Source organism: Syzygium oleosum, unplaced genomic scaffold (assembly GCF_021117445.2).
Source record: "Syzygium oleosum isolate NSW1041296 unplaced genomic scaffold, Sole_v2.1 Sole_v2.10, whole genome shotgun sequence".
NCBI lineage: Eukaryota > Viridiplantae > Streptophyta > Magnoliopsida > Myrtales > Myrtaceae > Syzygium > Syzygium oleosum.
Genome location: NW_026607494.1, coordinates 2,968,571 through 3,038,492, shown reverse-complemented (window position 1 = coordinate 3,038,492; position 69,922 = coordinate 2,968,571). Strand labels below are relative to the sequence as shown.

At 39.9% G+C, this 69,922-nt stretch overlaps 5 protein-coding genes across 6 annotated transcripts; 4 read left to right on the top strand and 1 right to left on the bottom strand.

Moving 5' to 3' along the window:
- Window positions 1-16,267: 16,267 nt before the first annotated feature.
- Window positions 16,268-18,496, top strand: LOC115678648 (uncharacterized). Of its 2 annotated transcripts, none has more exons than XM_030602047.2 (2): window positions 16,268-16,486; window positions 16,897-18,496. In XM_030602047.2, the coding sequence occupies exon 2, from the start codon at window positions 17,020-17,022 to the stop codon at window positions 18,259-18,261; it is 1,242 nt and encodes a 413-aa protein (XP_030457907.1). In that variant the 5' UTR covers window positions 16,268-16,486; window positions 16,897-17,019; the 3' UTR covers window positions 18,262-18,496. The 2 variants fall into 2 exon arrangements, with proteins under 2 accessions (XP_030457907.1, XP_030457908.1); XM_030602048.2 differs by having other exon boundaries at window positions 16,269-16,486; window positions 16,966-18,496.
- Window positions 18,497-40,610: 22,114 nt separating this feature from the next.
- On the top strand, window positions 40,611-42,790 carry LOC115678705 (homeobox-leucine zipper protein HOX11-like). The gene is made up of 4 exons (XM_030602118.2): window positions 40,611-41,179; window positions 41,412-41,734; window positions 41,895-41,974; window positions 42,088-42,790. Exons 1-4 carry the CDS (start codon window positions 40,822-40,824, stop codon window positions 42,422-42,424), a joined length of 1,098 nt encoding a protein of 365 aa, XP_030457978.2. The 5' UTR covers window positions 40,611-40,821; the 3' UTR covers window positions 42,425-42,790.
- Window positions 42,791-51,495: 8,705 nt separating this feature from the next.
- On the top strand, window positions 51,496-55,708 carry LOC115678584 (DNA-3-methyladenine glycosylase). The gene is made up of 7 exons (XM_056315092.1): window positions 51,496-51,911; window positions 52,395-52,466; window positions 52,658-52,781; window positions 53,194-53,264; window positions 54,791-54,848; window positions 55,056-55,183; window positions 55,505-55,708. The coding sequence occupies exons 1-7, from the start codon at window positions 51,576-51,578 to the stop codon at window positions 55,565-55,567; spliced, it is 852 nt and encodes a 283-aa protein (XP_056171067.1). The 5' UTR covers window positions 51,496-51,575; the 3' UTR covers window positions 55,568-55,708.
- Window positions 55,709-56,462: 754 nt separating this feature from the next.
- On the bottom strand, window positions 56,463-59,809 carry LOC115678585 (gamma-tubulin complex component 3). The gene is given in 4 exon segments (XM_030601978.2): window positions 56,463-56,769; window positions 56,867-57,324; window positions 57,454-59,611; window positions 59,614-59,809. Coding segments are annotated over 3 exon segments (2,583 nt in total). The 5' UTR covers window positions 59,744-59,809; the 3' UTR covers window positions 56,463-56,769; window positions 56,867-57,029.
- A 3,014-nt stretch (window positions 59,810-62,823) lies between these two features.
- Window positions 62,824-67,047, top strand: LOC115665254 (probable protein kinase At2g41970). Its single transcript, XM_030587129.2, has 8 exons — window positions 62,824-62,881; window positions 63,990-64,165; window positions 64,624-64,880; window positions 64,967-65,093; window positions 65,178-65,451; window positions 66,134-66,266; window positions 66,361-66,447; window positions 66,814-67,047. The coding sequence occupies exons 2-8, from the start codon at window positions 64,078-64,080 to the stop codon at window positions 66,937-66,939; spliced, it is 1,092 nt and encodes a 363-aa protein (XP_030442989.2). The 5' UTR covers window positions 62,824-62,881; window positions 63,990-64,077; the 3' UTR covers window positions 66,940-67,047.
- Window positions 67,048-69,922: the final 2,875 nt, after the last annotated feature.

The following is a 69,922-nucleotide window of genomic DNA, read 5'->3' as shown; positions in this document are numbered from 1 at the left end:
ACGAAGATGGTAACTACTAGCAATAGCGACTTGACTGAAGGAGTAATATAAATTCTTCGATGAAAAGACGAAACAGAAGTCAAAAAAGGTTTAAGAGTTGCTGATTGAGGAAGCAATTTTGAAGAGTGGAGAGATTTTTACACGGCCGGTGAGATATCCAAGATATTTAAAGTCAAGAAAATTTTGGTGAGGGATGACCACTCATAAGAATGGAAGGAACTTTGCGGTTCCAAGTTCTGTTCAACTCGTCTGCATTTTTATCATATTTTCCACTCTGAACTATCTCTTGCACGGATCACACATTTGGGTTTTTCAAACCTGATTAGTTATTTGTATATTTTTGTATGTATGTCTGTTGAAAGACCATGTCGAGTTACTATTATTCTATAAACCCAAATTGTAATAGTGCCAAAGTGACTCTCTGCTAACTAGTTCCATAATCTAGCCTGCTCGGTCAATTTAAAACGGTCAGTTCAGCAAGTGCGTGGTATTTAAAGACTACTAAACCCTACTTCAAGCTGAATAGGAATCTCTTAAATTGTAAATTTGACATCCTAATATCCTAATTCAATAAAACTTCAAAAATGTAATATTCAATTCCAAATAGGAGAAGGGAACTTAATAATATCTTATTGCACTCCAAACTCTTAAAAAAGACTCCTAACTTAATAAGGGAAAAACCTCTAATCAAGGCATACAATTAGTTCTTGATCTGTCTCTCGTTTTCAAATATCGTTGCCACATATCACCATCAAGGCTGTGTATATTATTTCGAATGTATACGTGGGCAACTGTTACTACTTCGATATGTTCTTTTTTTTTTTGGTCCTACAGTGTTGGAGCTGAAATTAGCTTTCACTCTTGCTTTTCAAATGTCTCTGTGATAAAGTGTGTCCTCATCATACATTAACTTGGTTCTCTTGGTAGTTCTCACATGATATTCCCATATGGCTGTCTTTTATGATCAGTATCCTAAGAGAATAGCCTATGATGCTGGTCTATGCCTCCATGCCAAGGTTAGCAAGGATATCCGCGACTCTGACTGGGCATGGTCTCGTACCGGAAGAGACCATCTGATGGATATTTAAGCTCCTGACCACCTAGCTGCGTTCTATGTCACAACAAATGAATCTCGGAAATGGTTCGTTTTCTAATGTGACCATTCCAGGCAAATATGGCAGCAGATACTTGAATAGAAGGAGATAAATGCCCCATCACGTTCTTGATTTTGTTATTTCGACTCATGTGCTCCTATATTGATGACAACAATTTAAAGAAAATCTCCCATGCCAATATACATTCTCAACAGAGATTATAAGTCACCAAAAACAAATGGAAAGAAGATATAGGCTTTAGTCCCGTTCCACTTTCTCTATACCGGCTGACAAACAAGGCTTAGCAATTCATAGTTCATATAATAAAAGTTTCGAAAACAGGCATCATCCAACAAGTCTGATGAATTGACTGATTTCAAAGAACCAAATCAGATATTAAAGAAGAAATATTTGAACATAAAGGATGTCGTTTTAGACTCTACATTGGAATTATGGATGCTTGGGCTGGGGCAAAGTGATGGTTATCTTTCTCAACTCATAAAGCAATCCTCCCCTCAAGCAGATTTGCCTGTTGTACGAGTCTCTTCATCACTAAATGCATCATTTTTGTTCTCTCTGCTTGACTTCAAGGAATTCTCCCGTTCATGTTTGCTTTCTATAAAGAAAACAGTTAAATAATTAGCAGATATAAGGAGCTCATTTTTGTCTTAAGTTGTAAGATTTGCTTCAAAGGAATAACCTTGTACCCCGATCCGCTAGAGAAGAAGTCCATGAGGTTGTTGTATGATTCCTCCAAAAAACACTTAACCTTGGTTTCTAGATCTGCCTTTTCAACGCTAGTATTGTCAACACTTCTGCTAGTTTCAGATTGAACATTCGAAAACTTCTCTGTGCTAGAGATCTTAAATAACTTGGATGGAGGAATTTCTCCTTTCTCACTTGAAGATATATTTCTCTTCAATAAACCTTTTGCTGCAGTAGCAGGACCTTGCTCCTAAATTGGCACTCAAATGAAATCACATACTATGCATTAAGAAAAAAATATCCAATTCGTGTTTTACTTTTTAGGGTTTTGATAACTCACATGTACAGAATGATTCCCAGATGTCTCCTTAGCAATGAAAGCCTCCATTATAAACTCGACGACCTCGACCATTGAGCGAAACATCCTACTTGATTGTCCTTGACGATAGAACTGCAAAGATAATAGATTTCGTTAGCTTCATTAGTATCGGATAAATTCCTAAAAGTCATGTTTAAAGCTAGTACCCATCGATTAGTGTATAAAAAAGTTTGAGTACACTTAATGATAACATAAGCAATAAAGTAAAATTAAGATTTTTTCGATCCTTTCAGCTGACAAACATTACTGGATAATTCAATTCATCTCCCTACAATGTCTTAAAGAAACAAAATCACTCGAATTTACACTACTTTTGAAACTTTGCTATTATTAAGGAAAGCAGAAGCAATAAAAGTTTTGAATATACAATTACCAAATCTAATTTTCCATTTGCACGTCGTCTGCATTCAATGTGCCACCCACGAAGCCTTTCTTCAAACGAAGATTGATGTTGGATCTGCAACCAATAGTTAGCAGCGGCATCACAAAAATGAAGGAATTATAAAGATTTCTAGATATATAAATTGAGATACCAATATGAAATTCAACATAAAAACATAAAGAAGAAATTCTAGAAACCACCTTGTTCAAGTCTATGCCAATTTCACAATCTGGGGGTAGTACGAAAGATACAGTCTTTTCCCCAACTAGTGTGCTTTTACCCCAGGTTTTGGCTTTGGCCGAAGAAGATGGATTTGACTTTGCCTAGGATTTAATCATTTGTCATTTATCGATCAATATACCCTTCAACTCAAAAAATGTTGTTCAAATCTTCACAATGCATATGTGAACAATGTACAAAAAATCATCGAAACAACATTACCTCAAAGTTCGAGGCATTCATCCCAACATAATTTTTGGGCAAACAATAAGATATCGGATCCGGATCAAGCACCTCATCTGAATTTGTTCTCAATTCTGAAGCAACTTCCTACAATCACAAATCATCAACAGTATACCTTATAATTCTTCCTACGATCACAAATCATCAGTAGTATTCCTTCTTATAAGAGAATGGACTATTTACGACTTATAGTCAGAGTCAAAGAATTAGGAACAAATCTCTAGTTATAACTTTTTACAAATGAAATCTAGTTGCGCACTTCATAAATACATCTAAGTTTATCATATATGCTTCAGGAATCAAGAAGAAGGAGTCATGTTCCTCGCAATGTTATACTGTGTAAATCTTTTCGTGAAGACATCCGCATTCAAAAACTAAGTATCAAACCCCATAAAAGAAGTGATTTTGAAAAAGTCATACTCTATAATAGTAAAATTTCATCTATGTCATGGTTTATCTCACGAAGTATCATAGAACAAAATAAACCTTACACAATATTTGTATACAAAAAAAGTTTCATAGAAAGTTAACTTACATTGACTATTGCTCTAAGTGATGCATGCACTTTATCACGTTGTCCTCATTGACCAAGAACGTCTGGCTTCTTTGAACCACATGCTTCATTCGATCCGATTAAAACACGAGAGTTGTCTGTAGTAGAGAGTGCCCGATTGACCTACAACAATGAAAGAGATAGAAAAGTACAAGACATGAGCAAAGAAATTATCGAAGCATATACAATTATATTCATCATTAAACCCTGCCCAACAATTTGCAACGGGACCAGATATGTGCTGCAAAATAGGATCTTCAACTATATTCATTCTATTACCCTAATATAGCATTATCATGTAATTGCACTTACGCATTTAGATATTTTTCTATATAATGGACTAAATTTCTATACACCGGATGAATAGATATCAATGCTTGAGGGTTTTTGGCTTTTTTTTTTTATCATGTCTAGGGTTGATGGTTTGAATGTATACATTATTAATGTGTACGGAACTCATTTCCTCTAACTCATATTGTTCCTTATACTGAACATTACACTTAATAGAGAACAATGAACTCTAGTAACACAATTAAAGGAAATATGAATATTAATAATGTTAACCATAACAGAATTAACGGTCTAATTGATTACAAAAGATAATAAAGGTTTAGCATTTCAAACAACTGTCATTAGAATTATTGTGCAACGAATAACAAGACAGACATAACGACTCATACATCGAACTATGCAGAGGGTAATACATTCAAACCAGCAACCCTAGAACATTATTATCTATTCTTCCGATGTATATTAGCAAAAAGTACCTATTGGCAATTTCAATTCTGTCATCCGCAAAATCATATATTTTGGTATACATACATTTAATAATACTACATACTCATAAAACAAATTGGACGCAAATAAGACATATAAACATATAGATACATATAAATGAAATTTGTTCTTTGTCAATAAAAGATTTAAGCATATTTCAAATATTTCATACATAATACATGTTGTATGGCAGCCAATTCAATTATAGACCTTTCAATTTTGTTAATTTATTCCTAAACTTTTAGGTGATTTGCCAATATAATCATTTTGGCTAATTTTAGCCAGAAATTGCTAACGTAGACACTAGCCATTCTACATGGCACGGCTAACGACTGACCTTGACGTGGACGATTATTGTAATATCTTGTAATTGTAAATGATCCATCATCTAGATCTGTGAATTGATTCTACAAACCAAATGAGATAGCTATAAAAATCCATTTTGATTTTTAATAGAGACTATATAAAAATGAGATAGCTAGAGAGCATTGAAATATCTTGTTCTTATATATCATCAATCATAATTTTGATTTTTTTTTGTTATAAAGATCCATTTCTTTGTATTTGAAACACGAATACATGGCCAATAACCTAGTACAAAGTTCGATCGAGACATACCTCATTCATTTTGGATTGATCTACACCTGTCTTTGGAGATGATACGCCAGATAATCCATTTTGGAATTGTTCTTGGGGTGATGTAGGTGGGGTTGGCACCTTAGGGTTTGCCATTTGAAAGAGAGAAGATAGTAGAAGAGAAGAAAATGGTCAATATTTTAAAGAACGCAGTTAAATAGATATTGGCTAAAGAGCATTGAAATATCTTGTTCTTATACATCATCAATCATCAATTTGATTTTTTTTTTGTTTTAAAGATCCATTTCTTTGTATTTGAAACACGAATACATGGCCAATAATCTAGTACAAAGTTCGATCGAGTCATACCTCATTCATTTTGGATTGATCTGCACCAGTCTTTGGAGATGATACCCCAGATAATCCAACTTGGAATTGTTCTTGGGGTGATGTAGGTGGGGTTAGCATCTTTGGGTTTGCCATTTGAAAGAGAGAAGATGGTCGATAAAGAGAAGAAAATGGTCAATATTTTAAAGAACGCAGTTAAATAGATATTGGCTAGTGAGTACTAAAATATCTTGTTCTTATACATCATCAATCATCAATTTGATTTTTTTTGTTATAAAGATTCATTCTTTGTATTTGAAACACGAATACATGGCCAATAACCTAGTACAAAGTTCGATCGAGTCATACCTCGTTCATTTTGGATTGATCTGTACCGGTCTTTGGAGATGATACCCTAGGTAATCCATCTTGGAATTGTTCTTGGGGTGATGTAGGTGGGGCTGGCATCTTTGGGTTTGCCATTTGAAAGAGAGATGATAGTAGATGAAGAGAAGGAAATGGTCAATATTTTGAAGAACGCAGTTAAATAGAGCCAAACAATTTTGCCTATTTATTATGTTGCACCGTACATCATTGCAAGTCTAATGTGATTTAATTACCTAAGTTGGCAGTCAAAAAGAGCTAATTAGCCTTCCATATTCCGATAAAAACTAAATTGAATCTAACCCTACTAAAATATAGCTTTTTTCCATAAATGTAAAGCCATTTTTAATCATTAAGTACAGTAACCTACCAAATGAGTTGGGGCAAGTGAAACTTGGAAAAACATATCGACTTTCTTGACTTTTACTTGATTTACGCAATATACAATTATTTGGAATTATTTAGGCGCTTTTACAGGGGAGAGAAAGCGAGAGTTCTAATGGAATTTTAGGAATGTAAACATTTAACTTACTGTCAAATGGGTTGGTGTGTGATTATAAATACTATATGCAGAATAAAATTTAAGAAATTACCAAATTTGTTGGATGTATATGGTCAGATGTAAAGAGGTTTCAGGAGATGCATTGATCCTTATCTCTTATGCATATCCAATTCAAAGCTTAAATGCTCATTAGACTAAAGAATTAAATGCCAGATTTTGCATATTTGGCTTCCGTGAATGGTTTTTGCTATTTATTGGCATCATTAAAACCGTAATCTGATCACATTACCTACAATGAACTATGAATTTAGCATCATTTCATTCATGTAGCCAGAACATTTTATTAGCAAATGAACTACAATTTCAGTGCAAGGAAAGGAACGGGAAAGTTGTCAAAAAAGTCCTAAACATATTGCAATTTTTCCTATTCAATCATAAACCTTTTAATTGTACCAATTGAGTCATAAACATTTTCACATTTTTCCAATTGAGTCCATCCGACAATTTTGGCCAGAAATCGCTAACGTGGATGCCAGCTATCTTACGTGGTACGACTAGTATTGACATAGACAATTTTTAATAATATTTTAATATTTTTTATTATTTTATTTTTATTTTTCCTTTTCTCTTTTCTTCTATTTTCCTTCTTTACTTTTTTCCCTTTTTTTCTTTTTTTCCTTTTCTCTTTTTTTCTTTTTTCCTTTTTCCCTTCACCGGGGCCTCGTTGATAGCCTGCAACCTCCGCCGGCCATAGGCTAGGGCCGCCCTCGCCAACCTTGACCAAGGGACGCTTGGGCCTAGGCTGGCGACAGTTTCCCTTGCCAACTTAAGCAAGGGCGACCCTCGCCATGGTCCGGCGAGCGAGGGCGACCCACGCCCGCCCAAGCAAGGACGACCCTCGCCTAACGCTGACAACCTTTGCCGGCCATCGACGAGGCCCAGCGATGGTCGACGAAGGGTAAAAGCGAAAAAGAAAAAAGAAGAGAAGAGAAAAGGAAAAAAAAAAAAAAAGAAAGAAAGAAAGGAAAAAGTAAAGAAGGAAAAGAAAAGAAAAAAGAAAAAAATTAATAAAATATTCTAAAATTATTTAAATATTATTTAAAAATTTCCATGTCAATGCCGGTTGTGCCACATAGGACGGTCAACGTCCACGTCAACGATTTTCAACCGAAATCAGCCAGATGAATTCAATTGGTAAAATGTAAAAAAGTTTATGATTCAATTGGGCAAAAGTACACCACAAGTGTCATAACTTGTGTACGGCGATCACTTTGGTGCCATAACTTTTTTTCGGATCACTTTGGTGCCAAGTCGAAGAAAAAGAAATCACTTTAGTGTCAATTTAGTCGGAAATCCGACGTGGCATTTTTTATTAATTTTTGACGTCAATGTGGCTCGCCGGAGGCTGAGTCAGCGTGTACAGTCAGCATTTTTAATTTTAAATAATTTTTTTTAGCGTGTACAGTCAGCATTTTTAATTTTAAATATTTTTTTTCCTTTTTTTTTTCTTCTTTCCTTTTTCTTTTCTTTTCTTTTTTTTCTTTTCTCCCCTCGCCGGCCGGTTGCCGGTGGCCGGCCGGCCACCGGCGAAGCCCGGGAAGGGCTGGGCGAGGGCGGCCTTGCCCATGGCCGGCGAGGGGCGGCCGACCTCGCCGGCGTCGGGCGAGGGCGGCCTCGCACAGTAGCCGGCGAGGTCTGCCGCCCCTCGCCGGCCATGGGCAAGGCCGCCCTCGCCCAACCCTTCCCGGGCTTCGCCGGTGGCCGGCCGGCCACCGGCAACCGGCCGACGAGGGGAGAAAAGAAAAAAAAGTAAAGAAAAGAAAAGAAAAAGGAAGAAGAAAAAAAAAAGGAAAAAAAATATTTAAAATTAAAAATGCTGACTGTACACGCTGAAAAAAATTATTTAAAATAAAAAATGCTGACTGTACACGCTGACTCAGCCTCCGGCGAGCCACGTCGGCGTCAAAAATTAATAAAAAATGCCACGTCGGATTTCCGGCCAAATTGGAACTAAAGTGATCTCTTTTCCTCCGATTTGGCACCAAAGTGATCCGAAAAAAAGTTATGGCACCAAAGTGATCGTTGTACACAAGTTATGGCACTTGTGGTGTACTTTTGCCGATTCAATTGGCACAACTAAAAAATTTAGGACTGAATTGGTGAAAGTACAATAAGGTAATAGGGGTGAGCTGCTATAGATTCCTTACAAGTTCCACCTGTAACCTAGAACCTACCCTCGGGTACAAGTTCCTCATTTTTTGGAACCTAGAACCTACCCTGTCACCGGTTCTAAGGTAGGTTCTAGGGTCTAACATATTTTTTTTATATTTTATTTTTAGTTAAACAAAATGAAAATGAACGCTACAATATCGAACCAACTTGTCAATTACCAAAGAGAATATAAAAGATTAGTTTTCCTGGCATTACGATTCAAATAAATACAATTAAAATGTGAAGTCATTGCGTGAATCGATACTAGGGGTGAGTGGTTTCATGTTTCGTATGGAACCTACCCATGAGAATAGGCTCCTCATTTTTTGAAATTTGGAACCTACCCTATCACAAGTTCTAGGTTGGTTCTAGGGTCTACCCATGTTCCACCACTTACTGCTTTGATCTACTAACCACAACTTATATTTAGACACACGAAGAATATAAACATTAACAAGTCATAAAATGAAAGCTCGGACTAGTGGTTTCAAATTATACACTCATCATCTAACGCCACGAAACACCACAAGATCACGTGAAGACATAGACCAAGAAAAAATACAAAAAACTTGTTTCGATTTCAAGTTCCAGGTTCCAAGTTCTAGATTCCAGGTTCCACCTAGAACCTGGAATCTATCCGTCGAAACAGATTTTCCAATTTTTGAACTCAGAACATACCCTACATACCTTGGAACCTGGAACCTACAAGTTTTCACCGGTCAGGTTCTTAGATTTTAGGGTAGAACCTAGAACAATGCTCACCCTTATAAGGTAAGGAGTTTTTGGATAATTTTCTTAAAAAGGAACATACCCTTCCTTCCTCAAGTTATATGCTCACAAAGAGCGGAAGAGATCATACATTCTCTAGAAAAGCTAGTAAGTATGTGTGCTGTCAATAATCTACCTTGGAGGAACATATAACATGGGATATCTAAACCTTTTAGTCCTATTAATACGACAAATGCATGCCAATCGCTTTATCCATATGCATCGGGTAAGGCTCAATCAATTGGATGACATGTGTACATTATCAAGAACTCTTATAATACACATTTTTAAATGAGGATGAATGTTACCCTTAGTCTGAAGCATTTACCTCCACTAAGGTTTATACATCAGAACTAGGTCTAACAATCAACAACGAGAAAAAAGTCCAACAATAAAAAAAAACAAGAAAATAAGGTTCCACCTATGCGTACTAGGTCTAGCAACTCATATCGACAGCATTTTTATACATACGATTCGGACCGATGTCTACCAAAAATTAGCAAGATACGACATATATCTCAATCTTTTAAGGAGGATATTTTTTTATCTATGGACTCGTATATGGTGCACAAAGGAAAATTGGATAAAATAGTTGATAAAAGAAGTTCAGGCAACTTAACAAAGCTTTGATATTAGAATCTTTAAGCAAGAATTTATCTTCTATTTTTTCAATCTTGTTTTCTAAAATCTTGACCCATTTTATGTGGTCCGAGTTCTAAATGTATTTATGTAGTCATTATTTGGGTGGGTCTTTACTTATGAGTAGTATCGAAGCCATCTTTAATCAAATGTGACTAATGAATGACATTGGAGGACCTCGCCCGTCCAACATGAGACTTGTGGCGTACAAGCTCTCCCCACTTATAGCACATTCTCATTGGTATTGATCTCTATTCCCTAGCCACATTTCCCCCACTCATATGTGATTTTATTTATTGATCCAAGAAGAATGCTAGAAGTCGCACCTTATCTGACCTTTGTTGTCCCAACGATCACTTTTTGTTCTCGTCGAAGTGACTAAGCTCTTATTCATCTTGAACCACGCGTCCACTGGAGGAGGTGTTCATCTTATATCATCTATCATGATGCGATCCTTTTCACTTAAGGTAAGCCCTCAAAATAAGTACTAAAATCGTGACCATTCAATGGCGGTTGTTTACTTTTGAGTTTTGAATAACATCACAGTGGCTCCTTCATTAATTTAAAGGATCAAGATGTTATAAAAAATTTCTGCGATCTAACCCACTTCATGCGGACCAAGGCCCCAAAAGAAATGCTTCAGAGTGTATTCGTCAGACAGTAGGATTTATTCTACATGTACAATGTACATATAGGGTCATTTTGGGTTGTATAAGCTGGCACAAACAATGATGTCAATACTCTTAAGCAGGCGGATCTGTGACACCTCAAATTCGCACATGCAATGTGAGGGAGATGGTTGAACAAACATATTGGTAGCGTTCTTTTGTATTTGTTTCCTTCAAAGAGAAACTACAGAGAAGGTGTAAGGATATAACGATTTATGAATTATTTCACCTTGAAAGTAAGAAGCTTAATTATAAGGATAAATTCATCATAAATCTTAAAATTTGTGACAAATAACAATCAACCCTTAAACTTATAAATAGTTCGGTCAAGTTAAAAGCTTATCCAAATAGTACAATCGAGTCGCTCCAATAAGTACGTTAATTTTAACTATCAAAAAAAATTCCACGTCCATAAATTTCATTTATCTCTCTCTCCTAGTTGGCTTTAAGGCACTGAAGGTGGTTCCAAACACACTGAAATGACACTATTAGGTTGCGCATGGCAACTATTCTGTGCCCGGAAACAGATTCTGCTCAGAATTTATTTTTTTTGTTTCCGTTTCCGGGAATAATTTCTAAGCATTTGAAGGCGTTTGGTAACTGCCCAAAATTTATATTCTTAGAATAGAAAAAGAACAGAAATGCGTTTGGTAACTACACAAAATTTCTTTTTATTAATAATTTTTTAATATTTTCTTTCTCTCTTTTTTTCTTTTTTTTTTCTTTTTTTTCCTTGGCCACGGCCGGCGAGGGCATCGCGGCCCTCGCCGCCAGCCTCGCAGGTCGCGACAGCGAGGTCGGCCTCGCCATGGCCGGGCGAGGCTTGACCTCGCCCAGATCTGGCGAGGCCAACCTCGTTGTCGCCACCCCCCGCGACGGCGAGGTCGGCCTCGCCTTGGCAAGGCGAGGCTCGACCTCGCCCAGATCTGGCGAGGCCGACCTCGCCGTCGCCACCCCTGGTGACTGCGAGGTCGGCCTCGCCAGATCTGGGCAAGGCCGACCTCGCCGGCCCTGGCCAGTCGCTGGTGGCTGGTCACCGGGGGACGGTCATCAATGGCTGGTCACCGAGGGACGGTCACCGGTGGCTGGTCGCCGGCAGCGGGCCGGGAAGAAGATGAATAACAAATAAAAAAGAAATAAGAAAATCAAGAAGAATCAAAAATGGAAAAATTGTTCCAAAATCAAGAAGCTACTTTTTTTTACTTCTTGATTCTGTTTCAAAATTGATTCTGGGAACAATTTTTTTGCAAATTCGTGCCCGGGTACAAAATTTTTAACAAACGGATTTCTGTTCCCAAACTGATTCTGGAAACAAAAGAACAGAAATTTTTACTATTTGGCAAGTTGCCAAACGCCCCCTTAGATTCACCAACGAAACCCTCTCACACTGAAACGACATTATTGAATCTCATATTTAATGAGGTGTATGGGAAATTGGGTAAAATGGAGAAAAAGAAATTTTGGGTGGAAAATTTTTAACAATTAAAAAAATTTGTTTGTAAGGAAAGGATGCACGATGTAAAATAGTGGATATTTTCTTTGCATTTTCCTCCCCCACTTTGCTCCCAAATATAACAGGATTCTTTAAAACCTTTATTAAGCACTTAGAGATGGGGAAATAAAATAAAAAGTAAACGATAGCGCCGAAACATATTAAAAATTTAATTATTGTATTTTATTATTAGTTTGATAAGTTTTGTTTAATTAAATAGACCATATCATTTATATTTAGCAAGATAAAGTTGGTTGATCTAAGTAAACTATGTGGTTTGATTAGTATTATTCAAATAAAGAATTATATTGTTCGTGAATATAGTTGAGCAGTTATATTTAAATCAGACTATATCATTGGAATATATATTTTGAAGAGACTTTCTCTTTATTTATATTTAGATTCAGTCAAAACTAACATTTTGGGGCCAAAATCAATAAACTAATGCTTATTAATCTCAAGTGGGACACGTGGTAAATTTATGTCATGTGACTTACCGCGCGGCCTTCATGGAGGCAAACTAAAGTGCCACATGGTGACCACATAGAGTGAAAAATCTCTCAACTCTGATTTTGTATATATAATACATGGAGAAGATAATAGATTGGCGTCTTGGAAATTGAAGATAGAACTATATTTTCCTTAAGTCACTCTTCTGATTTGTGAGTTGTAAAATGGACATCATTCACATGCAAAATAACTTAATACAAAAAGTTATTTACGAAAATTGTCCAAAAAATCCTAAATATATTGTACGGCAGCCAATTCAGTTCTAAATCTTTTAATTATACCAATTTAGTTTTAAAAATTTTAATAATTTACCACTTTAGTTCTTCCGATACATTTTGACCTGAAAATCGTTGACGTGGTGGTCTAGTCATCACCGGCCATCCTACGTGGTACGCCCAAAGCTGAGGTGGACAATTTTTGCAAATTTTTTCTCTTTTTTTCTTTTCTTTCTTTTTTTGCCTTTTTCCCTCCATCGGCCATTACCAAGCCTCGTCGATGGTTGGCGGAGGTCACTAGCTTCAAGCAAGGGCAACCCTCGCTGGATCTGGCGGCGAGGCTAGACCTCGCCCAAACCGGCCCTTGTGTATGGCTGGTGGAGGAAGAAAGAAAGAAAAAAAGAAAAGAAAAGAAAAATGGAAGAAAAAATAACTAAATAATTGTCAATTTGTCCACATTAACGTCAGCTGTCCCAATCGTGCCACGCAAAACGACTGGTATCCACGTCAGTGATTTCCGATCAAAATTGGTCGGAAATGCTAAATTGGCAAATCGACAAAAGGTTTTGAATTAAATTGGAACAATTGAAATGTTTAAGACTAAATTAACAAAATTGAAAGGTTTAAAACTGAATTAGCTGCCGTACAATGAACTTTTTGACCATTTTTCATTATAAATGTAGTTGTTGTCCACGATTGTTACCCATCAATCAAAAGGGTAGTTCAAGGAAGTTTCCGATAATATGTTTGAAAAGATAAAAGGGTTAATATCACGAAAAACCCCAAACTAGTACATCTGTGATAAATTTACCCCAAACTAATATTTTGACCAGTAAAAATCCCAAACTAGTACATTTATGATAAATTTACCCTCTATTAGTTTATGTTAAATTGAATTAATACCACAAAAAATCACAAACTGATACACCTATGATAAACGGAGCGTAAACCATAAAATCGGTACATCAGTTAACTGTCGCGTGTCATTTAACAAAATAATTTGACAGTAAAATTTAACGAAAACAAACTGAGGGTAAATTTGTCACAAGTGTACCGGTTTGGGATTTTTTGTGGTCAAAAACTTAGTTTGAGATAAAATTATCACGGGTGTACCAGTTTGAAGTTTTTTTTGGTATTAACCTAGGATAAAAACCCTGACAAAAACCCTTTCCTCTCCCCCCGGTTGTCATATGCTTATTTATGTTAATTTCACATTTGTGTGATATTCATATGCGTAATTCATCAATACGGCAAGCAATTTTTTACAAGAAATATTTACAGGAGACCCGCTAGATAGGTAATTGAGGTCTAGTCGGGTTTAGTAAATTGGTCAACTCGTTTATACACGAGTAGTAAATTTGTTGCTCCCGGGTTGTCCCGTTTGGAACACATTTAGACATGTCTCCAATTAAACTATTCAACGTGTTACCCTTTTGACACAACACCTTATACACATTTGGGTAGATCTGTAAAACGGGTGAGTCAGCTCGGGTTTAAGTCGGATCGAAAATAGTCTGACCCAAATTAATTCATTTCTATGCAATACAAATTCAGTAATCCATACTCGATCTGACCCATATTACTGAAATATTTTTGTATTTAACTTAATTTAGGAAAAACTCATATCCAAACTAAGGTTAAAGTACGAAATGAGCAAGCACGAGATCGAGTGAGAGTGAGAGGGAGTGAAGAGAGTCATAGAGGTGAGTTGGGTTTAAGTAAGTTATGAACCTATTTAACACCCATATTAAATTCATTTATGACCATAGAGTTGGGTCTAAATCCATTTATGACCCATTTAATGAATATAGCTAATCCATAAAACAACTCAGCCTATCAAATATGAGGTAAACATATGTTAGAACACATTTTACACATTGACATTTATATATGAAACTATATTTTGAATGTATTAAAAGCTTCAAAATGTGTAACCAATTAATCAAATCTTTGGTGTTTCGATTTTCATGAATACAACACGATCAATAAATGTCTCATTATCGGATTAGATTTAAATTTGACACAATACGATTATGACATAAAGAGACGATGGATCTATTTGAGGCCAACTTTACATATTGATAATAAAAAAAGGTTATTTTTTTTAGCCAAAAAATATAAAAAGGTTCTTTAATTTTATTTTTTTCTTACTTTGAATCATAATTCATCTATTTTACTGATTAAAATTCACATTATCTCATGAAGTAAAAAGACTATTGAATAATGTTAGCTATTCTAAAGATGAACATTAACGAACGAAATTGAGTCTCAAATAAACCCACAATTGTTAAGTATTCTGAAAGGCCAAATTACACGTTTATTAACCTGGTAAACATATAATGACAAAAATATATATAATATACATGCGAATAAATAATAAGAGAAGGAAAATCATGAAATTAAGTGGCCATTACCTTTTTTTTATTTGGCAAGACGAATTTCATATTTTGCACAAATATATATACACATATATAATATAATTACTTAAATAAAAAACAAGAAAAATGCCATAAAAAACTATAAATTATGCCTACTGTGACACATTTACCTTAAAATTTTTTTGTAATACCAAAAATCCTGAACTTATATCTGTGTAACACATTTGCTCTCCGTCAAAATTCCGTCAATGAGAACCATTAAAAAACTACCTACATGGACGCCGGAAAGAAAATAGTGTTGATATGACGCCACATGGCTTAATTGAAATAAGAAATAACGTTATTTTGGCTGAAAAATCATTTAACAGAACATTTTTTTATAGCATATAATGGAACTTGACGAAGGGTAAAAGTTTAAAGTTTCTTTATGTCACAAGAAAAAGTTTAGAATTAACATATCACAGTGAGCATAGTTTGGTATTTTTTATGTCAAAAAAAATGTTTAAAATAAATGTGTTAAAGTGGTTATAATTTGGTATCTTTTGTGACTTTTTCCCAAAAAAATATAGGAAAATGACACAAACAGTCCCCGAACTTTGGCCCAATATGAAATGTGGTTCCTGAACTTTTAACCCAATTTGCAATGTGGTCCCTGAACTTTGAATTTGTTTAATGTCGTTCCTAAACTTTTAGTGCATGTTTAATTTAATCTCCGAACTATATGAAAATGCTTAATGTAGTTCTTTCATTAATTCAAGATCAGGACTATATTGAACATTTTCATGCAGTTCAAGGACTACATTAAATATATACCTAAAGTTCGGGGACGAAATTGAACAAATTCAAAATTCAAAAATCACATCGAACATTATGCTAAAGTTCAAAGACTATACATTACACAATGAACCAAAGTTCATAAACTGTTTATGTCATCACGATGCCTCGAAGTATCCTATTCAACTGCGGGACTCGCGATTATCCGACACGTGCTTCGAATCGCATGGCGCGAACGCGGGGCAACGTCAACAAACGCAACCGAGTGCTCGGACCCCCAAAAAAAATAAGAGCCAAAAGAAAAAAACGAAAATGAAAAAGAGGAAAGCGGGGGGCACTTGGGACAGAATAGTAATTTCGCGAAATCTGCCAAAGCTTTCGTTTCAATCCCGGTCGTTCACGTAGCGACGTCTCCCCCCCTCGGTTCCCTTGCGTACTGTGCGTACGCGATCACCTCCTCTCGCTCCCTCTCGTTCCTCTTCGCTGCCAATTGCGAGAGAACTCACCCCATCCCTCCCAAGCTCTCTCTCTCTCTCTCTCTCTCTCTACCTGCGACGGACGGTGATGGGTAATCATCCACGGCAGGGTCGACCGGGAGTTGGCTCGGCGCGGCGGCGCTGATTCCGCGGCCACCGCCGGCGGCGAAGGGATCCGGCCCCAGCAGCAGCGAGATCTCCGCTCGCGCCTCAGGTCTTCCTTTCTTTCTCCGCTTTTCCCGTATACCCTTTTGCTTCCCGGTTCTTGATTTCGCGCCGCTCCCCCCTGTCCCTTGCTCTGATGATGTGGGGTGGGGTGAGGGGGTTGGGGCGGCTCTTCCCGGGGACCCGGTTGACTTTTTTCTTGGATTTCGATTTGGGTGTCCGGCGGGACGCAATTGGCCTCGCGATCGGCGGTGGGCTCTGCCGATGTTCGAGGGGTTTCGTTGTTTTTTTGCGCTCTGGCTTCTGGGTTTTAAAGTTTGGGGCTTTTCTTGACGTCTGAGGGTCTCTTTTTTTAAGGTGTTCTTGGTCGTGCGCTTTCTTGAATCAACACGGGCGGCAGCGGCGGCGGCTTGTGTTGATGATTCCGCTGATGTTCTGCTTTTTTTTTTTTTATCGAAGAGGGAATTCCATGGCTTTTGTGTCTCCAGCTCTTGAGTGAATCTGCTGCTCTTTGCTTCGCTCGTGCAGTTTGAGAAAGGCTGTTCGAGGTCGTTCGGCTTGTGAGGAGCATAGTTCCGTCCAATGGCAGAGGAGACGTCTGATACTATGAACCTGGATTTGAATCTGGGACCCGTTTCCGATCGAGAGCTGGATGTGTCCAATCGAATTGCGGATTTTGAGACCTGGTACGAGGGACAGCTTCGGAGGATGAGAGAGGCTAGCAGGATGAGGGAAGCTAGGTTGAGGGGTCGGCAGCGGTGGAGACGGCGGGCAGCTCGGATTTCGCCGGATGCTCGGAACATTTCCATGGACCTTGATCAGCTGGTGATTGACTCGGGTAATGTGACGACCTTACACACCGGTGAGGGGAGTGCTCCTGCTGAGGATAGATTAGGAGAGGAGCCCAAAGTTTGTGAGAACAACGCGAGTTTTCTAGTAGATGCCAAGTCAGAGAAGAAGGATGACATGGAGAAAGGCAGTGAGACTGAGGGGAGCTTTTTCGATTGCAATATATGTTTGGACTTGGCTAGAGACCCTGTTGTGACTTGTTGTGGTCACTTGTTTTGCTGGCCATGCCTTTACCAATGGTTACACATTCACTCGGATGTGAAGGAATGTCCTGTTTGCAAGGGAGAGGTAACTGTTAAGACCGTGACTCCAATATATGGGCGTGGGAACAGTACTTGTAAGCCTGAGGAAGATTTGACTCTCAAGATCCCCATGAGGCCTAATGCACGTCGTGCTGAAAGTTTCAGGCAAGTTGTTCAGAGATCTCCCCTGCATTTCCCTATGGAGGACATCATTCGGCATCTTGGGAGTAGAATTGATTTGACCCAGGATATGACTGAGCCGCCGGAGTCTAGTGATATCCGTGAAACACCAAGGAGTAATTCTGTACTAAATCGAATTTTGACTAATCGTGGAATGCGTAGAGAACAAACTGCAACTGTGCCGCCGCCTGATGATGATGTTCATTTTCTGAGGGACAACATTCCTAATACTGATCGGAGAGAGAGCCGCCGACTCTCTCTATTGATTAGAAGAACACAAGCTCATAGAAATGCTACAAGTCCTATGGAAGCATATTTGCGCGATTATAATCTAGGAAGAAATGAGGAGCAGCCTCCTTCGGTTGACGATAGAGATTCTTTCTCAAGCATTGCTGCTGTAATAAACTCAGAAAGCCAAATGGATACCGCTGTTGAGATTGATTCAATGGTATCCCTTTCAACTTCATCTTCAAGAAGAAGAGGTGATGCTTCTAGGACTTCAGATGTTGACAGTGGGGATTCTCGTGCAACCAGGAGGAGGCGACTGGACTGAAAGCATACTCGACCAATCAAGTATTCATACTCTACATCTGTACAAGCGTGAATTGTTGCTTAAAAACTGCTTCTGCAGCTCTGCTTTAGTCTCATTTTTCTTCCAGATAGTTGTGGCTCAGGTAATTATGAAACTTTTGAACCCCTTCTGCTTTGTTTGGGTTATAAGTTACTTAATATAGAATCTTCAGTACCTTATGAATTGCAAATCAAGATGTGGTGGGGTTGGATGTTAAGCGTTTAGCTGTTGATCAGCTTCAGGCACTTCAGATATGAGTCTTGACTCATGCAATAGTATTAAACAAAAAGAATTTGAAAAAGAATCTGTCACGTTTCTTTGCTGTGTAGTGATGAGTGGTGCAGAACTACTAGATATTAGATGTTTGCTTGAGATTTGATCACTGTTGATCACTCAAAATGAAGAATTTGTCCTTTTACGCTGCCATGTCCACGCATTAGTGACTTCGTTTCAACTTGCGTGGACTTATTGAGCAAGTAATCAGCTTAATTGGGTAAAGGACCTTGTTCTATCCAAGAGAATTTGTAGATCAATGACTTGCCTTTGGAAAAGTTCATGCACGATGAATAGTTTGTCAATTTCTGACCCCCAGATGATTCCTGAGTTCATATGGACATTCACGCGGTGAGTATGACATCCTAATTTCTTGCTGTTTTTGTTAAGATTCAGTTCTATTGGCTCATTCTGACAATGGCTCGATGAGTTGTTCTTCGATCGAAACAGATTTTGGTGGATTGAGATGGCTTGGAGTCGGTAATGTGGGCTAGGTTGAGAAGTTTTGCACTATTCTTCACTCTCTTTCGAGGGCCAGGTGGACAATCGCTGTCTTTTTATGGCTACTAACTCATGCATCCTCTTCAAAAGGCTAAAAGCACTTTGGAATGATGGTAATTCATCGCTTGCACAGAGGTTGTGGATGCTGATATATGCATTCCCATTGAGCATCTGGTCATATGGTCATATTATATGACATGAACTGGCCTATGTATGACATAGCAATACAAAATGTCTCGTCCTAATAAAGAGACTGAGTGACATATCTATTCTTTCATTGACATATAGAGGCATTCTTGAACAAGCAGCTTCTTGCTGCTGCTTTTGAATTTTATCATTCAAAGCTGCGTTTCTCCTTGTGCTTCTTCTCTTCACGGTCAGGATCTCATGATTAGAATTCTTGACTGGTCTTTGTTCCTTCTGCTCAGTGCAAGCTATTAGGTTCTCTTCTCTTGGAATGATTAAGTAGGGGACTTAAACTTTTATTTTGTGCTAACAAGCCCTCTGACTTGTATGTGTGTCCGCACGCTTGCGCAATAAAGTTCATCGGTTATCTATCTATTAACACCATCGAGTCGGTGATGTGGTGTTGTCGATGTGGTAGAAGATGGACCTATGATGTTGATGTGGCGTCACATACGCGTCCAAATTTCGAGTTCGGTCTCGGACATTCTAGAGTTTCTCTGCTTACTTTGTTTCGACCATTTTTTGGGGCAAAGCCTTCTGATCTTTAACATGGCCGAGTCGTCAACCAAAACCTGTCGCTTCTTGTCGCGAGATTGCAAATGCCAATCGGACATCAACATGGCCCTCCCTGCTTCCGAATGATATATCAACCGCCAAAACCTATCGCCTCCTACGTGCCGGTGCCGTTCTCGATCCTCGAGTCTAGCGACCTCGCCTCATCGAAGGACAGCATAAAGATCCATTGAGCCTGGTTCACAGTTTCTTCACTCTAAGCAGGCATGGATTACACCAAGTCACGGGCCTAACAGCCCGACCCAGATTTAGGTGGGTCTGGTCAATATTTTTGGGCTTATCGGGTCAAGCCGGGTCATACCAAAACTTTTTCTTCGAGGGATTAAGGCCATGCAAGTGAAGAAAGTGTGAACAAACTAAGTGGAGTTTATGTCGGCCTTGGCAGGGTCACAGCAGCCCAATCTTCAATCTAAGGGTGCGTTTGTTTTACGGAAAATCAAGGATTTGGAAAATATTTTTTTTAAATGATCGCTCGTATCGTTTGCAAAAATGAATAAACAAAAAATATTTTAATCGTTCACAAAAATATTTAAACATAAATTATTGTCGATAATAAAAAAAAATTTATTAGCTAATTATTTCAAGCGACAAAGCAATATTTTTAGGCAATTGTTTTAAAAATTTTTGTTTTTACACGAAACAAATGGAGCTATAAATCTCTATAAACCTGATGATAGGATGCACCTTGTGTCGTATCTTCATGTTACACGTAGTTTCATGTCATTGCCAAAGGGATTAGAGAGTTTTCAAGCTTTCTTGTTCTTGTGGTTCCAAGGAAGAAATAAACCTCGTGCTTCGGTTTCTCGTATCGATAACTATATGTCTTATATGATAACATTAGGTTAGGATATTATCCATGCCCCATCCACAATTGCTAATTGATAATAATAAAAACAATTAATTTGAAGACTCTAGCATATATCTTTATCTGAAATTGTAATTTTAATGTTGAGAACTTATGAAGGCATGGCTCAATGGGATGCCGCCTTTCTCTCCATGCTTATTTATTTTTGTATTCGGCTTTTTGGTTAAAGCACATCAGTTTCTATGTTAATTGAGCAAATTACCCTTCAATTACAAGATTTGTTTCGGTATTAATAACTAACATTACCCCCCCCCCCCCCACTCTCTCTCTCTCTCTTGCTCTCACAAGAAAATTAATCTCATCTGTTCTTCCATTCAATAATATATTTGATCTAGGTTTGCAAAAGAAAAAAATTATCAACTTATCTCTGATATCCTCTCGAATCAGTAAACACAAAAGATGTCTTTGTTCTACGTAAAATTATATTTCAAAGTCAGAATATATTTTTCCTCTTTGGGATAATGAATTTATCAATCTGTTGGAGATATAATGCTTTTAACTGGACTTGTTAGAAAGTCTTTCATTTGTTCTTTTCTCTAAGTTTTATGTGATTTTAATGGAAAACCAAATCTCATTGCGAGTTCTTTCATTCGAAGTTATATTTCTTTATAGGAAAAAATCTCTGACAACAAGATCCACGAGCGATGTTGATAAACTTTCTTCGTGATTGAACACTAAAAAAGTTTAGTCTCGATCTTTCTCTTTTCTTCTTTTTCGTATCATTTTCTAGTCTGTATGTTTAACGATTAAAAAGAACATATGAAGTAAAATGCTGAATTGAGTTTCTAGTTGAAAACCCACACAGGTTTTGATTTTGCTATCTGTTTTTTTTGGTTAATATCATGAAAAACCCTAAACTGGTACACTTGTGACGAATTTACCCTTAACTAATTTTTTTTATTCCCAAAAACCCCAAACTGATACATTGGTGACAAATATACCCTCCGTTAAATTGGATTAATATTACAAAAAATCATAAACTGGTACATTTGTGATAAACGGAGGATAAAATTCGAAACTAGTACATCCGTTAACTGTGACGTGTCATCCAACTCACAAAAAATCACGAAACCGGTACATCTGTGACAAACGGAGGATAAAATCTTAAACTGGTATGCCCGTCAACTGTCACATGTCATCCAATTCAGAAATTTGACAGTAAAATTTAAATGAAATTAACGGAGGGTAAAGTTATCACATGTATACTTGTTTTGGATTTTTCGTGGTATTAACCTCTTTTTTTCAATCTTGAAGGAAATTTTTCTTCAAATTAGGTTCAGGAAAGAATAGAAAAGGAACTTCAGAATCAAATCTTGATAGGAAAATAGCAACTCATAAATCATTAATTCGCATTAAAAAAAAGCCATTACTTAGTATTAATGCATGCTTAATATAGTTGGGCTAATTAGGGGCGTGCTTTAATAAAAAAAAGTGTCGAGCTAACGCCATATAAATAATAATAATTAAAACAAAAAGGACAACGAACACCATTATGATGTTGAGACGTTATGAAGACTTGCCTACATTCTTATTCAAAATTGACAATGATTAATAACTAATTTGAAGACTTGCATACATTTTATTTAATGTGTTAGTTATGATGTTGGGTGGGTCTATGGGACGGTGCCTTTCTCTCCATGCTCATTTGTTTACGCTATTCTCACATTCTTTTTTGTTAAAACACATCATTTTATTTTAACTGACCAAATTAACTTTCCATCACAAGATTTAGTTCAGTATTTATAGTTAACGTTACCTCTCTCTCTCTCTCTCTCTCTCTCTCTCTCTCTCTCTCTCTCTCTCTCTCTCTCTCTCTCTCTCTCTCTCTCTCTCTCTCTCTCTCTCTCAATAAATTAATCTAATCCTTTCTCTCATTTAATATTATATTTGTGCTAGGTTTTCAAAAAAAATTAGTTAATTTATTTCCAATGCTTTTTTTAATTAGTAAAAATTAAAGATGTCTTCATTCTGAGTAAAGCTATATTTCAAAGTCAGAAAATATTTTCCTTTTTGGGATGACGAATTCATTACTTTGTTGGTAATATAATCTTGATTTGACTCGTTAGAAACTCATTTCATTTGTTCTTTTGTCTAAGTTTTAAGTGATTTTGATGGAAAGCCAAATTTGCTTAGAAGTTCTTTGCATTCAAACTTATATTTATCTGTAAAAAGGTACTTCGAGGACGAGGTTTACAAGCAATATTGCTAAAGTCTTTTCATGGTTGAACGGTAACAAAGTTTAGTCTTAATTTTCTCTTCCTTTGTTTTACTTTTGATCTTTTTCAAGTCTTTATGTTTAACCATTGGAAGGAACAGATGAATTAATATCTTGAATTGAGTTTCTAGTTGAACACACGCTCGAGTTCTGGTTTTGCTAATTAGAAGGAAAAGGAAATTGTTCTCTTCAAACTAGGTTCAAGAAAGACTTAAAAAAGGAAAATTTTGAATTAGAAGAGATAAGGAAAACAGTAGCTCAAAAGACAATTAATTCGCATAAGAAAAGGCATTAGAAAATATTAACGCGTGCTCAACAAAATCGAGGCTAATTTAATCGGTTAACATTAAAAAAAAAAACCGGTGCGCCTCATTTATAAAATAAAAAGAGTGTTGAAATATTGCCACATAAAAATTATATAATTAAGACAAAAGGGATAACCAAACATCATTAGTATTCAATCACCACTCCTTGTCCAAAGATTTTCTTTCTTCTTCTTTTTCCATTTGGTCAAAGTTGTTGTTCTCTTCTGCCGACCAGAGCAAATTCCTCAATCAACCCTAATCACTTTCCTCATAATAATAATAACGATTATTCCCAAACGCAACATCTCGAAATTGAAACGTGTCTTCCCAAACTTTCCAAAGCCTCACTAATCTAATCTCGCGCATTCCGAGACGAAAATTCCAAAAGCATCTTTTTCCCATGATGAACTTTGGCAAGCAATCATCGCCCAAAAAACAATCGAGAGCATCAATAATAATTAATCATGATCTCGCCCGCCCCTCGACTTTGACAAGCCAATGAAACAGTCCGGGAAGGAGCCATCATTGGAATCTTATCATCATTACCACCATTCCCATCATTCCCATTTTCATTCTCTCTTCTCTCGCTAAGAAAATGCCTTCAATTCTCTCGGGCCCTCCATGTCCGACCCTTTCCCAGCAGTCACAAAGCATCCCAGATAATAGCAATGAAGAGAGAGAGAGAGAGAGACAGAGAGAGAAGGATGGATGGATGGTGATGATGATGAGAGCGATGATGATTGTGAGTATGATTATGATAATAATTATGATAATTAAGACGAGAGAGAGAGAGAGAGAGAGAGAGAGAGAGAGAGAGGGAGAGATGAGGGGAAAACAAAAGGCATCTGCATGACTAAGGGTGAATGATGTTGTCTGAAGGGAACAGAATAGATCCTTCCAGTGTCTCTAGGTTTTGCATGCGAAGCTGTCTTCTAAGATATGCGCCCCTCTCATCGGGGTCCTCGTGAGGTGACATTTTAAGGAAAAAAAATTAATTTCCTTTCTCTTTTACCCTTTTGGCCAAGTGTCGTGAGGTGGCAATTTAGTGGAATAATTTGGAAGAACTCTTTATCTTTGTACCAAGAATATTCGAATAATTAGCTGCATGCATGCTTTCTGGCCCTAGGGTTAGGGACGCCATGATAATCATGAAGAATTTATGGCACAGATATGGCTTCATGATCATCAACACGATTCCTTGACTATTTTAGATAAATAAATCTTCATTCCATGCATTTCAATATCCTCATAGTAGCCACCAACTCTAGCCAGACGAAAAGAAATTCTCATTAAAGGTTGGATTGATGTCATTGGAAAAATAAGGTTCGACTATTTTTCCCTTTTTTGGTGTTAGCTGTGTCAAACTCAACTTTGTTGTAATATTCGAGACCAACAAAAAGGAAATGTAAAAATCGGAAACGTCTAAAGCGTGCAAGCACTGCCCACATAGATATTCCTATCACGAAGCTAGAAAAATCAAGTGGTGACTAATAAGTTACATAAAAAGACAGTCGATGCACGGAAAGAGTGGGTTCACACATGGTAATTGGATTTTATCATGGATTGCTCTTGATATTGTCCATACTTACAGGCGTGAGCCCATCCCCTTATTCTTCTTGTTGCGTAGTCCATAGAGTGAACTCATTGATAAAGAGAATAAAAGAAGACTGCCCAAATAATTAGGGACTATGGAATGTAAACATAAATGCCTTTTAAGATACGTCTTTTATACAACATTTTAGAAACATCATTATGAAATAATTAGGGCACTAAACAAAATTTTTCCATAGCATTACTTTTTTTTTGGTCGATCCATAGCATTACTTGTACATAAGCAATATACTAGGTCCAAGGGAAATAGGAAAAATGCTCAGTATACTCTACACTGATTTACAAAAGCGATTTACCAATGCGTTAGACTGTCATTTACATATGGCTCATTTTTTTAAATGCCAACTTGCAATCTTCCATTTCATTCGATATATCAATTTTATAGGTCAGACTTAATATACCCAATATAACAACTCACAGAAAAAGAGGCTTCGAAAATATCCGCCTCGAGCAATAAAGTATTGTACAAAATTTTCTAATCGACAATTGATCATTAATTATGGCAATTGAATTTCTCCACAATATGTATGGAAAATGGTAATTATTTAGAAAAGGTAGGTTCATGGACCTCATAAAAATCCATAAATACAACCCTATCAATTGATTATGGACTTTCGACCAAAAAAATTGATTATAATTTATTTTAAAAAATTAATTATAAACTTAGATTCTCTTTAAATTGATTTTTATTTTTTAATTTTCACTTTTCACTTTTTATGGACTTAGGAGGCCTTGTGACTCATGTTGAAACTCTTTTCCGAAATACTCGAAACTTTCATAACATACAAATATCGGCACGTAGAATCACATATAATTGTTTTGAATTTCTTTTTTAATTTAACTTGTATTTTACTTTTTACAGGAAATAAATATTCTAATCTTTTTCTAATTGTATTTTACTTGTATTTTTATTTCCTTTTGCAAATTTAACCAGTATTCTAATTGTTTTTACCGGAAAGAAAAGGAATTTGTTTTCTTCCGCAAATTCACAAACGAAAAAAGCCCTGGATTCCATTTTGAAAATGAAAACATTTGAGTCATTAGATTTGGAATGAGTAGGTGAATGATGATTAAAAGTAATGATTAAAAATGAGATGTGTATAATTATTCAAATTTAAAGGGTCAACATTAAGCGAGATAGAGACATATATTTGAGGAACGCGGCTTTCTAATTATGAGCAAAAGGCAATGGAGAGAGAGGTCATTAATAAAATGTCGCCAACATGATAAACGATTCAACCACCGCCGGTGAAATTGAAGCGCGTTGACATTGTGTTATTGAGTGGAATCGTACAAATTTTGTGCAATCAAACACTAATCAATCATCCAAAATCCCTTTTCGGTTGACGAACGAAATTGCTCCAAGAAATCTTTTCTAGAAGCCGTGTGATCCGACCCCATTGAATGTTTATCCTATTAATCAAGCAAACACAATGGCCAATTCAACCTTGAATTTTTGCCAAAAAAGTTACATGAGCCTTTGTTAGTGATGAGTAATGGGCTCTGTCGACGAGAGCAGAGTTTGGTCAAACGGAAGTCATCGATGAACGAGACGACCGGCGAACTCCGAACTTGTCGACGTTGAGAAAATCGACAACACGTGGTGTGAAAAGTTATCGATGGAACCTTTCATCAGAAAGAGAAATCGATCGACAAAGCGCTCGACAGCAAGTGATCCTAGATTTTGGTTAAGTGTTGAGGCAGTGCAAATAATGAACTGAACATAAGCCTTATTTTTCAGTTAACGAACAAAATTGCTCCAAGAAAATCTTTTCTAGAAGTTGTGTGATCCAACCCGAATGAATGTTCATACTATTAATCAAGCAAACACAATTGCCAATTCAAACTCAATTTTTTTGCCAAAAAAGTTACATGAGAATATCGGTAGATATAGCTACCGCCCTAATATGACCAAGTCTTTACTAGTGATGAGTAGTGGGCTTAGTCGATGAGAACTTTGGTCAAACGGAAGTCATCAGTGAACGAGACGATTGGCAAACTTCAAACTTGTCGACGTTGAGAAAATCAACAAGCCGTGGTGTGAAAGTTATGAACAAAGCCTTTCATCGGGAAGAGAAGTCGATCGACAAAGTCCTCGACGGCAAGTGATGCCATATTTTGGTTAAGTGTTGAGGGAGTGCAATTAATGAACAGAATAGAAGTCTGCCAACACATCAGTTGAAGACAGATGGTTATGCCGATATTCTCAAGATTTGCAACTTCTTGTAAATAATCATTACAAGATAATAGAAGATTGTGTCTAGTGTTTATAATTTCTTATAACAAAAGATAGCATGGGAGGTTTAATGGATTTAAAATCCATAATAGTCGGTAATAACTTCTCAAGTAAATAACCTGGAAAATTAGATTCAAGACGCCATAATAAAATGACATGACATTGCAAATAGAACTCAAAGCATGTTAAGGAAATGACATGAGATGGCAAAATCACATGTGACATAACATGACAATTTAGATGCAAAAGAAAAAATGACGAAATAAGGCGAGATGACAATAATCACACGTGACGTGACATGACAATTCAAATGCCAAACATGATAAAAAAGCGACATGACATGGCACTAGTAACTTGACAAATTACATTACTTGAGAAGTCATTTACATTCAATTTGCGACTTTAGTCGAACATGATAACGTTTAAGTAGAAACATACATTTTTTATTCAGTCAAGTAAAAAAAAATCATAATTCAGCTTCAAATCATGATTCAATGTGAAATCATTATAACTGTAGGCTTTTGACTTCCAGTTGCATTGTCATAGCTTGTCTAACACACGAATCATATCACTTCAGTACATGACCTATGGTTTAGCTTACACATAAAGGAGATAAATTAATGTAGCACTTCAAAACATCCACCAACCTTATATCCCCTAAAAACTACACCGTTCATATCATCAACAACAGCAACATGCATCGTAGCGCAATTTCAGCACAACCAGAACCGTAGTGGCCTAATTTCAAATTATTATATTCAAAACAATCTTTTCAACGGTCTACAAACATGCATAATGACACATTCTAAACTAGAGATTCCATTTCGTAATTATGACGGCTTAGAAGCATGCATAATTCATAACAACGATTCCGGCATCATAGCGAAGTATCCCAAGACTAGAGATTTCATTTCGATATTGCGGCATACTAGAAAAATGCCTCATTCAACTTTTCAAACAAGCAGCATAACGACACATTCTTTAAAACTAAGATTCTAAAAGAGCATTATGACGCAAATTGAGAGAATTTCTACATAGGGGAGGGGCTATTTGTAGGACGAAGCGACTGCCTAGAGTCCAAGCGTGCCTCTCTCGGGCCCGTAGCTTTTCCTTCCTTCAATTTGTGTGATTTTCATGGCGTTGGAACGCTCGTGTCGAGAGTTTTCCAACGAGCCCAATATTGTTAGGAAAAATTGTGAAATCACGGACTCTAGTTGTTTCCCTGTACTGAGGTTTATGGCTTAGGTCTATGAAGGAGGAGTCATCTTCGCAACTTGACGCTTTGAAAAATCATCATTTGCCATAACTCAAGGGCTTGGAAGTTTCGCTCGATTCCGAGTCCTTCGAGTATGCTAGTGGGGCTCTGGGACCCTTTTCTCGTATCAGAAGACTTTACCAGAGTTTGACCGGCCATTACTCCCTCGTCCGACATCCTATCAGCTCGATTGTTGCTGCGTTGGAATGCTTATAACGTTAGACAAAACTAATGTTTACAGGATAGCTTTTGCAGAACCAAGTAAGTTCTCTGCTCCCTTCCAATAATAAGCACGAATAAAGGAACGAGGGGCACAACTTGGGCTTAGTAAACAAAAATTCGAGCTTCGGTTTTTGTCTTTGTAATGACATCTCGAATCAGATCTTCAACCTCAAAGAATGACAACATTTGACATATCAAATTTTGCAGCCGTTTTCCAAAATTATCAAGTTTGAGCTATAGTTGACTAATGTTTGACCGATGAGATACGACACAAGGCTCAAACCACATGCATTCTACTCGCCAAAACGAGTCTTTTGATACCCATGTCGTCGCCTGAAATTCGACTCTTAATTTTTTACCCCTCCCTCTCCTGTTTCTTCTTCTTCGTTTTAGTTCAACAAATGTAAGAAGGCGCACGGTCGATGCAAATCATATTTTGCAACATGTATACCAAAGCGGAAAACGATTTTTTTAAGGCGCTAAAAGTCATTCTCCAAAAGTCAACGAAAAAAATGACTTGTGAACCTAGATGCACACCGCAAGCCGTCAGAAATAGAGTAGTTGATCTCGGCGTATGCTCATCATTGAATCTGGTGATCGGCCACACGATGATAGATCTGTTCTTGAGGGATAAGAGCGTGCTTCTAACCGCAGATATGCTTTTTGTTATTTCTTTTTGGCATTTGATTTCTTCTGTAGTTATTCGGGATTTCCCAGACTCGAAAGCTTTGTATGTACCTCTCAAGTATTATTCTAATATATGAATGACATCTTTCCTTGAAAGAAAAAGGCAGTTCACAATGCGCAAGATCGCTAAAATTGGATCTACTAAGGAATCACATCTTTGTAAGTTCCACCGGACCTCAATTATTGAGAGAACACATCATTTGATCTTTAATTGCCCATGATTTATATCTATTCAATATCTCATGTCCACACAAATTTTTTTTTTATTTTGAAATTCGCACCAAACTTGAGGGTTTTCTCTGCAAATTATTGCAAGTTCTACTTTACGTGATGCCCCCGAAGTTTTGAAAATTGTGGCAATTTGACCCCTCATATCTCAATTGTTGCACTTGCCACCCAACAAATTTGCAATTTCAATGTTCCTTAGCCCTTAATTTCGATCGAATTCTCATGCAATCTCGATCGCACGCCCCCGAGTGATTAGACGATCTTTCGTTCGAAAGGGCAATATCTAGCATATTCAGGACCACATTTTGCTCCCTAGATGAATTTCCCACTTTGTTACAAATAGCCTTTTTAATATTTCAGAATTTTCATGATGTCCCCCCCCCCCTTCCCCCGTTCACCTTTGATTTTTTAAATTAGTTCCCCTATTTTTATACGGTAATTGTACAATGAAAAAGATTTACCCTGCTCACTAAGGCTGCATTTATTTCGTGAAAAATATAGGATTTGGAAAATATCTTCCGAAAATAATAGCTTATATAGCTCACAAAAGATATTTTCCTCGTCCATTAGAGTATTTAGATATTTTCATACGATACAAGCGATAATATTTAAGAAAATATATTATAAATTATTTACTTTTTCGCAAAACAAACGAAATCTAAAATAAATAAATAATAATAAATAAATAAAAAGGAGGAAAAGAAAAATCGAGCACATATGTGCGACGATGAGGTTCTCATTTTGCAATCATTAAATTTCCTTTTTTTGCGTAGCTGAGGAGTGGGACGGGAGGGGGGAGCAGGGGGGGACTATTAATTTGCATGAAAAGAATAGAGATATTTTCATTATTTTATTTTATTTTATTTTATGTTATTTATGTTTATTTAAATTATTTTGTTTTAAATGAGACGTGAACCTCACAATGTCGGGGGGGGCTGACTAAACTGAACTTCCGCAGCAGCAATCATTACAAAAGAATTGAGACCTGCTCCCTCTGTCCAGAATTTCCCCTGTGGGCCCGTCATGCACATAAAATAAATAAATAAACAATAATATAAATAATATAAATAAAAACAACAATAAATACATAAAGACCAAAAAAAGAAGAAGAAAAGAAGAAGAAAAATAGTAAAAGTCGCGGGTGATTTCAGACCGGGGGAACGAACAAAATTGAAGAGGGGTCACGTTCTCCTTCGCTTAGTATTTATTTTATTTTATTTTATTTTATTTTATTTATTCATTACGTGACCCCAAAAAAATAATAAATAAATAAACATGCTGGTGCACTTCACGGATTATGTCGCATGCACGTACAAAAATTAGTTTTGAATTTCCCTGTTTCCAAAAAAAAAAAAAAGAGGAGATGTTTGCGAATTTGGGCAATCAATTGGAATTCGAATTTGCGCAATCGCTCGTTATTTTCCATTAGCGAGTGACTATTTTGATGCCGTTCTTGTCACGCACCGCTTAATAGGACGTCTCCCGTGCGATGTAAGACTCCGTGACGTCGTTGAACGGAAGATATACGGATCGAAAATTCGGCCTCGAGTTTGCAATCTCCATTTTCGATGCTTAGAATTTGAACATTTTTCTGGTTTTTCGTAGCCGTGTATTAATTTACCATACTGTCGTTTTAATGAATACTCCTTGCCTTTTATCTCTCACGCATCAAGGTACGACCTCGAATATTCATTTGGCGTAAATGCGGTCGCGTTATAGCCGCGTGCTCCATTGTGATTGTGTTAGTGGGAGACCGTGACCTGTGCATTTTGGTGATATAAATGCTCTCAAATTGCAAACATCAAAGCAATGCGAGGCAGCTTCCCGAAAGTTGTTGTGAATTGCTATAATTGTGACGGTACCGCGGTTATAATAAGTGCTCCATACCATCATGATAGTAACTATTATGGATCAACTATACATAAATGTGCTCTACAAACTCCAATCCGAGACTCGTAACTCGACCACCATGCACCCATCGCTATCTACCGCGGGCGACATCCAAGCGAACCTATGCCGCGTCCTTTGGACAATGCTCTCTCCCCCTCGCAACCTTTTGATTCGAGGTGGCTTTTGGCGTCGAGAGCACTCGATTCTTCCCTGCCCGGAAAAAGCTCGCGCGAGCATCCAATCCACACTCGGCATTCTCTCTCTTTTTTGTGTTTTTTATTAATTAATTAATTAATTACTTTTTTGTGTTTTTTCCAGTTATTATTATGAATATAAATTTCTTTTATATATATATATATATTAAGAAGAGCCGAAACCTGAAAAAAAGAGAGGGATCCCCACACGCGTACAAATGATTGGTGCCGCTCGATTTGTCCCCGCCACCCTCGACTGGGCCCCACATTCACTCCCGTCACGTGACCTGCCTTCATTGATCGCGCGCGGTCGGGTCACGTGCCTCCCCCTGGGAAGAGGAAGAAGCTTGTCCCACCGTAAGTAAAAGTATCTCTTGCGGCGTACGGCGCGAGGGGAAATACCGTTTCTTTCTTTTTTCCTTTTTTCTTTTTTCTTTTTTTGATACGATCCGACAGGTCCGGGTGGTTCGCCGGCCCGGTTCCATCTCTCGGGGCCCCGCCGAGGATCGCCGGTTTTTTGATCGGCCCGGGGCGAGAAAAGCGCGGTCAAAACCCCGCCAAGGCCGGTGGCGTGGCGGCGACGGAAGGCGACGTCGTCTTTCGCGAGATTACGAGAACCTTATCGTGCCACGAAAGGAATCTCTGGCCAACTTGTACGCTGGACTTTGGTTACCGTGACCTGAGAAATTTTCATTTCATTACTTGTCCTTTCTATGACTTTGCGTCGTTACGATAATTTAACATTTCTTCGCAGTGACGAAAAGTGACGACGTCTTTCGTATGATTTCAAAATCTAATCATGGTTCGAAAGAATCTCTAACCAATGTGTGCACTGGACTTTTGTTACCATAACTCGAGAGACTTCGTTACTTGTCCCTTTAGATATTTTTGCGTCATCACAATAATTTAATCTTTAGAATAATTCATTCCGCGCTTGTCATTTTTCACTTATAGGCTCTTGATTACTCTTGAGTAATTATTGGCATGATCAATCGATCAATCAAATTTTATTGTCTTTTTTTATGGTTTAACCGAATTGTTACAGTTCCCCTTAACAATGACTTTTTTTCAATTTCTTTTGTCAAGGGTCGAGTTTACAAAAGCCTCTAAACATTTTTTAAGCATGCTTAGTTTGAAATAATCCATTTTTTTCGAGATGTTGATTTCGCAATAGAATACTCATTGTATCGAAAATTTAAAAGTTTCTTTAATCGATTGCTTAACTAGGGCTCCCAAGAGATTTGCTAACAAAATCATTGCTTATATAAAAACCGAGGTTCTTGTGAATCGAGATCCTCTTGCCCCTTACAATGTAATGATGACATTGCATCATCGATTTTCCTAAGGTAAAATTCAAACGAGACGACTTGGGAGATTTTTGCATATGTGATACGAATAATGACGCAATAAATTGATGGGAAAAAGGCATTGCTTGTCTTTGTATTTTTTTTTGAAATTGTTCAAATCAGGATTCGAAACTTTGTTTTTGGGGGGGTCAATTGGGTCACTAAACTATATATAATATGTTCCGTGTACGTTGGTGTCTCGATTGAATTTGCAAATGAGTTGGTGACGTGAAATGGCATGCCGGCGCCTCTAGTCAATGCTAACGGGACAAAATAATGATAGACTTGGATTGATCCATCGTGCTTCCAAGGAAGATTTCGAAGACTGAAAAAGACTCGAACTCTAAATAGAGAGAAAAAGGAGGGGAGGCGGCAAGGGCGGCACCGGCGTCTCCCTTGAGCCGCGGTGGATCGCCAAGCGCTTGCCGGCCTCTAGAGATGGTGGCACAGCCACCGCCTACCTCGATCTTGAGAAGACCAAGTGAGGAGCGAGAGAGAGACGGTGGCATTGTTGCCTCCGTCCTATCGACGCGGAAGCAAGGTCACACGACCCTGAACGAATAGTCACCGGATTGCATTCTAGTGATGGTGTGCTCTATGATACAAATTTGGTCCTCGATGGGGCTCTCTGCTGCCTTACAGGCCTTCCTACGTTTTCGATCAATTCTAAAGGCCACCGGTCCACTCTTTTTATCGAAATTTCTTTTAAATGTGCTTTAAAATATTTAACTATATATAATTTCAATTTTTTTTAAAACCATGTAGGATGACAGCGATCCCATCAACGTTTTCATTGACCTTTTATTGAAGGACTAATTTCGAACAAAGCATATATAGTTTAGGGACCAATTTGGTTGAAAGAAAAGGTTCGAGACTTGATTGCACATTCTCAAAAAACATGGAGATAACTAACCGTTTTTAGATAGAAGATCAGCGTTTGCTTCTTGCAAAGCAAACACTCATTCTTGGGAGGTCAGTTGAAGATTTTAGTTACTATCTTTATACTCAATCAAAAACTTTTATTTTTACGGGTTTTATTAGCAAGTGTCCTCGAGACACTTGTTAAGCATGTTTATTTCATATATTTTAAATTTCAAAACAAGAATAACACATAATACAAGAAAAACGGTGTATTGAAAATTAGTGCGTGCATGCATTCATTTCATCACCCAACTAAAACTACTCATGTCACTTTGTAAATTAAGTTCTTGCTAGATCTTTTTAGTTCTAGGGTTTCTCACAGTTCTAATAGTCAGACTTGCTAGCTAAGTGGAGAACAAAAAGAAAAACCATGAGCTAAAGGTAGATGGTAGCTCCCCAAAATGCACTTTGCATAGTGGCAATCGATGGGATGGAGTCGACCAAAGTAATCTTTTGACAATTCCAAAGTTTTTCTTCGAAGTTAATCATATCTTTCTATTGCTCACATGTAAGTTGGTCTAACATGGCTTTGAAAAGTTGTTCGAAAAGGGAGTCACAAGGTTTGAACCCTAATATTCAATCTAATTCTTTCGAAAATGTCGCTCCATTGGTCCTATCCGACTGCACTTGTAGAGATGGAACATAGAAAAGGGATAAAAGGGAGAACCGTTACACAGTTTTGCTTTCGCTAACCCTAGTGCTATGTGGCCTAGAAAAGAGACCATGGATTGAATTAGGTGACGAGCAATACTCTAGCCTCTCCCTATGCGAATTTGAGGTGACTTTCGCTTTCGATCTTTATAATTTTTTCTTATTGCGTCTGGCAACTCTTATATGTTGACTTTCATTTGATTTGGAACGTACAATATGTTTCCATTATATAAACAATACGGATGCATATGCATATGTATTGTTTTTCATTCTCAAATTTTGAAGAGAAAGTCATAGGTAAAATAATAGGTAGTTTTTTTTATTTGTCAAGGCCTTTAAATAAGAATAATTAAATCTGCTCTTTTACTTGAGACACTTTCATCTTACAAACGGAGGAATAACACTCCAAATTGGTACACCTGATAGCTATTACGTGTCATCTAGCTTAAGAATTTGACGGTAAAATTTAACGGAAACTAAAATAATGTAAATTTGTCACACGTGTACGAATTTGAGATTTTGAGTGATCAAAAAATTAATTTTAAATAAATTTATAAAAATAATAACGATTTGAGATTTTTTCGTGACATTAATCCAAAATAACGTAGTAAACTTAACAAATTCCGTCACTTCCCCTGGATTTAACATATTAAATTAACTTAAAAAATTAGCAAAATCTCCAAAAATAAAGAAGAAGGATAATAACAAGAATAATAATAATAATGAAAGAAACCAAGGAGGACTCAAAAAGATTCAAGAGTCAAAAGAGCTCGTTATTGGGAAGAGAAGGGGATAATGATGGGGACCATTCACCAAGAAACAGTTGGGTACACACAAACCATATATATTTCTTTATTAATCTTTTACCAAAGTACACATGCAAGATCTCATCGACCCTGCACTAGATCTGCTCTTGTCTCTTTTCTGTGTGTTGTTGGGTCAGAAGTCCTCCCCTCCCCCCCCTCGTTAGCTTCGAATCTACGTTCTCCCTTCCTTCCATCCATCCATCAATCAATCAATCAATCAATCACTCACATGATGGCAGTCTTCTCTTTCCTCCTCCTCTTTCCATCTTTCCTTCGTTATAAAACCCTAAGTCTAGACGCCTTCCTTTCCCTGTGCTCGTAAAAAGATTAGCACTTTGAATTAGCCCCCGACCGTTTCCCTCATCTTAGCATGTCCATTGACTTATCTGTCGTTTACTAAGAAGCCTTTCTCTGCTGATAAAATTATCCATGCCCTTTATTGTTCATCATAAGCTTTTCCCTCTGCCGGAGAGTGGCAAGCTATTCGATACTTATGCCGATGCTCGTGTAATGTGACGAGACGAGCGATTCGTTGAATCACGCCGAATTCGAACTCGGGTCATTTGAAAAGAAGCCGACGCGGGAGAATTGCATCGCCGATCATCTCTATAGAAATTGGTCTCGCTCCTCGCATTCGAGGACGAACATAAAGATTTCGATTTTTGCTTTGCTAGGGTCTGACCAAGTTGGACGCCTTAGAAGTGCCTCTTATAACCGTTGGCTTCCAAAAACACATGCTGCCAAACTAGGGTTTTAGACGACGCTATCGAATTAGCGGTTCATGTGTAGTCATCGAGGATAGGGTAATATTAAATAGAACAATGGTCCTCCCGCACACATGTAGGCATGCACGCTCACATATATAAATATGTGACATCACGCAAGAGGAGGGATTAAATTTAGGCGAGACCGCAAGAGGAGGAGTGACATCGCGGCGTGCAATAGCGACTGGCGGTGCCAACCGTAACGACGGGTAATGCTTTTCTCCTCCAAATGAAAATGCTTCGTTCTCATTGCTTCCGTCCTTCAATTTTTTAATACTACAAATAAGAAAACGTAGTTTTATCCTAGTCTTACAAACCAAGGTATAAACTATTCAACATCTTTATTTGTAATGCATCACGACCCATCACGTCCACAGACAGCACCACAAAAAATACAAGATAAGATAAACTCCTCTTTTATCTTATCCAACTCCTCAGTCGGGCTATATATACCATGCAAGAAACCCCTAAACAATCAGGACGCAATTTGTCTTTTTCTGGAGACGCAACATTGGAAGAAGTGCTTCTCCATGGTTGCTTTTTAACTTTCAATTTGAGGGTAATAATATAAATGGTCCCTTAATTTTAATTTGATGTGCAATATAATTCATAGATTTATAATTTGTTCAATAAATTATATGAAAATATTCAGGGTCGTTTCATCGTTAATTCAAATTCAGGAATAAAATTGAACATTTCAATATAGTTTAGGGATTAAATTGAACATATATTAAATGTCCATGGACCACATTGAACAATTAAAAATTCACGGATCATATTGTACGGTTCGGGAACCATATTAAACAAATTAAAAATTCATGAACCATACTACACATTGGATCAAAGTTTATATGAAGTATTTGTGCTACTCTCCCTTCAATTTACCTCGCTCCAAAAGATATCCTACCGATTTTCTACAACAGGACATAGCAACACGTTCTCTCCCCAATCAAACGACAGATATGAGCAGTCTCGCCTCAAAAACACACCCGCCAAAACCAAAACAGAACAGAACAAAACAAAACATCCTCTGCTGCAAAGAACTCCACACACACACACACACACGCGTATACAGTTTCGCACAGTCAAAATATCAAGGCAAAAGAACAGCAGAAACGCTGCAACAAATGTCAACCCACGACCGTGCGCAAAAAAGCAAACGAACGATCGTGGCGAGGGGAGGGGAGAATTTTAGCAAAAAGGAGCAGTTGGCAATAGGGCGCGTTCTTTCTTCCCCTTTCTGCCCCCCAACCCCATTGTTTTTTCCCTTCTTACTCCACGGTCGTCCTCTTCATCACAAGCTTCCAAACGGGTCCCGCCAAAACAATTCAACTCCCACACCACCACCCCCCCTCCCTCCCCCCCCCCCAAAGCCTTATCATTAAAGCCTGCGTGGCTTCAATTATTGCAATGATCCCAAAAGCATGACATATCTGACCTGGTCACATCCCCTAGATGTGAGCCATTTCAATTGCCCCTCCTGCCACCCTCCCCCTCCCTTCGGGACAAATTTCCAAAAAAGAAAAAAACAAAAGTCCCCACACCCCACGCGCGCGGACCCACCACTTTCACTCCCTCTTCATCAATCTCATCCACCAAATTTCCACAAAAAAAAAAAAAGAACTTGAGAAATTTCTTTTTATTTTTTCAAGGACATCCTCCCCTATGTTGGACTATGGTTGGAAAGGTAGACCCGCCCCCTAAGCGAAATCGGGGACACATTGGATACCTTCCCCGGGGGGTTCCCTTCTGGGGCTCTCGCGAGGCTTTCGAGGGGGCTTTTCGAAAAGACCCGCAGGAAGAAAAAGGGGAGATTGCACTTTGATTTTTGTTTTTCCCTTCTCTCCTTCTTCACTAAACCAAAAAAAATGGAATTGATAAAAGAAGACACCCGAGAGGAGTAAAAAGGAAAAAGGAAAAGTGGGGTGAGGGGGACACTTTCCTTAAAATAGTGGAAAAATAAATTGGTTTTATAATAAAAGGGAAGAAAAGGACGGTCGCTTTGTCTGCCCAAGGAAAACACGAAAAAAGGTCAGGGGGAGGGGACTGTGTTCCGGTCAAAATCTTGTGCTAATCTGACCCCAATATCTTTCCCGATGTCTTCTTGTCTGCACACACATCACGCTTGGTCCGCCCCCCGGGCAAAGGGAACAGCCCAATGGAATCGCGACACGTGGCGCCCGCGAGGTGCCGGCGAGGGCGCACTGCTCTTCCCTCCGGTTGACGAGTTAGGAAGCGAACGATAACCGTTCTGTTTTTTTATTTTTTTATTCTTTGAAAATAGATTTGGAACATAAATTTATTTGGTAACGTAATTTTTTTTTTCTATTTTTGAAATAAATTTATACTTCAGAAATAAATTTGGAATGGAAATTAGAAAAAAAATATTTATACTTTTCTATTTCTGAAACAAAAATGAGAAATACTCTTCTCATTACTTACCGTCACTACTAGCCGGCCGCCCACCCGCCGCTCCACCATCGCCTTCCACCGCCGCTGGCCGTCGTCCTCCGCCGCCTACCGGTTGTTGTCTGTCGCCGTCCACCACCGTCTCCCATTGCCCTCCGCCATCTTCTCCCGCTACCCTCCGTATGTCTTCCTTGTCGCCCAACTCGCCGCCTCCCACCGTTGGCCGCCATGCAGCCGCCGCCGCCGCCTCCCACCGCCGCCTCCGTCGCCATCCTCCATTGCCTCTCGCCGCCACTCGCCGTCCTCCGTCGCCACCTAATGCAGCCACCTCCCGCCGCCACCCGCCTCTTGTCGTTAGCCACCTCCCGCCATCAATTGCCTCTCGTCGTTAACGGCCTCCCGAAATTGTACGTCATCGGCTTCTACTTTAGAAAAAAAAATTTTGTATCGTTATCAAACGAATTTTTAATTCAAAAATAAAAATTTTATGCTGTTATTGTCCATAAAATAAAAAAAAATGTCACAAATTGATTTCTGAAATAAAATGATTATCTTTCGGCCCTCCGCGAGTCTCGTTAGCCATCGGCGGGCCGGGCAGGGTCGTTTCAATTCAATTGCGTCAGCAGCGATTTCGGAAAAATTTAATTCGGGAAACTCTCGAGATGATTTATAAATAAATGAATGAATGAATGAAATGGAAAAGCGAGAGTGGGGGGTCGTGCTGACGAGAGGAGGCAGGCAGGATGATTGGGGGGGCGGGTCGCGAGGATGAGTCCCAAACGCGGGCGACCCGGGAGGGGAGCGATCCCAGCCGTCGGATGGTCTGACTGGCTCCTTCCTTCTCCTTCCTTTCCTACACCCGCGCCCCACATCACCATCATCACCATCATGATCAGCATCGGTCTCATATTGCCACAATCATGACGCTGCGCCGAGGTTCGGTATACAGCAATAATTGGTGGGGTGGGGGGAAGGCATAGAGAGAGAGATAGAGAGAGGAATGGTGTTGGGTGAGTCAAATTAATTGCGTGATTAATTATGTCGATTAAGGTTCGACCACCCCAAAAAAAAAAAAAGAAACACATTATTATGTCAATTAAGGACTTTCTTTTTGTCAAGCTTCATTATGGATTTTCTTAGGTCATGAGTTCCCCTATCACCCATTCGAGGCTTTTTCATTTTTTCAATTTTTTTCTTTCAATCGTGCTTATTTTTTCGGACGGTGCTAACGGCGTATGACCTATTAGGGAGCAATCGTGGCGTCGGGATTTTGAAGGCATTCATCGGCGAAACCAGAAAAAAAAAATCAAGGCATGTAACGAGAGGTAAAATTAACATTCGTTCGAAGGAATTCGAGCATACAGATGTATCCGAACCGGGAACGTTGAGCTTTTTACTCATGACCAAATTATATACGGCGTTTCTCTTGAGAACAAGCATCGTTGCCGGTTTGTTTTCGGTGCGCGACGCTCGACCCACAGAGCGCTGATATGTCGTCCGCCCATAAAAGAGGCCCCTCGACCCCGCTCGATGAAGTCTCGACGGTCGATAACAACCCCATTTCCATAAAACCGATTATCGAGATCTGTTGAGGCTCGTTCATGTCACTCGAAACCATTTCGAATACGTGTAAACATGGACACGAACATCCAGATATATAGGTAAAGATTTTGGAATTTTAATGAGAGGGCCAAAGGTAAAAGAGGTCACTTTGATTGAGCAAGAGCCAAAAAAAAAAAAACCCTAAAGGGGCCCCTAGGGTTTCCTTCAAGAAACGGGCAAGAAGCAAAGCGAAAACATTCCCCCGCAGCTGCCACGCCTTTGAATGTATGTGCGCGGGTGGGGACCTAATAAATATCACCTGAACCCACCCGGCGAAAGTCAATCGAACTCTCCCTTTACGTCCATTTAAGTATTTTGCGAATCTCTCTCTTCGATCTCCTTCTCCTCCTCTTCTGGCTCATCTACCACCTGCACTGCACAGTGGCACACCTCTCTCTCTACCTTTTTCTCTCTCTAGGGGCATGGAGAAAGAAAGAAAGAACACTGTGCCTCTTAAATATTTATATGGATTCACGTGCGTTTGTCAACCTGGGCCTGTCGGTCAATCTTTACTACCCCTCACGCCATAAAATGGAACGAAGAACGATGAAAACCAGAAGAAAAATATAAATTATACAGCGAGAAAGGGAGAGAGGGAGAAAAGGGTACACTGCGGATGCAAAGGAGGGGGGGTGTGTGGGCGTGCTTGTGTGCGTGTTTACATTTAAAAGGGTGGGTTGGATTAGTCTGTGTGGCCTTTTCTTTTTAAAAAGTCCATCACGCTTCTCTCATCTTCTCTTCATCGTCTTCTTCTCCTTCTTCAACCTCGCTCTCTGTCTTTCTGCCTCTCTCTCTCTGTGTGATGGAGCTGGCTCTGAGTTTGGGGGACGCGTCGAAGTCGTTCTCGTTCCTCGACAAAGCCCCGAAGATGGCCGAGGCCAAGGACGGTAGCAACGGGGAGCTTGGGTTCTGCATGGGGTTGGGGATAAGTGGAAGGTCGTCGAGAGGCGGCGGCGGCGACGACGACGACGACGACGGTGATGGTGACAGGAGAGAGAGTCCGGCGACGGATCGCCGCCGCCACCACCAACAACATCATCCTCCTTCTACTCTTCTTCAGCTCCATCTCTTGCCTTTCTCTGCGACCAATCCCAGGAACAACCACCACAACCACAAGCCCTCCACCTCTCAGTTTCGCCTTCCGTGGCTCACCGATCACTGTAATTACTGCTTCCTTTCTGCTGTTGGGTTTTGCTTTTTTTGTTTTCCTCTGTAACGAGGAAGTTCATTTTAGATGATTGAGTCCATGGAATGTCTTACCGGTCTCAGATAAGGTTGATAAGGGAGGGGAAGTTTGGTAGACGATGGTTCTGTGCATCTTAAGCAGAAAATTAGGATATTTTCTGTTTTCTCTTAAATATTTTTTGATGTTTATGATTGTGCATGTTGCAGTGGGCTCCGAGCCGGAATCGTCGGGCGGGGCCGGCAAGGGCCTGGACGTGAACCGGTTCCCGGCGGCGGAGGAGGCGGAGCAGTCGTCGCCGAACAGCGCGCTGTCGTCGTTCCAGATGGACTTCGGCATCAGAAGCGGAGGAGCAGGATTCAGAAGCGGCGGCGGCAACAAGAGGGTCGACATGGAAGGAGACATCGAGAGGGACTGTTCGAGAGGCAGCGACGACGACGACAACGGCCTCACCCGGAAGAAGCTCAGGCTCTCCAAGGAACAGTCGGCTTTCCTCGAGGAGAGCTTCAAGGAACACAACACCCTCAATCCCGTGAGTCTCTCTTCCATACTTGCACCTCCAGATTCATCTTTTCTCTGATTAAACATCATGTCCAAAAGAACCCACGAGAAGATATCAGGAGAAAATGGGGTGTTATTGTTGATTTCTGTTGATGTTATTGTAAGAAACAATCCATTTTTTTACTCTGCAGAAGCAGAAGCTAGCTTTGGCAAAACAGTTGAATCTCCGTCCTCGCCAAGTTGAGGTGTGGTTCCAGAACAGAAGAGCCAGGTACCCTTCCTTCTTTTCTTGGGGTGCTTTCCGTTGAAGTTCGTGAATGGAACGAAGAGATGAAGTCATATTCTCCAGCATTAAAAGAAAGATTTGGTTATCTTCGTGGACAGGACGAAGTTGAAGCAGACGGAGATAGACTGCGAGTACTTGAAGAGGTGCTGCGAGACGCTGACGGAGGAGAACCGGCGGCTCCAGAAGGAGCTCCAGGAGCTCCGGGCCCTCAAGACCTCCCAGCCCTTCTACATGCAGCTCCCGGCCACCACCCTCACCATGTGCCCCTCCTGTGAGCGCGTCGCCACCACCACCACCGCGCCCGCCTCCTCCCCCGCCGCCGCCGCCGCCCCACCCATCGCCAAGCCGAAACCCAGAGCTTACCCGTTCCCCCACGCCCCCCAGCTCCACCACATCCCCCAGGCCCAACCCCAGGCCCACCAGGCCACCTCTTGATCATGACCGCCGGCGAGGCGACGGCGGCGCACGCGCCTCCCACCGCCGATGACTCCGTGTACATACCTTGGCTTGGTTCGTTAATTTAATGTGGGCGGTTTTATTTTGGGCTTTTTTTAATATTTAATTCCTCTTAAATTTGGTTGGGGTTCTGTTTCTCCTGGGTTGTCCCTACTGGTTTTTTTTTGGTAGAGGGAAAGCTTGGTGGTGCTGTGTTGGGGAAGAGTCAGAGGTCACGACCTTGTCCAAAAAATGGCTAATGGGAAGAGATTTTAGGTCAAAAGAGATGGTTGGTCAGTTAAGGAAATTACAACATTTTTTTTGTTCTTATTTCTTGATACATATATATCTTTTTTTCCTCGGAAATATCCCACTTTTGCTTATGATATTCTTATCTATTCATCGGTCCCAAGAATTGGAATGCATGAAAAGATTTGGTGGGGGTGGCCCCCACCTTCCAGAAAACATGCAGAAGAATTTCTGGGTTTGCGACTGTCCATGATGTTTTGAATTTTCTCTCGTGCTGACAACTGATTATGTCCTTTCTTTTTTGACCAGCCCTGCCCTTCTTTTTCTTATGTTAGAAGAGAAAAAAGAAGGGAATGATTGCAATGTGAAAGGGGAGTGGTGGGCTGAGACTAGTCGAGCTTTTACATGGCTGCATGTGTAGCAACTGTTCTCGGGTCCTCTTTGGACTGGTTTAGTGATTTTGGCCACAGCTTGGGTAGTTGGGGAAGAAGAAACATGGTTGAACTGAGACAGTGTTTTAAAAAGTATTTAGGGTTTGACAAGAATTGTAGTTGAAGTCTATGTCGAAGGGTTTTGTTCTGTCTGCTCATAATGTGAAGTCATCTTGATCTTTTCAAACTTCAATCATTTCCAGGAGGTTTTAGATGTATAATATAGATTAGCCCTAGTCAAGAATCATACCAAGAAAGACATGGCATTCACCATTTTCGTTGGCGTGCTTTAGCAGTCTTGTGACTTGAATTAGTCAGCTGTCCATACCGGTCGACGCCTTCTTTGGCCACATTGAATTGACTTCCAATCTTTCGAGTGATCTAAATTTCGGTCATTGGCATCTGTTGAATCTAAGAACGAACTGTTGCAGATTCAGCTAGGTCACAATGGATTGTGACCAAATCGCAATCGGTACATCTTGCTGAAATATTTATGAGCAATTTTCGAGGGGAGATCTGTTGGATTTCGTGAGGAAGAACACTGGAGTTCTAAGTGTCGACAACCTATGTCAATGCCTGCGTCCGCGTAAATAAAATCAATGTGTGATTAGCTCCTAAAAGTTTGTACTTGTATAAGCAACTTTACTCTTGTTCTTTAAGGAGGCCGGCATAGATATTGAGAAGGCTGAGGAGGGTTGAGCTTAGCAAATAAAAGCTCATGCAATTCACATCTTCGACCGTGCCGATCACATCTTTCATCGTTGTTCAAAAATCATACCAAGAAAGACAAACCAAGAAAGACATGGCAACCACCATTTTCGTTGGCGTGCTTTAGCAGTCTTGTGACTTGATTTAGTCAGCTGTCAATACTGGTCGACGCCTTCTTTGGCCACATTGAATTGACTTCCAAACTTTCGAGTGATCTAAATTTCGGTCATTGGCATCTGTTGAATCTAAGAACGAACTGTTGCAGATTCAGCTAGGGCACAATGGATTTTTGACCAAATCGCGATAGGTAGATCTTGATGAAATATTTATGAGCAATTTTCGAAGGGAGAGCTGTTGGTTTTTGTGAGGGAAAACACTGGAGTTCCGAGTGTTGGTGCCTATGTCAATGCTCTAGAGTGTCATCCATACCTGCGTCCGCGTAAATAAAATCAAGTTGTGTGATTATCTCCTGAAAGTTTGTATTTGTATAAGCAACTTTACTCTTGTTCTTTAAGGAGGCCGGCATAGATATTGAGAAGGCAGAGGATGGTTGAGCTTAGCAAATAAAAGCTCATGCAATTCACATCTTTGACCGTGCCACTCTCATCTTTCATCCTTGTTCAAAAGCTTTTAGGTCAAACGGTCCGCGGCACCACAGATGATAAGTGAACTTTTGTCCGAGAACCCGACATGGATCGGTCGTCGGACTTCCCATGTCAAAAGATATTGAGGGTTAAAGTGGAATCGAATTATAAATAGGAAGTATTCACAAAAACGATCTTTACCTCAAAAACCTAATTTGTTCAAACAGGAGAACACAAATTTTCCTAACTAACATTTCACACTCTTCCTACAATTCGTGCCAGTCATTTTCCTTGGTTTTTTTTTTCCTACTCTCTCCCCCATGCTGGTCTATCCATAACGAAAACTACATGCTTTTCCAACTACCATTTCGTACCTTGTCCTTATAATCCGTGCTGTCTTTTTCCATCTTAACCGACATTTTCTTTTACAAAAAAGAAAACTAATTTTTAGATCAAGCTTAGCCTCCCATTTGTAGTCATGATAACTGCGCAAATAATTTAATGTTTGGTGTCGGCCTAGCTTTATTATATCCCTCCCTCTCTCTCTCTCTCTCTCTCTCTCTCTCTCTCTCTCTCTCGTATATTATTGTTTTTAGGCAAGTGTCAAGAAGAGATTTGCAACCTTTGTTTGGTGTGGTGGCGGCTTTAGCATGTTAAGTCACTTCACAACTTTTTGGACCGACGTGAAAAAGGATAATTTGACTGAAACTATTTTAATTATTTCTTTTACAATTGAATGGAAGCTCTTTTTTTGCGGGGGTCAATATTAATTTGCCAAACGCCAATTTAAAAGAAGGCCTTAGTTCCGTGAAATCATGGACCGAGATTTGTGGATTTGAAAAAGGGACGAGTTGCTTTTAATACCTTTTTCTCTAATCTTCTATAATCTAATCTAACCTAATCTATCTATCTATCTATGTTGTCTGTGATTTGATGTATGTGAGTTGGTAACGTGGTAGCACAACATTGCTCGGTCCATGCTAGAGCTCTTTTAGGGACGTGGAAAGGCCATTTCCTAGTTTGTCACCTTATACTAATGAGCCATTTCAAAGTTCCCTTTTGTTTTTTAATGATAACTATACGATTAGAATATTTGGCTTCTGCGAGAATAATATGTGACAGGTCATTAATCGCGTTGGGCACCAGGTGGTAAATGGGGCGAGCACCGATCCGATTCAATCTGGAAATCGGGCTACTCTTGATATCAGAGCTGAGTAGAAGCCCCTTCTCGGGTAGGGGCCTGCTGGTAGTTCTGGGGAAGCTTATGCTAGTTGTGATGCGCTCTCATTGGCTTGTTAATTGAAACATAGAACGGAGCTTTCAAATTGTGGTATCAATTTCAATTTGATTGATTCTCACCTAATCAAAAGACTTGACGTATATTGTTCTACAAACCATTATTGCGGCCCTTTATGCATTGGGAAGCTTGTATTTTTTCAATATAATTTTAGAAACTCTATTGGGAACTGAATAAGTATAAACTTCCTTATGATGTTGGAATCACCTGATCAAGAGCAAGGGTCATGCTTTGACATGAGTATCTTAGAAAATGGGCATAAATAGAAACATGATGATAGATCCTACCGATTTTCACGACCAAGTCATCAGATCATCTGCCACAGGGTGTAGTAGCCCATGGTAGGTTTCATAAGGTTGCTGTTCTAAGTCATATTGTAAGCAAACCTCCAACTAACTTGTACCTCGAAAATTTGGTATCATTATGGCGAGAGATTTCCCGACTTTTAACCTACGGATGGGGCTACGGTAGTGATGAGTCGGGAACATACAGGTCGACTAAGCAACAGCGGCTCAAATCGACATTCTACGACGAGTATGTGATCCTTATGATGATGCCAGAGAGGGTGATATGCGGATCGCTCCTCTGCACCCTTTTTTACTTTTCACCAAGGTCATTTGATAGTCCAAGACCAAAAAGAAATGACTAGTTTCGAAGCCCACTTGATGAAATAACGAGAGAGGTGATAGGCTCGTACGATCTGGGCAATGTATTGTCACATGTATTTCTGTTGACTATTTGAAATTTCCTTGTCAACGTGAATATTTGTTGGAAATGCTTGCATCCCATTGACGCGATCCTCAATTGTTGGGTTGTGTTTGGGATAAGCTTTTACCCAAAGCCTTTCCATTTATGGTTAGACTAAAGGGATCTCATGAAAAGCAAATAGTGTTTGGTAAACACTTATTTAAGGAACTTTCATATCTAGACCGTAAGGCAATTTTTGAATTAAATAAAATAAAAAAGGAGAATGGATCGACGGAGCGCAGATCAGGCGACAGGCCGCTGCGACCCCAAGCGAGGGCCGACAAGACAGCGTAACTCCAGGCGAGGGTCGCTGGTGTTAGATTAATCTCTATGTCAAACCTCAGCTTGTCGTGTGATACCGGTCAGATCTGCATAGAAAAGCGAGGGTGATGGTAAAAATAGAAATTAGCTAGTTTAATGAAGGCAGAGTTGAAAAAAGATCGATCATCTCTTGAAGTCGCATTCTGAAATGTTCAAAGCCAATGCCGGGTGGAGTCGCATTAGGCTATAGGATTTTAGAGATGCTTAATTTTTGGCGTAAGAGCCTTTACGACTGTGTTACCTAACACTTCAATTTGGGCAGAAGAGCCTTTGAAGGCCCATAAGGACTCTGGAGCTCTGGAAATGCTCTCCCAAAAGCTTTTGATGCATAAAATAGTAACCCTAATTCTCTTCTCATCTTAGTTCATGACACCAAGTTGACAATTATCATCACACATCGAGTAATTTCACATGCTTTTTTTAAGTCTTTTGGAGGCTGGCCCATGTTACCCATAGGGCTTCTTTGAAAATTTCGGAGTGATTTAGGTGTTGTTGATTCGGGCCTATACATAAAACATTATAACAAGAAGTCTGTGTTACAAACTTGTTTAGTCTATAAGTTAAGCGTCATTAATTATTAGTAAAGGAAATCCTCATAATCAACATGCTAACATACAATAATGAGGCTCACCCCTCTAAAAATTAGGTCTTAAAAGCATTTAATCACGGCTCTAAAAACATCCGTTAGGTGCTTCTTGAAAGTTAAGTCCCAACGTGCGACGTTTGTGATACGTTAAGCATCTTCAAAGAGGCAAATTCTTTTTTCGTGCATTATGATAGAACCGTTTACATCAATTTTTTTTAAGGGAAATGATGACGGTGCTTGGAATTTAGAAGGACGAACTATAGGTATAAAAAAGCCGAGCTTCTTTGTTGCCGACAAATAACGAGGCAACGAACCCTGGACTCTAATTACCTCGCCAGCTTAATCAACCCACTTGAGTTTTGTACGTGCTTTCATTACACGACAGACGTGCTGCAAGACATAAAGGTACGATAACATGACAAGGCAATGATCACATGCGACGTAACATGACAAATCCGTTCCAAAGTATAACGATGAGATGGCATGATAAGAAGATAATTACATGCAATCGAATGCGAGACATAATGGTGAAATTACTTGACGAAACAATAATCACATACGACATGACATAGCAAATCGGGATGCAAAATCAGTTTGATCTGGGTAATCCGGATGGGCGATTCCACACTCTGAAATTGAGAACCGGATCGAAATTCATCGGTTTTAATTTTATGGAACCGCAAACCAGACCAATGCTCCTCGAACTGCCCAGAACCGATTGGTCCAGTCCGATCCGGGTGATTCCTTTTGCTCATCTCCAATAACTTGTATCTATGTTTTACATAAATGAGCATTTAATTGATTTTTGACCGCTGATTACTTTTTAATTAGTCCCATTGTTGCGGCTTTTATGCATTGGGAAGCTTGTGAACTTTTATTTATTTATTTATAATTTTAGATAAGTATAAACTTTCTGATGATGTTGGAATCGCCTGATCAAGAGCAAGAGTCATGCTTTGACCTTAGTATATGATAAAAAGAGGGATAATTGTCCAAAAAGTCCTAGGCATATTGTTCAACGGTCAATTCAGTTCTAAACTTTTCAATTGTACCAATTTAGTCCTAAACAGACTTTTTGCCAATCTAGTTATAAACCTCTCATTTGGATAATTGGCCTGAAAGACTGGATTGACAAATCATCAAAAAGTTTATGACTAAATTAACAAATCATCAAAAGGTTTAGGACTAAATTGACACAATTGAAAGGTTCAGGAATAAATTGGCCGCCGTATAATAGGTTTATGACTTTTTGAATGATTTTCCCTTTAGAAAGATAATGATAGATCCTACCAATTTTCACGACCCAAGTCATTAGACCACCTGCCACAAAGTGCAATAGCCCATGGAACGGTCACACTATCTTTCATAAGATTCTTGTTCAAGTCATATTGTAAGCGAACCTCAGGCTAACTTGTACCTGAAAAATTTGGTACCGACATATAAAGAGATTTCCCGACTTTTAACCTGCCGATGGGGCTACAGTAGTGACAAGTCATGTGCATGCGGGTGGGGACTGAGCAGCAGTGGCTCAAATCAACATTCTACGGCGGGCATGTCATGACCTTTATGATAATGCCATAGAGGGTGATTAAGCGGATTGCCCCTTTGCACCCTTTTTTCTTTTCACCGAAGTCATTAGACAGTCCAAGACCAATGAGAAATGAGTAGTATCCAAGCCCACTTAATGAAGTAACGAGAGAGGTGACAGGCTCATACCATCTGTGCAATATATTCTCACACGTATATTTGTCGGAAATGCTTGCATCTCATTGACGTGATCCTCAACTGTTAGGGTGAGCTTGAGAGAACTTTTACCCAAAGGCTTTCCATTTATGAAAAAAGGTTTTTAGACTAAAGGGCTCTCATGAAAAGCAAATAATACTCGGTAAACACTTATTTAACGAACTTTCAAATCCAGACTGTAAGGCAATCTTTAATTAAATAAAATAAAAAAGGAGAATGGATCGACGGAGCATAGATCGGGCGTGGGCTGCTACGACTCTAGGCGAGGGCCGACGAGACCACATAATCCCAAGCGAGGGTTGTTGGTGTCGGATTAAGCTCGACATAGGTTAAATCCGACCTTGTCGCTGATGTCGCGCGATGCCGGTCGGATCAAGGCAAAATTGGAAAAAATTGATCAACTCTCGAAGTAGCTTTCTGAAAATGCTCAATGACCATGCTGGGTGGAGTTGCATTAGGCTATAAGATTTTGAAATGCTTAATTTCGGCTCAAGAGCCTTTAGAATTGTGTTACCAAACATCTCAACTTTGGTATAAGAGTCTTTGAAAGATTTTGGAAGTCGCAATTTGAAAATTGTCAAAGCCAATCGATCCGATTCCCGGTTAGAACCGATGAGTACCGGTTGCTTCAGGTGAGGAACCGCTCAACCGACCACCCGGACTAGACCGGTGATTAATTTCTCTCATTCCATTACCATCTCAGTTAGAGTGTGTGTTGATTTGGGGTTAATATTTTGCTATGCAAGCTTGTCATTTAGCAGTTCATAGAATTTTGTTGCAATTGAGTATCATTTACATTTACGGAATTTCCTAGATCGGCCTACATTGGAAAACTGCATTTGCATTACACGAGATCACAGAAATTTGTTAGAAAGTTTAATTATGGAGCTTTTGGGTTTCAAAGGATTTTATTAATTCGACACAACGGAGATACGGGCTTCCTATATGAAGTGTTGACAATATTAATTTGAACATAACGAGCAGAAGTAGGGTTATTTTTATTTTTTTTTGTCTCTTAGCAAACAGAGAGGAGATCCGTGCGGGATTGTAGTGATTGTAGACCGGTTCCCGGTTCCTATTTTGTGGAACTGGTCCTTAGTGGGCGCTTCTCGATTCAAGTTCCCACCTTGAGATTGATCACTCCTTGGTAGGTTTTTGGAAATGCTTAATTTCAGCTTAAAAGCCTTTAGAATTGTGTTTACCTCAAATTTGGCAGAGCCGTTGAAGGCCCAAAAGGGCTCTGGAAATGCTCTCCCAAAGCTTTTTGATGAATAACATAGTAACCCTAACTCTCCTCTCATCTTAGTTCATGACACCAATTTGACGATTATCACATCACACATCGAGTAATTTTACAGGCTGTGAAGTCTTTTTGGAGGCTGGCCCATTGCGTTTACATTATGTTACCCAAAGGCTTCTTTGAATATTTCGGGGCGAGTTAAGTGTTGTTCATTCGGGCCTACGCATTAATCATTATAACTAGAAGTCTGTGTTACAAGCTTGTTTAGTTCTCTTGGTACGAACGTGAATTGAAAAGACATAGAAGAGAATGATACCGTGTCTATAAGTTAAGCGTCATTATTAGTAGGGGGAAAACCTCATAATCAACATGCTAACATACAATAATGAGGCTCGCCCCTTTAAAAATTAGGTCGTAGAAGCATTTAATCATGGCTCTAAAAACATCCGTGAGGTGCTTTTCGAAAGTTAATTCACAACATGGCGACATTCGTGATATCATTAAGCATCTTTAGAGAGGCAAACCTTTTTTCGTGCATTATGATAGCACTGTTCATTTCAAGTTTTTTTTTTTCCCGGGAAATGACGACGGTGCTTGGAATTTAGAAGGACGAACTGTAGGTGTAAAACAGTCGATAGATAACAACTCAATGAACTCTCGACTCTAATTGCCTCACAAATTTTATGACCACTCAAGTTTTGTATGTGCTTTTGTTACATAATAGTACGATGACATGATATGACATGACAATAATCACGTGCAGCATGATGTAGAAAATCTAGTACGAAGTATAAAGATGAGATGGTATGATATGATGATAATTACGTGCAATGCAACATGACAAATCGAATGCGAAACATAATGATGAAATTACTTGACGAAGCAACAATGACGTACGACATCACACGACCAATCCAGATACAAAACACGGTTACGAAATGACCACGTCAATAATCACGCGCGGCATGACATGGCAAGCCGGATGCGAAACAAAACGGCTGGAATTACAGATATTTTAAAATCAAACTTAACTCGATTTTGCCTTCATTTACTTCCTTAAACGTCGAGTTGACTAAGAAAAACGAGATAGCGACCATCAAACCCTCGACCGAGCGAAGACACCCGAGCACAAAAAGTCAACCCCAAGTTCGTGTTCGAACAGATGCGAGTTCACCTGAGCAAGAGCCCCCAACACCTGTTCGTCTCCTCCCTCCTTCCCTCTCTCTCTCTCTGTCGGAGCTCCCAATGAAGACGACGACGACGACGATGGCGACGAGTCGCAATGCCAAGCGACTCGGGGGACCCGGGACATCACCGAGTCGAGCGAGCGATCGCGCCGAGTCGCTCAAGACTCGGGCGAGCCGGCGAGCCAAGCCGGTCGCCGCCGCCCCGAAAGCGGCGAGCCCCAGAACTCAGCTTCGACCCCGGCGTCGACCCAATGAAGCCCCGCCCTCGAGCGCATCCTTCGACCAGTTCAAGATTCTGTCGCGGGAATTCTTTCAAATGGATGCTCTGGACCTGGCGCCGCGGTTGCTCGGGAAGTTCCTGAGACGAGACGACGTTGTTCTTCAGATTACTGAGGTGGGTGCTCTTCGTCTTCGGTGGCGCTAAGTTGTTCTTCGGGCACATTGTGTCGAGTCGCCGTTTGCATTAGAAATGTGGGCTGCGGCCAAACATGAACAACTTGTCTGGCATACTAGTTGTGTGGATGCTTCATCGTTTTTTTCTCTCCAAAATCTCGAGTTGTAAAAGATGGAGTTGGAATTCGTATTGGGCATATTCCTTAGGGAAGTAGCAGTTGCTTAGTGTCTTTCTGAACGTCGAGCTGGATGAGAAAGTAGAGATTTTGTGTCGATCAATCTGGCCAATGATTTGGAGTAGGTTTGATTGGATAGTGGGAATACAAGAGAAAAGAGTGTAAAGGACAGTATACTCTCCCTTTGAATTCTAATTAGGCGGCTAAGCGACAATTACGAGTTTTGATTATGGAGAAAAACACAGAAGAAATCGACATCTGCCTTTTGCACTGAAAGTTGAAAATACCCTGATTCTGCGTGCTGACAGGTTGAAGCTTATAGGCCAAATGATTCGGCTTGTCATGGTCGATTTGGCATTACGGCGAGGACAGCACCAGCTGTAAGCTTATCACAACTTTCCTCTATGATTCTACCAGGCAAATATCACTTTTTAACGCAGATTTAGTTAATGAGCGTCTTTAGGGCACTTGAAGCATGCTAAATAAGTGTTCTTGGAGGTTAACATGACCCTATTTTTATGTTTTTATTGCTTGTGCATGTACTGACTGCTTACTGAATGTCGTCTTGTAGTTTGGACCAGGAGGACATGCATATGTGTATCTCTGCTATGGTCTCCACACAATGCTTAATGTTGTGGCAGACAAGGAAGGAATTGGAGCGGCTGTCTTGATTCGCTCTTGTGCTCCCGTTAGTGGTAACTGCATTGCCTAAACCTCCCTTCTCTATGTTATTCTTGACGAGTGTCGGTTCAGAGGCTTATTCTGAGCAGTAGATATGGGATTCCCTCTACATTGTTCACATTTCTTGCCTGTGGTTTTCCAAATTTCTCCAATCTGGCTCATTCTTGGAATATGCTGAAGTTCATTGATGAGCTTAAGAATAGTAGTTGGATTTTCAGTTGGTTGGTCTGGAGATGTAAGGATCTGTCCATTTCTTTATTGATGCTGCCTTACTGAGTAGATGACATATGTTTGGAGTATGCTGAAGTTCATTGATGAGCTTAGGAGAATTAGTTGGATTTTCAGTTGGTTGGTCTGGAGATGTAAGAATCTGTCTATTTCTTCATTGATGCTGCATTACCGAGTTACTGATGACATATGTTGTAGGGCTAGAGACCATCCAGAAACGTAGGGGTCAGCAAACGGAGAAGCCCGTGCTTCTTACGGGGCCTGGCAAGGTCAGTTTAAAGTACCACGAGTCTTTCATTCTGATGCGAATTTCATTCCATTTCACCTGGTGGCAGATCTGATTTGTTCCCTGCAGAAAGATTTATGTGTGTATTTGTACATATAATTTTGTGCATTAGCAATATTTGACTGCATATATCCAAAGTTCCAAAAACTCAAAGCCTGTGGTGGAAGCTTGTTATGACTGTAATTAAACTTTTTTCATGGCAACAGCATGGTGACCTCAATTCATGAAGTAGGCTTAACCTCCTCTTTGTGTAGAAATTAGACAATGAGGGTCAAAACTTAAAGTATATCACTGAGTGTAGCTTAGACGCATTAAGTTTATGCTGAGTGGACCCACAGTCACATATTCCAAAATAGATGGCCAAAGCTTCCACTTATAAATGTCTAACATGCAGTGAATTAAGTACCTGAGATGAGGTCTGGAAAGACAATAGATGTTGAGCGAGTTATAAATTTAAAGGGTTGTTTCTTTTTGTATTTTATGTTCTTATGTCTCAAAAAGAAAAGCGTCACCAATTTGCGATAACACCAACACATTATTCTCTCACTCTCTCTCTCTCTCCAAATTCTAATAGATGTAAAAATGGCCAATTAGGCCGGATTTATCTAATCCACTGATGGATCTCTGACGATGAAGAACTACAAATATGGGAAACCTGACTTTTGGAAAATGGGCACATCCCTAGTTTGTTATGCTTAAGTGATATTATTTGGATAACGGGAAGGATCAGATATTCATACTAACTGATTGAACCATTGGATGACTATCAAAAGTACGTACAAGAATCGTGTCATACATTTTTAATGCCCGCGCAACTACTAAATGGCTTGATAGTTGATTTATTTGATTGATGGAGTATCACGAGGCGATTCCCCTAGTTCATGATTTTATTTCAAAATTATATCAAGCTATTTCTTAAGTTGAGTACTCAGTGATCGATACTTAAAAATCATCTGATCGATTTTTTTGAGGACAGAGACAGTAGAGGGGCGTCATCTAGACGAGGTAGGGCTGGATGGTGAAACACGAGGTGATTGAGAAAAGACTCGGGGAAAACAAGGTCCACCTGTTTCTTTAGTAGAACTGAGAAACAGCTGTCTACAGAGAGAGAGAGAGAGAGAGAGAGAGAGATGTTATTCCCACATTTTTTTTTGTCTTTGAATACTCTAGCAGATACTTTGCTCGTAAAACCAATGAGATTTTCTTGCGGAAGGAATAAGTTTTGTCCTGTGCTCGGTGAAAATCTGAGTACTTTCTTATTACGTTCTTATATTTGTAAACCAAGATCTAGAACATGACTTTACCCTATTCGGTGTAAGTTCTTTGGCTTGGACAGTGCGCTTAGTACATGTCGCTATTCCTGAATCCAGGTGGGAATACGTTCGATGTAATAATATTTTAGATGTATTACCGCATCCCGATCATCCAATAAGTCATGATTTTTTGGTTGTTCTTCTCCTGTAGAATGTGTTGTATGGACATCACTGAACAAGAACTCTTTTTCACCAGGTTGGCCAAGCACTAGGACTTTCAACTGACTGGTCAAGCCATCCCCTTTATACTCCTGGTCAGTGATGAACCTAACTTTCGAACCTTCAATTTGGCTCTTATTATAGGAGGCGACTAATCCCTGCCTAAGATGACAACATGTTGCTAGACAAGGAAATGAACGAATGAAAATTGGAACACGAGTCCCCAAACAGAATTTCAGTTGTTGGCTTCTCTTTATGTGATCTGTCACTGCATATCTCATAGAAATTTTTGACTGGTCCAGGTGGTTTGGAAATCCTAGATGGGCCAAAGCCGGAAAATATACTGATCGGTCCACGCGTTGGCATTGAGTATGCTTTGCCTGATGATGTCAACGCATTATGGAGATTCGCTGTTGCGGGTTCAGCTTGGGTAAGTTCCCCAAGAAACACACTAAGGCTACCTGGATTATAGACTGGACGCATGTTTGAAGACATTTCGCTATAGGGTGTTGTGATAAGGTAGCTCAGATCTACGATTGATCTGGGATTCTCCGAGATTCTTATTGGATGGTCGATGCGTGAGAAGGGGTTTTGATTTCTCTGGAACCTTGAGGTGATGAATGTATATACGAGTTTTTTCGTAATGTACAAGAAAGTGAAGGACAACACTGAAATGAGATTAGTGTCTCCATATGAACTCTAGATTCCAGATGAGTATATATTAACCTTTTTTCCCCTTGCTTTGCTAAAGAACTCCCACCATGCTGCAATCTGGATCGCTGATGAAAGCAGAAGGTACAAACAAGTTTCTTAAGCTAAACTCAGATACCGAAGAAAAAGTTTGGCATAGCAAGTCTCCAGATATTCTTTGGACTAGATTGCTACCTGCTCTAATTTTTGGTGTGTTTGTTGAATCTCTGCATATACGGTGAGATATGGACAAATTAAGACTCCGTTTGTTTCGTGAAAAACATTTTCTTCATTTTCTAACGTTTGGTTCATTTACGAAAATGAGTTAACAGAAAACCTATACTTAAATTTAAGGAAATGATTTTATCTTTGAAAAATCGGAAAATATTTTCTAAAATATGACTAGGTATCGGTGCTTAGACCCGAAACTCCACGCTTGAGCACGGGAACCCCAACGTCTGTTCCCGGCGTTCAAGATCAGGTCTCCAGTGCCAGGGCCTAGGTTAATCAAGGCTATGCTTGAAGCCCTAGTGCTCGTGCGTGATGTCCCAACACCCGAGTCCGGGTCCATAAATGCCGTGCTTGGGTCCTCGATGCTCGAGGTCTAGTCTCCAGTGCTTAGGCCCAAGCTGTAGAGCATTTTAGGTCAAGAACGTTTTTTTGCCACAAATTTTTTTTTTTGAGGAAGTGATAAGTTGATGACTACAGTGATGAAGTTGCATCTGTAGAATGTCTAATGAAAAGTTGTTGGGGATAATTGACTATGATTCCCGTGTCATTCCAGATATTTTATTGCTAATGTGAGGATAACGAATTAGCCAGTTCAACAGTTCCTATTCAAAATCAAAATTAGTAGGCTTAAATCTGCATATACCTACAAACCACGCGAGATCATATACAGTAACCAGTGGAATCGAATTCCTGCTCACATTCCAAATTTTCTCTCTGTGGCTTGTCTCTGCTTGAATTATCTGACCTTATATGCCATCATATTCGACATAAAATGGAAGACAAGTTCATCATTGAAATGAAGAGGATATATTTCCATTCCAAGCTTCAGAGTGTGTTACAATATTGATTTGTCCTACCAATCAAAACAGGGCAAACTTAGAGATCCAAAACATCCGTGAAACACGAGTCTTTGCAACCTATCTCTAACAACACGTCATGATAAGTATGTACAATGTAAGAACAAGTGGTCAAAGAAAACATAAACACAGGATGGGCAACTACATCAAAAGAATCTATGCTACTAAATTCAATTACTCGACCAGTATCAACCGGTAGCTTCCAATCGGTTAAAAACTCCAAAGCAAGCAATCCCCCCTGCAAAAGAAGATGACACACACTAATAATTCAAATCATATGCACGACAAAACTATAAATCTGAAGTAAAAAGAAAAAACGAAGCTAAAATCCATACCTAAAGTCAACCTGTGAGTTGTGAAAGACCGTTCCACTGTGACAGCCCGACATAATCAACCACATGATCCCAAGCAATGAGCAATCAACATTGCGGTTCACCCATCAAATGTCAAAGCAAATGTTTCCCTGTACTCATTTTGTAACTTATTTACTATGCATGTTCATTTACTAAGTCCCGACCGGCTGTAGAACTCAGTGAAGTCGAGGCGGAACAAAAGGAACTTAAGATCAACATGCTGCTGAACAGGCAACTGAGACAAGAAACCCTCAAGCAACGATGTGTATTCTTTTGCAATTGCTTCCAAATCCTGCCGCATATTCTGCAGAAAATCACCTGCGCGCTGAGTTAGGGCCTTCCTTCCATCGGTAATTACTGAACCAGGTTCTGAAGATTGATCTTTCTTTTGCTTTCTCGCCTTGCTTTTGTCTCGCGAAGGTAAGGAAGAATTTCCAGTCCTACATCGTTCAAAAAGAAGCGAGAATAGGCTTATGTAAAACTTACTTTTCACGTAGATGTCTACGTACAATGTGTTCATATACGCGTGCTTGCACACATCAAGAGGAGAAAAAAAGAAAGCCCAATACCTGGCTTGCAATTCATATATGCCTTCATATAACCTATCAGCATGACTTCGAAATCGCAATATGAGGTCAAACAACACAAAAAGTGACTTGTGAAGGGTTTGAGACCGTTCACCAAGAAGTGATTTCTCCACAATTGAATTGAGATACTTGGCGTGAGCTGCAAGTAGATCATCGAGATCCTTGGCTGCTTCTATTTCACTGGAGAAATTAGACCATGAGACCTCCAAGACTTCAAACATAATATAGTATTGCAGATTTGTAACAAAATGGTTCATCTCATTCCAGAGAACCTGGCATCTCCTCAACGTTGAAAGAAGCTGCAACTTAACGGCACGCTGCAGCTTCAAGAAGGCATGGGAAGTGATACAGTTTGGCTTCATGGTCTTCCAAGCACCAATAAGTGCGTGTTCCACGCGTCTAAGCTTCCATAGGAAATTAAAAATCTTTAAATATTTTGCCATTACCGACTCTGTAAAGATAGTATCTAATGGGACCCTAGGATCATAGTGTAAAGAGAAGACATCCCAGCCCCTATCTCCAGTGCCATGAGGCATCATCTTGACCCGTAACCTATCTAATATTTCAGGATCATCATACTGAGCATTAGAAGATCTGATTGCACTTTCCAGCAATCCAGCAAGCTTGAAAGAGCTAATTGTGTTAGCAGGCTCAGAAAGTTCAGGCCACACAATGTCCATGAGATATTGAACGAAATCTCCTTGCCCAAGAAGCAGATACTGCTTAATTGCAAGACAATGTTCCTTAAACTTATATCTATTGTACATAACATCTAACAAGCGCTTATCTATTCTCTTGGCCGCTTCATCAACCAAAGATTCAAGGGCTTCAGTTTCACCATAACCTAGACTCCCTCTTCTCGTCGTGGTCCCGGCAGCAGATGCGGCTTCTGTGGCGGCATCAGCCCAGCCACGGTCCTCACAGCAGACACGAAGAAAGTTTATGGACTTCCCCGTCCTTAAGATACGCTGTGCAAGAGAAGGGGATATGAAAGAAGGGAGCATCCCAGCATGAAGCCGGTAACCTTCCCTCCAAAGAGATTCAGCTTTTACTGGCTGACCCACGATGAAGAGTTCGGAAAAATTGTCTTCCAACTCTCCTTCTAGGACCCAACTCCTCACCATTTCAAAAAGAGGAGAACAAACTCGGGTCAGTAGACGCCTCATAAACTCATGCACAAGCGGGTCACCATGCTGCGCATGCAAATGAATAGCCCCAGCCATTGCCCCCCCTCTCAAGACCCTACACTTATCAACCAAAACTGCCATCAGCCTCATTTTCACCATCGGCTCCGCAAGCCATACGGATAATCTCCTCAGAGAAAGATAATTTTCCGAACTGGCCGTCTCCGAGACCAGAGGAATCGGATTCATCGACTGAGCTTCAAGCACAGCCAGCAACTTGTAGTACTCCGATAATTCATCCTGCAATGCCGCGCAAAATGCCTGCCCAACAGTCCCCACATCTTCAGCAGGAAACCGATCCATACACTCCGAAATGTAACCCCTGACCTTCCTAAACAACCAACCCAATTCACAGAGCTTCCGAACCATAGTCCTGGTCGCTCTCGGGACCTTAACCAAATCCGACAAGATATAACCATCCACTATCGTACCGAATTTCACGTACTTGCCATCTATTCCCTGACAAGCATACAGCACATCCCTCACCAAGACCTCCTCCGACACCTCGTTTTCTTCCTTCACTAAGCTGGCGTACTCCTTGAACGCCAAATCGCGCAAATTCTCGGGGTCCTTGGCGACCAGCAGAACCCCATTACTCCAGCCATTCCGCTCGCTCTCCCGATCCTGCGAAACCCTCGACTTGCTCCCCAATTCGGCCTCGAACGAATCCAAATTGGGCAGCGGCCCGGAGAAATCGAGCCCGCCGCTGGCGCTGCTCCGGTCCTCGGCCACGATCTTGAGCAGGTAGAGGACCGCCCACTTGTTGTTGACGCTGCCGGGGCCGGTCTTGGAGGCGAACTTGGCGAACAGATCGGCGAAGCCGAGGGCCTGGGAGGACTTACCCTGGGTGGCGAGGCGGCGCTTGATGGACTCGGCGAGGGCGGCGGCGTCGGGGGCGGCGGAGGGGGCGAGGCGGCTGGAGAGGATGCGGAGGGCGTAGCGGAGGGAGCCCTGGAGGCGGTGGGGGTCGGGGGCGGCGGCGGCGGCGGCGGCGGGGGGGGGTCGCCGGCGGGGCTGCTCCGGGAGAGGAGGCGGAGGACGAGCTCCCGGACCAGATCTGCGATCTTGTGCTGGTCTTCTTCTTCCATTGGAGGAGAGGAGAGGAGCGCAGCTGTAGAGAGAGAACAGTGAGGGAGTTTTAGAGAGAGAGAGAGAGAGAGAGGGAGGGAGTTGGGTGTGGGGGCGAGGAGTGAGAGCTGGTGAGCTTCTTCTTTTTTGATTGTTTAAGGGCGCGGAAATGATGAGATTTGGTCATTTTTGGGAAATTTGAAATGAAAATTTGGGGATTTCAGGATTTTCATGGGTATTCTCAAATATAAAAGCGACATAACTTTGGTATGGCGCTCACTTGAACGTCGTAATTTTATTTTCGCTCACTTTAAGTGTTGCAAATTTGAAAAAAAATCGATCACTTAAGTGCCATCAGCGATTTGCTTCGACGTGGATGCCGGTTATCATACGTGGCACTGCTGGCGTCGATGCGGACGATTTTTGTAATTTTTTTCGCTCGCTGAAGTACCGCAAATTTGAAAAATCGATCAATTAAGTGCCACAAATATGAAAAATCATTCGCTTAAGTGCCTTCGATAATTTGCCACATCCGGAAAATCTGTTGTGAGGGCCTACGTGACCCTGCCGACTACGGGCAAGGCCGCCCAGATCTGGCGAGGGCCTTTGTGCCCTTGCTCATGGCTAGCATTGGCCTCACCTAGGGCCTTCGCGACCCTGCCGGCCGAGGGTGAGGCCTTTGCAGCCGGCGCACAGAAGAAAAAAATAAAGAAAAAAGGGAAATAATAAATAAAAAATATTTTTTTAAAAAAATACAAAAATCCACGTAAGATAATTTGCCAGAAGTGTCATATTAAAAAAAATATATTGTTATTTTCCTGAAAAACATTTTTCAGAAATGTCATATTTTTTGTGAAACAAACGGAGTCTCAAATTTTTTTAAAAAATATATAAAAATTGTTCATTAGATTTGTATTGCATGAAAATATTTTGGCAATACAATTTTTAAAAATAATTAGCAAAATAAGCTTTCCTAAAATTTATTAAATGAGTTGGGTCGAGTATGAGTTGGCTATAGGTCGAGAAATTTGCCTTACTATAAATGGGTCCTAAACGGATTAAAAGGGGTAATGATCCGACCTAAATTCAATCCGACTCATCCGTTTAACAGGTCTACTTGACATCAACTTTGCTCCAAGAAGGCCAGACTCCAGAGAAAGATTTGAAGTCCCTTCAAGAGTACTTCGTCCATAAAAAATTACTATAGAATAATAGAACATAGATTTAAATAGAGGCCGGCAGCGCCCATCAGCAACTATTTTCGCAATTTGAGAAAAAAGAATTGTTAAAAAAGAAACACTTCGAAGAAGTTAGGGAAAACACCACCAAAAATCCCAAACTATGTCACTTGTGACAAATTTACCCTGAACTTTTTTTTGTGACATGAAAAATCATAAACTATGCCACTTGTGACACATTTACCCCATAATACATTTGTCCAAGGGTATTTTCGTCATTTTCTTTTTTCCGTTTTTTTTCCTTTTTTTTTCTTCTCTCTTCCTTCCGCTGGCCACGGCGGAGGGAAGCCGGCGAGGGCAGCCCTCGCCAGCATTGGGGGCGGCCCTCGCCAGCGTCGGGCAAGGGTCGCCCTCGCCCGACGTCGGGGAGGGTTGCCCTCGCTCGACGCCAGCGAGGGCCGCCCTCACTGGCTTCCCTCCGCCGTGACTAGCGGAGGGAAGAGAGAAGAAAAAAAAATGGAAAAAAAAAACAAAAAAAAAGAAAAAGACGAAAATGCCCTTGGACAAATGCATTATGGGGTAAATGTGTCACAAACGGACCTAGATCTTGCTCCTAGCTTCATCAAGTCGGCCGAGGTCGCTCGAGCTTCCAGGCTTCTTCGTTGAGCATCGTTTGAGTTCTTGTTGCACATGGACAGGACCTTTTAGAATAGAGTCCTGTTTTCTTGCCTCCACAATTTACATAGACGCCACGCGTCTTGAGTAAATTAATAAAAGAGCCATGTTAACATTTTTCGTTAGTCAAATTAGATGAAGTTGATGGACTTGATTGTACTATAAGTTTTAAGAATTCGATTGCATTTTTATGACACATTTTAAGACTTATAGTACACTTATTTCAAAATTTTATCAATAGTTGTCTGATTATTACATTAATATTCGGTGTAAGCATCATCATCCGTTTGGCCCCAAATTATGTGCCAAGTGTTATCCAATAGCAAGTGAACACACAGTATTAATGGGCAAGGCTAATCTGATTCCTCGTCTATTTTTGAGATTTGAAGTTTCCCATGCCCATGAATGATAGCAATTGAGATGTAGCTAAGCTTTGAGGAAATGCTTCTCGCTAAGGCAAGCGGAATCTACACTGGAATACGACTCCTCCATACGATAATATCATACATCAAAGCTCCGCGAAGAGAAATTAGAGAAAATCATTGGTAACTGCTCCTGCGAAAGACCGTAAAAAAATAAGCGTTTTGGATTTGACACCATGCATTACAGGCTTCCGTTTTGTGCCCTAGCAACGGGAAAATCTCCGTGATCGCCCTTGCACGGGGCGGTGCGGCCCTCTGCCGCCGGGATCCTCCACAGCTGCCGGCAGAGGGCACCTCCCCCTCCCTCCGCCACCGCAAAGACAAACTTTGTACCTTGTGAAGCCATAGTGGGACGCGGCCCATCTTCAAGAAGTTAGAGGTCCAAGAAAGCTGGGCCCTTTGCCGCCGGACCGCACGGCCCACTTTAGGGTCAAGCTATTTCTCCGGCGACATCCCCCACGTGGCGTACGAAGGCGCCGTTCCGGGCCGTTCGATCGGCTGACGTGGGAACGTGCGATTGGTGGCGCGCACGTAGCTGCAGAAAGCCCCTGTGTACATGATGATGGGACGGTCGATTCAGTTTTTGGCGGTTAACACAACAACCGACTCAGGATTCCCGGGAAAACACGAAAGCCCAAAAAACAGAGCACTCTTTCTCTTCTTCCCCTCTCTCTCTCTCTCTCCCCTTTCTCTCTCAATACCTCCCTCTCTCTCCCCTCGTCGTTTTCTCTCTCTGTCAAATTTTCATGGGTCCTCCCTGGCCTATTTTCATCCTTCTGATTCTCGGGCTCCCTCGGAAAATTTCGCATATTCAAAATTTGCATGTTTGCTGGATCTCTTCTCTTTTCTTTCTTGGGTCGTCCACCAGATAGCTGGCCTTAGGGTGGGTGGTGCAATTTTTACATCCTCTGTTCTGATTCTTGGTGCTCTTCTTTGGATAAATTTCTGCATAGTTGACGAAAATTGAGTTTAATGCATGTTTGGGGGCAGTCTTTTCTCTTTTCTTTCTTGGGTCGTCCATCAGATCGCTGGCCTTCCGGTGGGTGGTGCAATTTTTTCATCCTCTGTTCTGATTCTTGGTGTTCTTCTTTGGAGGAATTTCTGCATAGTTGACGAAAATTGAGTTTAACGCATGTTTGGAGACAGTCTTTTCTCTTTTCTTTCTTGGGTCGTCCATCAGATCGCTGGCCTTCGGGTGGGTGGTGCAATTTTTCATCCTCTGTTCTGATTCTTGGTGTTCTTCTTTGGATGAATTTCTGCATAGTTGACGAAAATTAAGTTTAACGCATGTTTGGAGACAGTATTTTTTCTTTTCTTTCTTGGGTCGTCCATCAGATCGCTGGCCTTCGGGTGGGTGGTGCAATTTTTCATCCTCTGTTCTGATTCTTGGTGTTCTTCTTTGGATGAATTTCTGCATAGTTGACGAAAATTAAGTTTAATGCATGTTTGGGGACAGTATTTTTTCTTTTCTTTCTTGGGTCGTCCATCAGATCGCTGGCCTTCTGGTGGGTGGTGCAATTTTCCATCCTCTGTTCTGATTCTTGGTGTTCTTCTTTGGATAAATTTTTGCATAGTTGACGAAAATTAAGTTTAATGCATGTTTGGGGACAGCTCAATTTGTTCTGCTGGATCTTTTCTCTTTTCTTTCTTGGGTTGTCCATCATATCGCTGGCCTCCTGGTGGGCGGTGCAATTTTTCATCCGCTGTTCTGATTCTTGATATTCTGCTCCGGATAAATTTCTGCATGGTCGACGGAAATTAAGTTTAATGCATGTTTGGGGGATGTATTTTGTGTTTGTGGATGATGTAGGAAAGGGGGAAATGGGAATTTACACTTTTGCTGCGACAAGTGTCGTTGGTGTATGATTATGAATCTGTGCTTCTTCTTGGTGTATAAAACTGAACGTTTTCACTCAATTTGCTTGCGGCTCGTCGATTGTTAATATGTGATGCATTGATCGGCCCTGTTAATTAGGTGGTTGGTTTCCTAGGATTTCAGGAATTCAAGCCGTTGCAAAAAACCAAATCGACAGAGCTTTGGGTTGATGGCGTGTTGAAATTGTCGCGACAGGTTGAGTAATGTTGTGCTGCGGAGGATCCGAGGAGGAAAACTACGGCCCTCCTGCTAATCAATACACAGCCCCGCCCAGAGGAGGCGATCCATATGGTAATAGTGCTTTCGTCCCCTTATTTTTGTGCTCTATATCTGTCGACACGGCCTGCCACTGTCTTCAATTATGTGCAAAATCGTCAGCTTTTTCGTGTGTGTACATTTCTCATGTGGCCAGGTATATGAATTCGGCCCCTTAGACTCGATGATGATGGTGATCAGGATAATGTTTTAGCAAAATCACGAGAAACTTTGCCTTCTCATTTGCCTTAGACTCCTCTCGCTAACCTCCTTTTCATTGTCAAAGTCACTTTAGCATCTTGTACATAATTAATATTGTTCATCAATTAAACCTGGTGCATTTCACCTCAAAGCCAGCTTTTCCATTGGATAAATATGGTTTTATTCAGTCAATGCCGGGTCTTGGATCTCTTGTCGAACTACTGTGTAAATGCACTTTTTTAGTCTTTTCTACATTGTGATAAATAATATCGATGCTCTTCCTCGTGATGCAGGTAATGCGAGAGGAGAGCCAAAACCATCTAATGTGGCTAGGAGTGGAGCTCCTCAAAAGGTCTTGCCCATCGAAGTGCCGGCTTTGACGCTGGGCGAGTTGAATCGGTTAACCGGCAACTTTGGTTCCAAGGCTTTGGTGGGCGAAGGCTCCTATGGCCGGGTTTTCCTAGCCAAGTTAAGCAATGGTCAGCAGGCAGCTGTAAAGAAATTAGACACCAGTTCTTCTGAAGAACCAGACTCCGAATTTGAGGCTCAGGTTATACTTATTTTCCGACATACGAGTTCAGTCAAACGAAATACAACATGGCGTGACATGCAATATCTTGTAATGGACCAATGCAGCTTTCCATAGTTTCAAGACTCAAGCACGAGAATTTCACGGAGTTAATTGGATACTGCTTGGAGGCTAATAACCGCATCTTGGTGTATCAGTTTGCCACTCAGGGCTCTTTACATGATATACTGCATGGTATGACCGCAACCGCACCGTATCACAATCGCTGTTTTGACTCAGAAAAGGGTCATATGAATCTAATACATGGTCCTTGGGCAGGTAGGAAAGGAGTGCAAGGCGCTGAACCTGGTCCCGTGCTTAGTTGGAACCAGAGAGTGAAAATTGCGTACGGTGCAGCTAGAGGCCTCGAGTACCTGCACGAGAAAGTTCAGCCTCCAATTGTCCATCGAGACGTCAGATCTAGCAACGTGCTTCTGTTCGACGATTTCCTGGCGAAGATTGCGGATTTCAACTTGTCGAATCAGTCGTCCGACACCGCAGCGCGGCTGCATTCAACTAGGGTCTTGGGAACTTTTGGCTACCATGCTCCAGAGTAAGCGACTCGATTTAGAGCCAAGAAAAACAAAAACAATGCTTTGTTAGGAAAAATTGAAGACTCAGAAGAGTTTAGAAGATTGCTTTGTTTCCGTAGAGTTATTGATTGATTGGAAGGAAAGTGAATGACCCATGCTTTTGAAATAGTGAAAGGAAAAAACAACATTACCGATACGGTGGGTTGAAAGACATCCTTAGAAAGATTTAGCTCATTAGATTGTATATTACTGCTACCATTTAATTTCATTTAGAATCGAAAGAAATAACAAGATTACAAGTCATGATGTTTCTCTGTTAAGTACATCCAAGTAGTGTGGTGCATATTTCTGCTTGAATACGACTTGATGAAGAGGATAACAGTAAAACAACTCTCTTAAGCTTTTCGTTCATTGCATAAACAGAGATAAAACCTTATGGATATTAGAGAGCATCATTTTTTTCATCGTGGCCTCAAAGAACAGAAACGATGATTGGTTTGAATGTTTTAGGAGCTGCTGAATACCATAATGTTTGGGTTCCTTAGGGATATGCCAAAGTCAAAATTGTCTGGAAAATGAGGTGAAATTTCGACTTCCCACTTGAGGAGAAGTACTTCGGCGAATGGTTTAGAAGTGAAAACACTGATCTCCTCTCTGCAATTTTCAGTTTCTCCACGGTGATTTTTTGGCTTTGAATTTCAGGTACGCCATGACAGGGCAGATCACCCAGAAAAGCGACGTCTACAGTTTCGGGGTGGTCCTTCTAGAGCTCTTAACGGGGAGGAAGCCCGTAGATCACACGATGCCCAAGGGACAGCAGAGTCTTGTCACTTGGGTCTGCTGTCTCTTTCCATTAGAATTTATCAAGCTTTTTGGAAGGCTTCCAGATTCACTGATTACTTGACTGATTGAGATTCTTGGTATTGCAGGCGACTCCGAGATTGAGCGAAGACAAAGTGAAACAGTGTGTTGATCCGAAACTAAACAATGACTACCCGCCCAAGGCGATTGCCAAGGTTCTTTCCTCTGTTCTTCTAGTTCTTGTTTGAGAATGTGGAGAAGTATTGAGGTGCTTTTACGTGCCTGTTTGGAATTTGCGTGTGCCAACTCCGAAAGAATGTCATTCGAGGCAAAAGTAAGATTAGCTTTAACAGTCGAAGTACCTTGATTAGGCCATGTATTGATTAGGCTAGTTTGATTGACCAAAGACTCGATAATGAGTACGTGAATCGATGTCATTCATTTGAGCGGAAACATCGAATGCGAATTACATGTCGAGTGAACCAATTTGACATTCTGACGGGGTGGACATGCCTTGAATTCACATACTAGCATGAGCAATGTCTTCCTAAAATCTGGAGCTGTTTACCTGGCTGTTGCAGCTAGCAGCAGTTGCAGCACTATGTGTCCAGTACGAGGCGGACTTCCGACCGAACATGACAATCGTCGTGAAGGCTCTTCAACCGCTCCTAAACTCGAAACCAGCAGGTCCAGACTCTCAAGTGTAGTTATATCCCTACTCAATTTGCCAAAAAGAGGCAGTACACTCCCCGGATCGCTTATTTGCAGCTCTTTCTGTCTTCTTTGTAACTGTAATGTTAAAGTTAAATCATTTACCCCGAGATAATTAAGAAATCGCTACAATTGTGCTCTACTTAGTCCAAGGGCTGGCCAAGTTCTGTCAACGTTTTCCTATCGGTATTCGGTACGTACAATGTGAACAGGTTTAGTCGTGCACGGACATGCGCTTGAAATTCCTAATCTCTGAATCTCGAGCATTAATATTAAATCCCGTAACTATACTTCACCGGCCATGCTCTTGAAAACTAAATTCATGTTTATAAAGCAAGTTACATAACACGATACGACACGCTTAACTCACTTAAGATAAGGATTTCTGTATATAACCACGTGGAAACGAGTCAAAACGTAGCTCCAAAATATTGTGTCTGAACGTTTATCAATTGAGTTACGACACGTCACGATTTCTCGATTTTTTTTCTTGCAAGAGATCGTTTTGGGGGCATTGAATATGAAATCCTAAGATGCAAACAAACAGCCCATAAAGGACAACTGCAGCCGACCATGTGGCAGAGATCTGCTGGTAAAACAAAAACATTATTTGAATTTTTTAATTTTTAATTTTTTAAATATTTGTAATTACGTATGGAGTACGTGGCTTCCTCTGCCCCTTATTTTTTTTTTGGGTCCAAGCTTCCTCTGCTTTGACCTGGCTCTCTTCTAACACGGGCGCCGCCACATGAGGAGGCCCCAAAATTTCTCTCTGTCTAAAAAACGCCAAGATGTCGTCAATATTACTCGCTCTTTGGTCTTACTTATTTGGAAAAATAATAAAACGGCATCTAAACTTTAACTTAATATGTAATATGATCCTCACAAATATATAATATTATTCTCGAATTTTTAATCAATTTAATATAATCCCGAACTTTTGATAAATGTTCAATCTAATCCCTGAATTATATGAAAATATTCAATGTTGTCACTGAACTTAAATTAATGTAAGAATAATACTGAACATTTTTATATAGTCCAAGAACTAACTTAAACATGTACCAAAAGTCTAGGAACCACATTAAACGAATAAAAAGTTTAAGGACGACATTATATATTAAGCTGAAGTTCCGGGACCACATTGAATAAATTAAAAGTTCAGGGATTACATTGCACATTTATGTCAAACTTTATGGACTATTTATATTATTATCCCTACTTATTTAATTCCATCTAAGAAAAATGCCTTGTTATGGTGGATATTAGTTTTGACTCATAATAATTCAAGTATTTCTTAATCGACATTTCCACAACATCGCCGTCCGGTTTTGTTGGCGGTATCGTGGTTGAAGCAGGTCAACATGGTCGTCTTCGTAATTTATTTTTAATCAAAACGTTCCACATTTCCAACTTTAAAATACTACTAAGAAATTTCCCATAGATTCTATTGAGGTTAGATGCTAATATTTATATGTTTACAGAGAGTTAATAAGTTCATCAAAAATATGACCAAACAGGTCAAAGTACAACAAATCAACTAAAAAGGCAAACATCTTGAAAGTATATGGCTTTTGAAAAGCCGCCCCTTTTAGATATAATCAAACGAAAATTTTGACTTTTGTAGACATAGTTACCAAAAAACATTAAGACAAAACATTTATTACCCATATGGAGGAAATGATTTTTCTTTTACAAAAATTGGATATTTTCTTTTCTGAGATGACCATTTTGGAACAATTATCCAATTTAATTTGATATTATGTTTTATCACTTTTTATTCTCGACAGTATTGATCTATGTATTACAATTGCCCTGCCGAACTACGGGAAGCTCTCCGTCTTTGGTTTATTTTTTTGCGAGCCTATGTGTACTATCCGTCTATTATATGGATATTGGCGTTTTTAAAGTCGAAGTAATTAGTCTTAGTGTATTCTCATGATCGGCTGGAAGTATAAGGTAATATATGTTTAGGGTCGTTGACGCGATAAATTAAATAAGTTACATTGCCTAAATATATATGATGTCTATTTTTTTTCTCTACAAGAACATTTGAAATGATCTGTTTTAATGAAAAATGGATTTAGACAATACTCTTTTGCAAGGAAAAAGCAATTTATGGACTATTTTATCAAGCTGATAGCGTTGCGTATGAGTAAAGATCCATCATACCACAAAAGTACCTTAGTTCATAAAATTATTTACTCCAATATGATTTCGTATGAAATTTATTGTAGGCAACATAATAGCGTCAATTCGTTTCGTTTGACCGTTCTTTACTCTTGCCTTCATGTAGTGTATTCAAATTGGTTATTTCGGTTCTTGCTTAATGATATTTTTGAGTCGATTTATTATTTTCATATGGGCAAATAATCTATGTTTTGTCTTAATTTTTTGGTAACAATATCAACACAAATCGGAATTTAAATTTATTTCTTTATTTGATTGAAAGATATGACCAAATTTCGATATTGATTTCTCATTAACTTGTCATTCACCTGCGCATTGCACGGTATATTTTAGATAATGATTTATCGTATACTTTTTCAAATCAACTTATATAATATAGTCCAATGTATATTATTGGTAGTTGCAATTTAGATAGATTAGGTACCTTCTTGCACCGGTTTTATTTTGTAGTTATCGTTATTAATTTAAGGGGCAACGATGATGGAATGAACCGAAAACATAAAATAGGAGAAATGGAACACCTCACAATATGTAAAACCATGAAAATTAGATGATATTTTAACGATACATTGCATTTGAGAAAATATAAAGCCCGAAAATACATATAGCTAAATAAAAGAAAGGAAAATACCACAAAAAATATCAAATTATGCTTACTAGGATACAAATACTTCAAGCTTTTTTTTTTGTCATTCAAAACTCTAAACTTGCCCACTGTAACACGGATACCCCTAACTTATTTTTGTCATGAAAAAAAAGCGCAATCTTATACATGCACGGTATATATGC

Coding starts and splice junctions, on each gene's coding strand:
- LOC115678584 (XM_056315092.1), top strand. CDS start 51,576: ATGAAGACGACGACGACGACGATGGCGACGAGTCGCAATGCCAAGCGA. Junction 52,782..53,193: donor CTCTTGTGCTCCCGTTAGTG/GTAACTGCATTG, acceptor CATATGTTGTAG/GGCTAGAGACCATCCAGAAA. Junction 53,265..54,790: donor TTCTTACGGGGCCTGGCAAG/GTCAGTTTAAAG, acceptor CTTTTTCACCAG/GTTGGCCAAGCACTAGGACT.
- LOC115678705 (XM_030602118.2), top strand. CDS start 40,822: ATGGAGCTGGCTCTGAGTTTGGGGGACGCGTCGAAGTCGTTCTCGTTC. Junction 41,180..41,411: donor TCCGTGGCTCACCGATCACT/GTAATTACTGCT, acceptor TGCATGTTGCAG/TGGGCTCCGAGCCGGAATCG. Junction 41,735..41,894: donor AACACAACACCCTCAATCCC/GTGAGTCTCTCT, acceptor TTTACTCTGCAG/AAGCAGAAGCTAGCTTTGGC.
- LOC115665254 (XM_030587129.2), top strand. CDS start 64,078: ATGTTGTGCTGCGGAGGATCCGAGGAGGAAAACTACGGCCCTCCTGCT. Junction 65,094..65,177: donor TTTACATGATATACTGCATG/GTATGACCGCAA, acceptor GTCCTTGGGCAG/GTAGGAAAGGAGTGCAAGGC. Junction 65,452..66,133: donor TTTGGCTACCATGCTCCAGA/GTAAGCGACTCG, acceptor TTTGAATTTCAG/GTACGCCATGACAGGGCAGA.
- LOC115678648 (XM_030602047.2), top strand. CDS start 17,020: ATGGCAGAGGAGACGTCTGATACTATGAACCTGGATTTGAATCTGGGA.